Below are 72,089 nucleotides of genomic sequence, written 5' to 3' on the forward strand. Positions count from 1 at the left end.
CGGCACCATCATATCTCCTCGCCATTGCACCCGCTACTTACAAAAAAAATGCGCTTCACAAAGTAATTCATCGTGAAGCGAATTTTTTTGTAAAATTTGCTCATCTCTAAAGACTACCATGCATCACCCGCTGCACTAGGCGCAGGGGAGCGGCGTCTGGAGGGCGGCGGCATCAGCCCCGGGCAGATTTATCACACTGGGGTCTAGGTGTGTCAGAGAAAACGGATCCGTCCCCATTGACTTGCATTGTGTGCCAGGACGGATCCGTTTTCTCTGACACAATAGTAAACTGATCCGTCCCCTATTGACTTTCAATGGTGTTCAGGACAGATCCACCATGGCTCTAGAAGACATGATACAACCGGATCTGTCCATGACGGATGCAGGCGGTTGTATTATTGTAACGGAAGCGTTTTTGCAGATCCATGACGGATGTGAAAGTCGCCTTACACGTAGCAGATATTTGTTCAGCTGGATCTCTATTCCGTTCTTCTGAATGGAGTTGTTTTGGCAGCACAAGGATTTCTGCAAGAACCACCGAAATCAATGGAACGTGCGTGAATCAACCCTGACGGACCGTGTAGCTGTGGACTGGGTGGTACCGCCAGTCCCTGAGAATCCAGATGAAGGCCTCATTCACACGGTCAGTATTTGGAAGCCAAAACCAGGAGTGGGACCTACAGAGACAAGGTGGCGTACAAATACTGACCGTGTGAATGAGGCCTATGGCCGGGTTCACACACGACTGATTAGCTGCGTAGTGTCTGCCACAGAAAAGCTGGAAGAGGTGAAATCCGCGCTATAAACCCGCCATACCACAGGTGAAATCCGCACTATAAACCCGCCATACCACAGGTGAGATCCGCGCTATAAACCCGCCATACCACAGGTGAGATCCGCGCTATAAACCCGCCATACCACAGGTGAGATCCGCGCTATAAACCCGCTATACCACAGGTGAGATCTGCGCTATAAACCCGCCATACCACAGGTGAAATCCGCGCTATAAACCCGCCATACCACAGGTGAAATCCGCGCTATAAACCCGCCATACCACAGGTGTAATCCGCGCTATAAACCCGCCATACCACAGGTGAAATCCGCGCTATAAACCCGCCATACCACAGGTGAAATCCGCGCTATAAACCCGCCATACCACAGGTGAAATCCGCGCTATAAACCCGCCATACCACAGGTGAGATCCGCGCTATAAACCCGCCATACCACAGGTGAGATCCGCGCTATAAACCCGCCATACCACAGGTGAGATCCGCGCTATAAACCCGCCATACCACAGGTGAGATCCGCGCTATAAACCCGCCATACCACAGGTGAGATCCGCGCTATAAACCCGCCATACCACAGGTGAGATCCGCGCTATAAACCCGCCATACCACAGGTGAAATCCGCGCTATAAACCCGCCATACCACAGGTGAAATCCGCGCTATAAACCCGCCATACCACAGGTGAAATCCGCGCTATAAACCCGCCATACCACAGGTGAAATCCGCGCTATAAACCCGCCATACCACAGGTGAAATCCGCGCTATAAACCCGCCATACCACAGGTGAAATCCGCGCTATAAACCCGCCATACCACAGGTGTAATCCGCGCTATAAACCCGCCATACCACAGGTGAAATCCGCGCTATAAACCCGCCATACCACAGGTGAAATCCGCGCTATAAACCCGCCATACCACAGGTGAAATCCGCGCTATAAACCCGCCATACCACAGGTGAAATCCGCGCTATAAACCCGCCATACCACAGGTGAAATCAGCGCTATAAACCCGCCATACCACAGGTGAGATCCGCGCTATAAACCCGCCATACCACAGGTGAGATCCGCGCTATAAACCCACCATACCACAGGTGAGATCCGCGCTATAAACCCGCCATACCACAGGTGAAATCCGCGCTATAAACCCGCCATACCACAGGTGAAATCCGCGCTATAAACCCGCCATACCACAGGTGAAATCCGCGCTATAAACCCGCCATACCACAGGTGAAATCCGCACTATAAACCCGCCATACCACAGGTGAAATCCGCACTATAAACCCGCCATACCACAGCTGTTCCGCTTTTCTTTTTATGCAGCATGGGGATGAGACTTCTGGAATCCTCATCCACTTTCCGGGTACAGTACAACGCTGCGGATTTTGTGCGGCGAATCAGTTGTGTGTGAACCCGGCCTAAAGCCGCGTCTACATTTGTGTCATTTTTCAAGTCCGTGAAAAAAATAAAATACGCATCAGTGTTTCATCCGTGAAGGATCTGTTCGGTCCGTGTGTCATATGTATTCCACAGACGCCGTTCAGCTGAAATCAGTCTGCAGTGAAAACCAGACGCAACAAGGACGCCATCCGTGACGTATCCGTGATTTTCACAGACCCAAAGACTTCAATGGGCGCGTTACCATAGTAGTGCCCGCCAGTTCCTGAGATTTAGTAACTCCGCTTCCCTCTGCTGGTAATGGATTACACTGTGGTAATCAGCGCAGAAAAAACACGTAAGTGCGTGTTCACATCTGTGTTGAAGGCTCCTTTCGGGGCGAGTTTATCAAAAATAGCGTCAAAAGATTCCTGCATCCAGGACTTTTTTCCCTCCACTATTATCTGCTCAGCTCAGTTTCTTCCGTGATTTTCATCCTTAGGGGCCATCCTGGAACTTTGACACGGACAGCTGCACCGTAATCCGGCAGGCGGCCACGAAGATCTGCGCAGAGGACGGACATCGCCTTCTTGGTGCCGCTCCTCAGCGCTGCCTCCTATTGAAATAAATGAGAGGAAGAAACCAGCTGGCAAAACGTCAGAATCCTCGGCAGAAGACTCGGTGTGTAAGGCCCCTCGGGGTGAAGTCACACACGGGCGACGCGTCGCAGAAAGGTCTTCAGCTGAAGATCGGTTTGTGGAGCATCTGCTACAAGCTCCATTCAAATGCAGAGAACAATCTCCACGAGCTCCGACGCCATCCTAGAAGTCAGTGCTCAGCCTTTCAGGCAGGTTAATAAGTAAGCCAGCGTCTCATCTGCAGAATTCCAGAGAAGCATTGTCTGGCCCATAAGACGCCTTATGCGGACCAGGCCCTCTCCATAAAGAGATATGGGGTCATTCAGTAAGACCAGCGTTTTAGACGCCGGTTTTAATCCCCCTGCACCGTGGCATGGAAGGGGAAGAGGTTGCAGATTTTGCCACAAATCACCTTTGCAACAAAATCAGCGCCAAATATACACCAAAAAGTGCCATATATGTGGTCGCCTTTAGTATTCCCTAAGAAGAATCTCAGAAATGTATTCACAAAATCTGCAGCGTGTGTACAGGCTCCTAACGTAGAGACGCAGCTGACCATTATCATGTAGTCTGTGTTGGAGGGAATGTGGGCGACCACTTCAAAGCCCCCAGTGTGAGACAACGCCCCCCCACAGTGTGATACAGCGCCCCCCCCCGTGTGAGACAGCCACAGCGCCCTCCCGTGTGAGACAGCCGCCCCCCCCCACCCGTGTGATACAGTGCCCCCCCCCGTGTGAGACAGCCGCCCCCCCCCCCCCCCAGTGTGTGACAGCCGCCCCCCCCCCCACAGTGTGATACAGCGCCCCCCCGTGTGAGACAGCCGCCCCCCCCCCCCACCCGTGTGATACAGTGCCCCCCCCCCCCCCGTGTGAGACAGCGCCCCCCCCCCCCAGTGTGAGACAGCCGCCCCCCCCCCCCAGTGTGAGACAGCCGCCCCCCCCCCCCCCGTGTGAGACAGCCGCCCCCCCCCACAGTGTGATACAGCGCCCCCCCGTGTGAGACAGCCACAGCGCCCTCCCGTGTGAGACAGCCGCCCCCCCCCCACCCGTGTGATACAGTGCCCCCCCCCCCCCCCCCCCGTGTGAGACAGCGCCCCCCCCCCAGTGTGAGACAGCCGCCCCCCCCCCCCAGTGTGAGACACCCGCCCCCCCCCCAGTGTGAGACAGCCCCCCCCCCCCCCCCCAGTGTGAGACAGCGCCCCCCCATGTGAGAAGGCATCCGGCTGCCAAGGTCCACGAGGTAGGGTGGACAAGAAATGCCTGGGGGAGGGGTGGGAGTCATGTGACTGAATGCGTGAGACAGAAAGAACGCACACAACATTGTTAGAGAGTTTAAAATTTATTTCAAAATTATTACAAAAAAAAAACAAACACACGACATTAAACTGTATCCGAGGTAATAAAACATCTGCAGATCATTACAGGAGGAGGACAGCAGAGAACGACCCCCGAAAAGCCACAAGATGCTAAAATCCTGGCGTAACGGGGACTGGAGTCAAAAGATGCAAAGTATCAGATGAAGCAGAAACAAGGTTGTGAGAGAACAGAGGCAAAAAGTTACAAAGTGGCAGCAAACTCTTAAAGGGGATTCACACACAAAAAAAAAAAAAAACACACCCCGCCCATTGGTGGGAGCAGGAGGCAATGCGGTGATCAGGGGGCCGCACAGTGCGCTCGGGACGTCTTCAGGGTCTCCCATTCTCTTATGGCCGCCTGCGCTCACCATCCAATTGACTATAGTCTGACTACCATTGGGAAGCAAGGATTGGTTCATTCCCCACCAGAGATAAGCGGCACCAGATTTGTCCGGTGGCCTCTCATCTCAATCCTTCAAGTTCAAAGACACCAGCAGGGTAAGACTACATGCACACGACCGTGTGCCCCCCGTGGCCGTATTGCGGCCCGCATACAGCGTGTCCACAATACATGGGCACCGGCCGTGTGCATCACGGATCAATTCACTTGAATGGGTCCGCAATCACGGAGATGCAAAATGGAGGCACGGATCGGAACACCATGGAAGCACTACGGAGCGGACCCCATTCAAGTAAATGGGTCCGTGACCCGCATGTGGCTGCCCCGCGGTCTGTGCCCGTGCATTGCGGTCCGCAGCACGGGCCCCTAATGTTCGTGTGCATGTAGCCAAAGGGTTACTCATTATGCAGACATTTGAAGCAGTCAGTGATGGGGGGGGGGGATAACTACCACCCCCAATATGCCATAGTCTCCCTCCCACCGACAGTCCGCTGGGGGTTGCATGCCCGGTGGTCAGGGCACACATACAGGACTTCCTACTTAGGAAACAAGCTTGGCAAGAAGACAGAGGTGATGCGCAGAGGCGCCCACGCGGGTGCCCAGTAACAGGCGCCTATTGAGGGCAATCCTGTGGGCAACACTTATCAGGGCTGAATCGCTGCAGGACAGATTGTAATCGCAGAATTTCTGTGACCCCCTCCCCCTCTTCAGTCGCCCCCCAGCTTTCTCAGGCTTCTGAATGTACATGTATCTGGATAAGGCTCCATTCACACACGTGCGTTCCGCATTTGCGGACAAAAATAGGACATGTTCTATTTTTTTGCAGAACAGAAGTGCGGATTCCGGCCCCATTGAAAATAAATGGATCCATTCACACGTCCGCAAATGGGTCCGCATCCATTCCGCAATTTTGCGGAACAGGTGCGGACCCATTCATTTTCTATGGGGACGGAATGGATGCGGACAGCACACAGTGTGCTGTCAGCATCCGCATTTGCGGAGCGCGGCCCCGTTCTTTGGGTCCGCAGCTCCGCAAAAGATAGAACATGTCCGCAGGTTGCGGACAAGAATAGGCATTACTATAGCGGTGCCGGGCGGGTGTGTTGCAGATCCGCAACACACCACAAATGTGGAAATGGAGCCTAAGGCCTCTTTCACACTACAGTTTTTTTTTTTTCGTTTTGTGGGCCGTTTTTTTGGCGTTCCGTATACGGTCCATATACAGAACCAGTCATTTCAATGGTTCCGCAAAAAAAACGGAATGTACTCCGCATGAATTCAGTTTCGGTATTTCCGTTCCGTTGAAAGATAGAACATGTCCTATTATTGCCCGCAAATCACGTTCCGTAGCTCCATTCAAGTCAATGGGTCCGCAAAAAAAATGCATCCGTATGTCTTCCGTATCCGTTCCGTTTTTGCGGAACCATCTATTGAAAATGTTATGCCCAGCGCAATTTTTTCTATGTAATTATTGTATACGGTATATGCCATACGGAAAAACTAAAACACAACGGAACCTCAAAAACAGATCCGTGAAAAAAGGACCTCAAAAAACTATAAAAGCCATACGTTCGTGTAAACTAGGCCTAAGAGGTAAAACATACCCGACTCTGTACAAAAAGATTTGCCTTTCAGGACCCTAGAAAAGCAGGATAAGAGGCTCTGCAGCAGCTGCGCCAAAATTACATTATTCCTGCCATCTGCACGCAATTAACCCCTTCTGCCCCATGAAGACACCGCTAATTGGACGATAAACGAAGCTTCTCACTTTGCAGGATCGACCCATATTCTGAGATCGCCGCGGCGCCCCATCTGATGCTCGATCACCTCCCCATGAAAAGGAAAAACATCCAGTTTCCCACAAAGCAGGAGGAAGAGCTGACAATCCGCCGGCGCTGAATGGCTGCATTGTCTCATGTATGGGAATCAGAGCAACTTAAAGGGACAGCGCTCCCCCAGGGGTCGGCATCTCCTGAAGAATGAGGCAGAATGTTAGAGTTAAAAAAAAGCCTTTAATAAATCTCTATTCGGATACATTTTACAGAACAGACTCCATAAGTGAACCCATCACCTGCACCCGAGGCGCATACGACACTGGTGAGAACGCGAGGGGGTAAACGTCTATCACCTAGAACATTACTACCCGTCCTACCGAAGGCGGGCACCAACCGAAATATCTGATAACAGAAAGCCATAGCATGCATCCCCCCATCCTACAGTCTGAAAACGATGCGATGCACCCCGTCAACTCAACAGCAAGAGGACAGACTGCCGGGTTCCTGTCCCTTTAAGAAAACAGCACTTCAGGGGAAACATTAACTACTACACCCAGCATGCTCCGCAGAGGTATATCAACTCCTATAACCAGACGAACAGGAACTAATGTAATGCACAGCAAGGACAGAAGACAACATACCAGGCCTGCAATGTGGGGGGTTATACTCCAACCACTGCATGTGAAATGTAAGACGTAGGTAGCGGCGCTCATGGGTCACATATCGCATCAGCACCTCCTGGAAGGCTCCTGCACCCGACCATTAGGTCACATGACCGAGCGCGGCCACCCCACATTATTCTAAGGTCACTTAAAACCAGTTGTATCTCTTAAAAAAGACTGCAAAAAAAATAAAAAAATCTAAAAAAATAGTAAAATGCAAATGAATATAAAAAAGGCACCGATGTTCAGCTCTGAAGCGCCTGTAAACCGATCAGTGTAACCCGGAAAAGGCGGAACAATATGGAAACGTGATCCCAGGGTGAAGATTAGGGGTTAGATCTCTTATGTGGTAATGCAGAGATGGTACACCGGAATGTGCACGCGGCTGTGAGGACCGCGACTCGATCAGAAGGACCGCGCTCTACCCGGCCTGAACATCCGTTTTTTTGAATTCGGACATCTTTAGGGCTGGTTCAAAGGAGGAATGGACGGTGCGGTTCATGAGTGGCTGGAGAGGACGGAAGTTGTCCACCATGTTTTTCTCTTCTTCGCCCACAGCAGTGTAGAGAAGACTGCGAAATACCGCAAGCTGGAAGAGAGGAGAACTGGCATGAAATAGACCTGATGAATCTACACTAGAAGAGCGGTCACTGCGTCCAGATCCTGAGCTACATTCTGCATTATACTCCAGAGCTGCACTCACTATTCTGCTGGTGCAGTCACTGTGTACATACATTACTTATCCTGGACTGATCCTGAGTTACATCCTGTATTATACTCCAGAGCTGCACTCACTATTCTGCTGGTCCAGTCACTGTGTACATACATTACATTACTTATCCTGTACTGATCCTGAGTTACATCCTGTATTATACTCCAGAGCTGCACTCACTATTCTGCTGGTGCAGTCACTGTGTACATACATTACTTATCCTGTACTGATCCTGAGTTACATCCTGTATTATACTCCAGAGCTGCAATCACTATTCTGCTGGTGCAGTCACTGTGTACATACATTACTTATCCTGTACTGATCCTGAGTTACATCCTGTATTATACTCCAGAACTGCACTCACTATTCTGCTGGTGCAGTCACTGTGTACATACATTACTTATCCTGTACTGATCCTGAGTTACATCCTGTATTATACTCCAGAGCTGCACTCACTATTCTGCTGGTGCAGTCACTGTGTACATACATTACTTATCCTGTACTGATCCTGAGTTACATCCTGTATTATACTCCAGAGCTGCACTCACTATTCTGCTGGTGCAGTCACTGTGTACATACATTACTTATCCTGTACTGACCCTGAGTTACATCCTGTATTATACTCCAGAGCTGCACTCACTATTCTGCTGGTGCAGTCACTGTGTACATACATTACTTATCCTGTACTGATCCTGAGTTACATCCTGTATTATACTCCAGAGCTGCACTCACTATTCTGCTGGTGCAGTCACTGTGTACATACATTACTTATCCTGTACTGATCCTGAGTTACATCCTGTATTATACTCCAGAGCTGCACTCACTATTCTGCTGGTGCAGTCACTGTGTACATACATTACTTATCCTGTACTGATCCTGAGTTACATCCTGTATTATACTCCAGAGCTGCACTCACTCTTCTGCTGGTGCAGTCACTGTGTACATACATTACTGATCCTGTACTGATCCTGAGTTACATCCTGTATTATACTCCAGAGCTGCACTCACTATTCTGCTGGTGCAGTCACTGTGTACATACATTACTTATCCTGTACTGATCCTGAGTTACATCCTGTATTATACTCCAGAGCTGCACTCACTATTCTGCTGGTGCAGTCACTGTGTACATACATTACTTATCCTGTACTGATCCTGAGTTACATCCTGTATTATACTCCAGAGCTGCACTCACTATTCTGCTGGTGCAGTCACTGTGTACATACATTACTTATCCTGTACTGATCCTGAGTTACATCCTGTATTATACTCCAGAGCTGCACTCACTATTCTGATGGTGCAGTCACTGTGTACATACATTACTTATCCTGTACCGATCCTGAGTTACATCCTGTATTATACTCCAGAGCTGCACTCACTATTCTGCTGGTGCAGTCACTGTGTACATACATTACTTATCCTGTACTAATCCTGAGTTACATCCTGTATTATACTCCAGAGCTGCACTCACTATTCTGCTGGAGCAGTCACTGTGTACATACATTACTTATCCTGTACAGATCCTGAGTTACATCCTGTATTATACTTCAGAGCTGCACTCACTATTCTGCTGGTGCAGTCACTGTGTACATACATTACTTATCCTGTACTGATCCTGAGTTACATCCTGTATTATACTCCAGAGCTGCACTCACTATTCTGCTGGTGCAGTCACTGTGTACATACATTACTTATCCTGTACTGATCCTGAGTTACATCCTGTATTATACTCCAGAGCTGCACTCACTATTCTGCTGGTGCAGTCACTGCGTACATACATTACTTATCCTGTACTGATCCTGAGTTACATCCTGTATTATACTCCAGAGCAGCACTCACTATTCTGCAGCTGTACAGCTAAATGCTCTGGTGACCTGCATTCTGGGCAGAGTTCTAACTTTCTCCCTTTGCAGCTTTTCTTAGACCACAAGGTGATGTTTCTCCTGCAAATGCAGAGCCATTAATGTCACATTTTCAGGGGTCAGAGGTCGGGTCATTGGGTCACAACAAGGAATGCAACCAAATCACCTGACTGTGGTCGACTTCAATTGGTTTCTTCATCATAATCCAAGTCACGGACTCGGTCAGCGGCGGCGTGGTCAGCGAGCCGGAGTAGGTCCAGTAATCACTGCAGGTCGGCAGAAGGCAGGAGGGGTCGAAATAATTAAACTCTGTAAGAGCGTCCTGCGAAAAATATATGACAGCAGCGAGTCACAGGAGAAGTCACATCACTGTTATTTGCCCGTTCTTCAGATCCGTCAGAACAGAAAAATAAAGGAAAAAGAAAAAAGAAAAAAAAAAAACACATGTAAAAAAAAAAAAAAATCAGTTTATACCCATTTGGCATCAGTTTGAGCCGTTTTGGTCAGTTATTTATTTTTTGTACTGCATTCACTTCGCTGGAATTACACACGTCCTGTAAGGTTTTTCACAACTTTTAAAAACCCTGACATCACTAATTAAAGTCTTTCAGTTCTAAGACGGCGATCAGTGCTGCGCCTCCAGCCATGTGCTCTACAATATATGAAGTGCACTGGTGCCCTCTTGTGGCCGCTTGATAGACTGCAATCAGCAGTAAAGTCTATGGGACTAGGATTACACACAGGAGTCAGACATGTCTGCCTTACCTTATATCGGACAGAAGGCAATATGTCTACCAGCTTCTGGAGCTTCTCGTTGTACCTGCCGAGCTGCGGACACAGAACACATCTGCATTACCTATGTAGCAGAGAGAAATTTGATAAGCTTTTCTGGACGGATGGAGGATTACCTTTAAGAATATGCCGATGACAGCCAAGCCGCTCTCTTCCATGACCGCCTCCTCGAAGGTCCGGTACTTGGAGCAGTTCCAATGCACAAGGTGGAGCTGAAATAGTCGACATTTACTGCTGGTGAATGCAAAGTACTGTTTCGGGTTATCAGCCATTGCAAGCAAGAAGAAAAGGTGTCTGCGCGTGTGACAGCGCCTGCGCATGTGTGCAAGCAGATTGTATAATGGACTACAACCAGACGATGTACTGTGCGGTGTGCAGCCCCTGGGACGGAGTATCTCACCTCTGCAGGAAACACCTTGCTGTCCACCGTGTGCTCCGAGCCCCAGTCATTATTGGCCCCCCAATGGAAATGGAACTGCTTGAGTCTGTAGGGGTTCTCCAGGGGTCCGCCACTCACCACTGTGACCAGAGACAGAGAAACACGTCAGGGGGATCCGGAGCGCTGCCATTTCATATGCAGCATGTAGTGCACAGTATTATCTGATGATATTAGGGCCAAGATGGATGCTCATTGCCTTTAAGAGTGAAATCAGCTTGAAGCAAAGTTCTGTTCTGTGGCTGAAGAGGCCGAGACGAGTTCATGGCAAGTTCAGTTTATATAAGAGTCATAGACATTGTATTTCAAAAGTTATTGCTAAAAGATATGGGTTTATCTATAGGGAGTATACTGGGTTTATCTATAGGGAGTATACTGGTTTCTCCAGACACGTCTGTCTGAAGGGAACAAGGTTTGTTTCATGGCTGAACCTGGACAAGATAAGAATTTATATCCTTAAGACACATCTGGTGTGAGGTCTATTCATATATTCAGAAGTATTCTATACATTCATCTGTGCATTTATTTAGCTTTTTAGTATGAACATATCAATAATTCATGTATAATATGCAATATTGATATATAGTATAACCAAGTATTAAGGTATACTTTATGCCGTGTGTATCTCACTGGGTGGATATAGCCTTAGGGCTCTTTCACACTTGCGTTCTTGTCTTCCGGCATAGAGTTCCGTCGTCGGGGCTCTATGCCGGAAGAATCCTGATCAGGATTATCCTAATGCATTCTGAATAGAGAGAAATCCGTTCAGGATGTCTTCAGTTCCGGACCGGAACGTTTTTTGGCCGGAGAAAATACCGCAGCATGCTGCGCTTTTTGCTCCGGCCAAAAATCCTGAACACTTGCCGCAAGGCCGGATCCGGAATTAATGCCCATTGGAAGGCATTGATCCGGATCCGGCCTTAAGCTAAACGTCATTTCGGCGCATTGCCGGATCCGACGTTTAGCTTTTTCTGAATGGTTACCATGGCTACCAGGACGCTAAAGTCCTGTTTGCCATGGTAAAGTGTAGTGGGGAGCGGGGGAAGCAGTATACTTACAGTCCGTGCGGCTCCCCGGGCGCTCCAGAGTGATGTCAGGGCGCCCCAAGTGCATGGATCATGTGATCGCATGGATCACGTCACCCATGCGCATGGGGCGCTCTGACGCCACTCTGGAGCGCCCGGGGAGCCGCACGGACTGTAAGTATACTGCTCCCCCGCTCTCCACTACTAATATGGCAACCAGGACTTTAATAGCGTCCTGGCTGCCATAGTAACACTAAACGCATTTTGAAGACGGATCTGTCTTCAAATGCTTTCAGTTCACTTGCGTTTTTCCGGATCCGGCGTGTAATTCCGGCAAGTGGAGTACACGCCGGATCCGGACAACGCAAGTGTGAAAGAGGCCTTAAGAGGTATAGAAAGCACTGAGGTTTTCCGCTAGTAGAAGTTTCTCAGAAAAGCCAATGTTATTCCAGGCGTCGTTACTCAATAGCTTGGACAGTTCGATATAGAAACCCACGGTGCACGTGGAAGGCCCATTGTATTTCTTATCAAGCCCATAAATCAAGAGTCTGGGAAAATCATAATGGTACCAGTAAGTCTGGGAAAGATGACTTCAGGGTGTCAGAGAAGTATCCCTCCTCTTTTATATACGTTGAGAAAGGTTAATAGGTACTCATAAAATGAAGCCACGTTATCTAAGTTTTCACTTAAAAGTCTGACGTTACAACAGTGCCACTGGAGGCAGATGGACAATATTATATTATTTTACCCTTTTTTTTTATACCATGTCAAGGGTTACTATGACATCATTGTGTTATTAGCATGCGAATACACCCACCTTACCCGATTGGAAATCCCTAATCCTAAAGGTGGGGAATAATTACTCGTGTGCAGAGCATCAGAGACCCTCACAAAGGAAACGGACCACAAGAAAGATATACCAAAAGAAACTTGGATTATATTTTGACTATAAGGAAAGTCCTTGAGAACTGGTCCCATCTGAAACTCTGTCTATCTTTGACCCGGTAACGTATACTGTGTTTACTGCTCGGGATATTAATAAGATATTTCTCTCGGTATATAGCCAAAAGTCCCCATACTGTGGGAATATATAGTGCTAGGCGCCTCCATAATGCTGATTATTCTCTTAGCAAAGATGCGTATCGTTAATGGAAGATCTGACCCTTGGAAAGTTATATTCCGTAGTCTGATTGCAGAGCTGGATATTTTGTCGTATTACTATCATATAGTTTGGATTGGTCATAGGGAAACAGAGTCCAGGGATAACATTTATTCCCACTGTATAATCCGTGTTTGGTAAACAGAAGATCCTCGCTTTCTCCTGGTATCTAAATCATTGTTCTGCTTGTTAAAAGTATCTCATAAGTAACTTTCAGCTGTCCAGTGCTGGTGAGATAGGGGTGTGTTAGCGCCACCGTGTGGCATATTTGGGGTATTGTTTGTCTTTGCAATTTTATTTCCTTGGTTTGTATTGTGTATAATAAATTACATATATATTTTTGCATAGACAACTGTCCCTTTGTTTCACTGTTTGCACAAATCAAAATTAAGATACTCGATAAAAGAACTTAGAGGCGATTATGTCCGCCTGAAGGATCATATTTTTTTATATTATTTTTTTTTTTGATCCTCTCTTTTATATAAAGATTATTTTTATATAGAAGATATTCGACAAGGATCGCTGGAACCCCACCAATCAGACACGTAACAGCAGAACAGCACATTAAAGGGTTACGTTTCTTTAAAGCTGCAGGGAGCGGAGCGGATCTGTCACCCTTACATGGTGTGAACCCAATCTCCGTTGGTTACAGTTTTCATGCTGCGGGGAGGTGACACACCGGGTGTATTCCACAAGCTGCGACACGGAGACAGTCGCAGGGAAATAACAGCGCAGCGACTACATCCATGTACCAGGATACAGAGGGAGGTTACACAACTGGCACACAAGAGGTTAACTAACCCCAGAGATGCAATATCCCCACCATGCAATGTTCACAACGACTCCCATTCTCCATTCAGACGCGGCCTCAGTCAGCCACCCACCACGCATGTCCCCACAGGAAGCTGAGATAGGAGGAGCTGTTTGCAGCATCTTTCGCTCTCTCCGTGTGACGGGCCCGGAGGTCTCCATTCACTGACACAAGGAAAGACCAATGTATAACCCCTAACCCGAAATGTAAGTCCTCCCTAATGACAGTTTCCCCTTTAGCAATTCAGAACCTGTCGGGGCCCCAGGAAAATTCCACATGAAAGGTGGCGGGGTCCAGCTCATTACAGATTCCATCCGGAGTGGAATGTAGTGGCCGACAGCCAAAAATAAAGCTGCTTATTGGACCAAAAATGACAATGAAAGCCCCCAATTAATCTGCTAGATGGAGAGCGTCAGGAAGGAGGCGGGAGACCCTGGAAAGTAATACAGAATAATTTACCAAAGAAGAACACGGTCCACTCCCTGAGCAGCCGGAGGTAACCCCCCCCCCCCCCCCCCCCCCGACATCGGACGTCCTGGGCTAGAGACTATAGTGTCCATCAGAACCTCCCGGCCCCCCATGACAACTACTGTATATGACACATCAATATCAGATATCAGCCGCTCCTCTTATAACGCTCCAGGACTGATATAACCTCCAGAGACATTACATCACATGTGACTGATATCAGCCGCTCCTCTTATAACGCTCCAGCGCTGATATAACCTCCAGACATTACATCATATGTGACTGATATCAGCCGCTCCTCTTATAACGCTCCAGCACTGATATAACCTCCAGAGACATTACATCACATGTGACTGATATCAGCCGCTCCTCTTATAACGCTCCAGCGCTGATATAACCTCCAGACATTACATCATATGTGACTGATATCAGCCGCTCCTCTTCTAACGCTCCAGCACTGATATAACCTCCAGACATTACATCACATGTGACTGATATCAGCCGCTCCTCTTATAACGCTCCAGCGCTGATATAACCTCCAGACATTACATCATATGTGACTGATATCAGCCGCTCCTCTTATAACGCTCCAGCACTGATATAACCTCCAGACATTACATCATATGTGACTGATATCAGCCGCTCCTCTTATAACGCTCCAGCTCTGATATAACCTCCAGATATTACATCATATGTGACTGATATCAGCCGCTCCTCTTATAGCGCTCCAGCGCTGATATAACCTCCAGAGACATTACATCATATGTGACTGATATCAGCCGCTCCTCTTATAACGCTCCAGTACTGATATAACCTCCAGACATTACACCACATGTGACTGATATCAGCCGCTCCTCTTATAACGCTCCAGCACTGATATAACCTCCAGAGACATTACATCATATGTGACTGATATCAGCCGCTGCTCTTATAACGCTCCAGCGCTGATATAACCTCCAGGGACATTACATCACATGTGACTGATATCAGCAACTCCTCTTATAACGCTCCAGTACTGATATAACCTCCAGACATTACATCATATGTGACTGATATCAGCCACTCCTCTTATAACGCTCCAGTGCTGATATAACCTCCAGAGACATTACATTATATGTGACTGATATCAGCAGCTCCTCTTATAACGCTCCAGCCCTGATATAACCTCCAGACATTACATCCTATGTGACTGATATCAGCCGCTCCTCTTATAACGCTCCAGCACTGATATAACCTCCAGACATTACATCCTATGTGACTGGTATCAGCCGCTCCTCTTATAACGCTCCAGCTCTGATATAACCTCCAGATATTACATCATATGTGACTGATATCAGCCGCTCCTCTTATAACGCTCCAGCACTGATATAACCTCCAGAGACATTACATCATATGTGACTGATATCAGCCGCTCCTCTTATAACGCTCCAGTACTGATATAACCTCCAGAGACATTACATCATATGTGACTGATATCAGCCACTCCTCTTATAACGCTCCAGTACTGATATAACCTCCAGAGACATTACATCATAGGTGACTGATATCAGCCGCTCCTCTTATAACGCTCCAGTACTGATATAACCTCCAGAGACATTACATCACATGTGACTGATATCAGCCGCTCCTCTTATAGCGCTCCAGCCCTAATATAACCTCCAGAGACATTACATCACATGTGACTGATATCAGCCGCTCCTCTTATAACGCTCCAGTACTGATATAACCTCCAGAGACATTACATCATATGTGACTGGTATCAGCCGCTCCTCTTATAACGCTCCAGTACTGATATAACCTCCAGACATTACATCATATGTGACTGATATCAGCCGCTCCTCTTATAACGCTCCAGCACTGATATAACCTCCAGAGACATTACATCATATGTGACTGATATATAACGCTCCAGCGCCGATATAGCCTCCAGACATTACATCATATGTTTTGATGGCTCAAAAATCTGTAAATTATCTATAAATCACCCATATTTACCCCATATAAAGTGACCGTCCCATCAGGAAGGCCTCTAATCAGACACTACCGTGGCCTCGGGCTGCAGGAGATCTGTCGGGGGGATCGGCGCGATGATGATAATAGGATTCCGGGAGCAGCCGCCTCTCACCTGATTTGTCCGTGCAGTCATCGTACTCCACCAGGAAGGAGTAACCATTGTTCCAGATGTGAATACACGTATTGGGGTCATACTGGGTGGAGATAGGTGCAAGATTTGGGTGAAAAACACTATCCCGTACACGAATGTTGATAGGAGACTGGCGGGATCCTCCGGGGATGTTTAAAGGTCCTTTCCATATAGGGTGCACTGCAAAAGATAGATCCTATGAATACAGGTGATAGAATAGTAATACGTGATACAATGTATCCATAAATACTACATTATAAAAGGTACAGGAAGGTCGGCTGTTGTCTGGACCGGATACGTTTTAAACACAGTCAAGGTTTTTGGTCGCTGGATGCGAATTCGAAGGTTCCCATTCAGTAACAGAAGCAGAGATATTGAAACGTTAAGAAATTTATGACAAAGTCTAATAGGAATTTGCTAAGCCAGATAAGAGATCCGGGATTTCAGAAGAGCTGGAACCAGTAAGACAAGATTCCCCCCCCCCCTTCCCAAAAACTTCTGGGGGGACTCATGAACCCGAGATTAGCCTGGCCCCCCCCCCCCCCCCCCAGATCGGAATCCAGAAAACCCCATATAAACTGCAGCACATAACCCAGGATAATCAACGCCTTGTTTACACCACAATCTGCAAACCCCTGCAGACTCTCTCATCGCCCAGGGACGGGCACAATCCTAACGTTAACAAGATCAAGTGATTGAAAACAACAGGTTACAGCACAGAGAACAGACTGAGGTCAGCAGAGGGAGCCGTGCAAAATCTGTCCTGCCGCCCCCCCCAGTAATCATGGGCCCCTGGGTCTACCTCCCTGCACCCCATAAAGCCTCCGCAGTGTATGGTCACCACCCGGGGGTTCAGTCCTTACAACCTCCCAAAAATACCCACAGCTGCAGGCTCCATCCACAGCCGGTCGAGCTCTCCAAGGTCTGCGACATTGGGGGACACCGCAGAGATCGACCCCGTATCATCTCTGAGCGCACGACCAGGAGGCGAGTCACTGCACCGCTGAGCTGCGGCCCCCTCCCCGAGTCTCCGAGCGGTGGTCTCCATTCACCTACATTACTGCAATGGGGGAGGGGGGATAGTCACTGCAGATTGGGTGAGGATTTGGGTTGTTTCGGCAACATGCACATGGATTTCTGCAATTTTCCATTCAGATGAACGCGACAAATCTGCCACGTGTGAACATATCCCAAGAAGGACATTCCCTAGGAGTCCGTTCAGCAGCCTCCTATGATGCACTTTACTCACACAGTTAGGCCCCTTTCACACGGGCGAGAATTCCGCAGGGGTGCAATGTGTGACGTGAACGCACTGAATCCGGACCCATTCACTCCAATGGGGCTGTGCAGATGAGCTGTGATTTCCACGCATCACTTGTGCGTTGTGTGAAAATAGCAGCATGTTCTATATTGTGCCTTGTTTCACACAACACAAGCCCCATAGAAGTGAATGGGGCTGCGTGGAAATCACAAGCAAGTGCGGATGCGGTGCGATTTTCACGCACGGTTGCTAGGAGACGATCAGGATGGGGACCCGATCTTTATTATTTCCCCTTATAACATGGTTCTAAGGGAAAATAATAGCATTCTGAATACAGAACGCATAGAAAATGTATAAAAATGTAACTCCTCATCCACTGCACAGCCGGCATCTCTTCTGTCTTCTTCTTTGAGGACCTGGAGGAAAAAGGACCTTTGGTGACATCACTGCGCTCATCACATGATCCATCAGCATAGTGATGGACCATGTGATGAGCGCAGTGACGTCAAAGGTCCTTTTTCCTCCAGGTCCTCAAAGAAGAAGACAGAAGAGATGCCGGCTGTGCAGTGGATGAGGAGAGTTACATTTTTATACATTTTCTATGCGTTCTGTATTCAGAATGCTATTATTTTCCCTTAGAACCATGTTATAAGGGGAAATAATACAATCTACAGAACACCGATCCCAAGCCCGATCTTCTGTGAAGACGTTCGAGTACCAAAACATGACGATTTTTCTCACGCGCGTGCAAAACGCAATAAAACGCTTTGGATCAGGAGAGTTAACGCTCCAAAAGAGACCTTTCTTGCCCAAAATATACTATTTTAAAGCTTTCCCAGTCGTAGTTCTGACATATTTCCTGAAAATCATACAAAATCGATGTCTCTCCAGTTTGTTTGGAATAATTCTATTCCTAGATTTGCTCCACTTAATACAGAGACAGACTCCAAGGACGTCTCCGGGAACCAAAGTAATAGCAAGAAGCTCCAAAGCTTCACTATCGGAGGTGCCGCACTTGGGCTGCTCCCCGGTCCACCGGACCCCACTGCCTCTCCACCCACTATTACTAATCCTTAAGCATTCTCTCAGAATTTGGGACTTGGTCAAATCCTCGGCTCGGATACTTTCCCCGCCTCTTCCACCACCCCCGGGACAGGATTCCCCAGGATTGTTTAGACTTTGGACAGCCAAAGGACTCTAGGATTCATCACTTCCTTAGGGCTCAAGCACACAAACGTACGCCAGCCGGGTCCGCACTGCACGGGCACTTACCATAGGGCCGCCGGACCCAATCACTTGAATGGGGCCTGCAATTTGCATGCACGGTCAGAAAACCCATGGTAGCACTCCGTAGTGCTTCCGATCTGTGCCTCTGTTCCACACAAGTGAATGGGTCCACATCCACGAGACGGTGCGTACATGGCTGGTGCCCGTATATTGCGAACCTGCATGTGCGTGAGCCCTTACAGAGCAGATTTGCGCTACCGTCCACAGAAACCTTTCGTGTCCTCAGGACAGAGATACAGATGAACGGTGCGGAGGAGCAGGTGAGAGGCGTCTCCCTTACCCGTTCCTCTGACGGCCTATCAGAGGCCGCTGCAGGCGGTGCGATGACGTCATCGCACCGCCTGAGCCGTACAGTGCGGGACACAGGCCGGAAGAGGCCTACATCGCATCACTGACAGCAGCATAAGGTAAGTATAGGAGTTTATGGTTTTTATTATTTATAAGGAAAAACAATAGAGACCAGAGGTGTCCAACTGATAAAAAAATGGAAAAACAGTGTCCACCCAATATAACCAGAAGGACCCCCGTAGTTGTGACTCGGTACAAGCTCCCGAGTGAAACAGGCGAAAAAACAAGAGAACAGAGCTCATAGTACCAAAAGTAAAAATATTATTTTATTGTAACATAATTAAAAAGATATACAAAGCAATAAATGATGATATGCCGTTAAAAAGTGAATAGAAGCAGAAAAAGAAGAGCGCCACCCTGGGATAGCACAGGTCAAATGCAAAAAGTGGTGATCAATGGAATAGATTGTATTGTATACGGTGCAGTGACCAATGACCGAAATAAATGCAGCCTAAATAACGGATGAGTCAGCGGTCAGAAAAGAACCTGCACGGCAAAAAAAGGCTGGAAAAAGGGGTTTGCATTGCAAGTGCAACATAAATGGAATAAGAGCAAACCACAACAGTGACCAGGTTAGAAATATCCTAAATCAAGTGCCGTATAGGTAAAACAGAGCAGAGACTCACCAAAAATGACCGTGTGCTATATCACCCAGGATGGCGCTACCCCAACGCGCGTTTCGGCGTGCCTTCGTCCGGGGGTAACACCATCACTGTGAATCATCCATTTACAGGCTCTCTCCACCAATCGGATGTGGATTGTACATACTTGTCCTCATGTATGCTGGCGCGCGGGGCTCCAGTCAAACCGCGCCCTGCTGCCCCCCGGCCGGCATCCTGCCTACACGCAGACGTCACGTGACGGACGATAGCGGCGTGAGGACGCACAGGCGAGAGGCGCCGCCAAGCATCGCGCGCACACACACACACACACACCACAGAAGAGGAGAAGGACAATAACATACACCACATAATATGAAATAACTATCACCGCAGAAAATGTAACAAATTATATGCACCTCCCTTAAATCTCCAACATACATGGCAAATTAATGAATGATAACGAAAATACGAGTGTTACATGATAAATACATAAAATAATGATACAACAATACATAAACAGAAACAAATATATGGGCACGAATACACTGTGCAGAGATTAATCTGCATTTTATAATGACGCAAAACAATTATGAAATTACAGAATAACCAGTGTGTTTATACATAAGGTGCAGGTGTGCTTGAAGTAATGTGTAAAATATACAAAGGGTACATAATGATGTAAAGTATATACAAGAGGATCAATAATGGATCCAAGAAGAGCAAGTGTGAAGGAGGGAAGGGAAGCTGTGGGAACAAGGATTGTATCACACAGAGGACATGGGAAATGTGTGAAAAGGTGAATAAATAATGAGAATTGGTGCAATTCATATTATGAGCACCCAGGTAATAAAATGGTGCGACAAAGTGAAATCAAAAGTACAAGTAATAATGATTAGTAGTAATAATGATGAATGATAATAATTGTGATGATACCTTGGAGGATGATGGGGGAGAAGGGAGGGAGAATAGAAGGAGAGAATGGATTGCACTAAGCGGAAAGTGCATAATAGGGAAAGATGAATGATGAATGTAAACAGGATTGCACTCGGGATAAAGTATATATATAGGTGAACGTGTAAAAGAAAAGGCAAATCATGATCAAAGGGGCAAAAGGAATATGTTATCTGCAGAAAAAATATATTTATGGAAATAAGTCTGCGGAGCTAAGATCGTACTCCCACCAATGTTCAACAACAAGAAGAGCGGGCTGCAGAGCGGTTCATTTTCGCGGGCATAAACAGATGGAAGGTGTGAGGAGGTTACGTCCTATGAAAAAATAATAATAAAAGGAGGGGAGAGAGAGCGTATTAGAGAAATTGATTAAAAATAATACCCAAAAAGATTATTAAAAAGTAATGGGATCCACAGGCGTGGTCCCAGCAGTTACAGGAAAGATGAAAAACACAAAATTTAATTTAGGCCCCTGGGGCGTAAGGTCCCAAGAGTCCAAATCCAGCGGCTCTCCTTTTGGGCTAGCCTCTTTGATACATTGCCTGGACACAGTCTATCCCTCTAACCTCTAGGAAGCTGGGATTACAGGAGTGAAACTCTTTGAAATGTCTCGCAATTGGTTTGGGGACTTCATCCTCTTATTTCCTGTGCATTGAGGAGGCCTTTCTCATATACGTCTCCCAGGGTCAGGACACCATGGCGTCTCCACTCAGATACCCCCTCCAACTGTGCCAGGTGAGGGAACATGAAGCTGTCCCATATGGGGACTGCACCGGGCAGGTCCTTGTATACCTTTAGCTTAGAAGCCTGCCAGACCTGGTCTGCGTGGAGTGGGAGGAGGCCTCCGGGACAGGCCACCGCGTGGATACACGCACGTGGTCATGTAGGTAGAACTCAGCATTGGGCAGTGAGGCATTCGTGATCCAATACCTCAGGAACCTTAATGGACTCGCTATAAAGTAGAGAAAGAAGTCTGGAAGAGACATCTCTGTAGGACCGATAGTGAGAGCTTTCTTCTAGCCTTGCCCCAAACAAATGAGGCGATTAAAGCGTGAATGCGCTTGAAGAATCCCCGGGGTACCGGTGGCAAGCGTGGGACAGTAGGTATAGGCCCTTAGGTAATAGCACCATTTTTAGGAGATTCAGTCTCCCCATGGTGGACAATGGAAGGGCTCCCCAGGTCCTCATCTTTTCTTGGAGTACAGATTCTAGAGGTTCAATGTTCAGGGTGTAAGATGGATGCGGCTCTTTCCTAATTATTACCCCTAGGTACTTAAATTGATCAACTACAGGCAGGTTGTGGCGATGCGAGGGCCAGTGGTGTGGCCAGAGGGGCATGATGGCAGACTTGGCCCAGTTTATGTACAGACCAGAGTACCGACCAAAACGTTCTATGATCCCAATTGCTCTGGGAAGAGTCACCTCCGGATCAGACAAACAAGATCAAATCATCCTGTCACGGATGGTGCTGCAGAAAACTGGAACTTATAAATAAACATCCGACTGACTTGATCCCAAACTAAGGAGCATATGGGTGACCCCCTATAAAACCCCTAGAGCTCTCCCTGACTACTATGCCCATGCAAGGATCTCTATGGTAGACGATTGCATGCCCTCGTACCTAATACTGTGTGACACCTGAAAACCCTATAATAGTGAGGGGACACGACCACCGGCTCCCTGCACTTAATACAGACGGAGTCAGGGTCACCTAGAATCAAGCCAGCAAGTAAACACAATACAAGAAATGACTTATCTGAGGAATCAGCAGTTGCAGCTTCTAGCAGAGAGCACAATCCAGGAAGAAGTATAAACTGCAAAGTGAGGCAGTATGGGAGGGAATATAAAGGGAGGCAATCAGTGTAAATAGATGACAGCTGGGAGAAGGAAAGGAGATGACAAAGTGAAACCAAAACAAAGAACATCATGCAAGAGGTACAGAAGAATGTCTGCCAGACCTTCTCAGAGAGCTGGCGGTGACACATCCGCATACAATCCTATTCTGTCCTCTCTACCACCCGCATGGACACCTACATATACCTAATCTTGTCTAAATCTAATGGCCAGATGTTCTATTACTATTGCGAATAATAAAGGCGACAGTGGGCATCCCCGTCTCGTGCCTCCGTGTAGGGGGAACTTGTCAGAGTGACCACCGTAGAGATGAATGTTAGCCGTGGGGCTCTTGGACAATGTTTCAATCCATTTGATACATTTGGGGCCAAAGCTCCTAAGCGCGGCCATCAGGAAGGGCCATTCTAGTGAGTCGAAGGCCTTGGCAGTGTCTAGAGAGGCCAGGGCCCATCTTGCCTTCTCGGATGCGCCCATCTGTGCTACCACCTGGGCTCTCCTAATGTTGTCGGAAGTGGATCTGCCAGGCATAAAGCCCGATTGATCAGTGTGGATCACCGACGTGATCACCTTGATTAATCTATTAGCCAGAATCCTGGTCAGGATTTTATAGTCCAAGTTCAAAAGGGAAATTGGGCGATAAGATCCACAGTCCAGCGGGTCCTTGTCGGGTTTCAGAATCACTACTATTGTGGCGTCGTACATAGAGTCCGACAAGGATCCGCGGCTCTGTACATGTTCAAGAGCTGTGGACCCAGGTTATCTACATATCTAGAGTAAACCTCAACCGGGATGCCGGCCGGGCGCTTTCCCTGACGGGAGATCCGTGACAGCTCGCGTTCTCCTCCAATGTAACATCCTCTTCCAGGAGACCTCTATCCAGGTCTCCTAGCTGAGGATGAGACGCCTCCAATTCATGCCCCGAGTATGCCACAGCAGAGCCATATAAGTCCCCATAGAAGTTGCGGAAGCTCTTCAGTAGGTCTTCCACCGACTCCGCCACGTGCCCATCAGCACCCTTTATGCGGAGTACTGGGGGAGCCATAGTGTTGCCGCGTGCAATGTGCGCGAGCAGCTTCCCAGTCTGGTTTCCTGTTTCAAACGATTGTTGCTTAAGGAAGATAAGTTCCCGTTTGCTCCTTTCCTCCAGATGCAACATGCACCTTCTCCCTCTGGAGAGCCACTCAATTCTACGTTCCTCGGAGGGGGACTCCGTGAATGCCTTGTCGGCCTCCCTACAGCTGGCGTGCGAATCATTCTCTTTACGCTGCGAGTCCCTCTTGACATAGGAAATGGGCGACTTGAGGCACCCCTGAGATACGCCTTCCTGGTTTCCCAGAGCAACATGGCGTCTGTTGAGTCGCCCTGAACCTCCAGGAACATCTTTAGCTGATCCGGGATTCTATCGTTCAAGCCGAAAAGAGAGACGGCCAGAAAGGATGTACACGCATTTTGCAGCCCTTCCCGGCGGGATCAGTCATGGCTAGCGCTGCTAGAACCGGTGCATGATCAGAGGGTCCCTGTCATGTCCGATATCTTGCTGGTTCCTGACTGAGGAGGAGATCCCCGTCTCTCCAGTTTAGCAGTCGCGCCAGCAGGGGTCTAGGAGGAGCGCCAGGTGGAGGAGACTTGGCTGGCACACGGTGCGCCCTCCCCACAGCATATGCAGGAGAAAAAAGGTGCTTCTGGAAACTGATCCTTGAACCAGGATTCTAGGAAGGCGGCGGGATCACGGCCCTCGGGTTTTTCCGGAAGGCCCAGGATCCTGGCATTGTTGCGGCGGGACCTGTTTTCTAGGTCATCCCATTTTTGCTGCCACTGACCCACAGAGCGCTCCAGCTCCTGCACTCTCCCCGCCATAGGTCTGGTCAGATCTTCCGGAGCAGACACGCGGTCCTCTGTATGCTTGACCCGGTCTCTCAGCTGCTGCACATGGTGACGGAGCAGGCTCACCTCCACTAAGTAATGACTGGCACGAGGAGATCGCTACCAGCAGCTGCTCATATGCAGCCTTTAAGGTAAATTCAGGCTCAGCGTTGTCTCCCGCCTCCACCTGCTGAGCGGCTTGACCGCGGGCGAGAGCCGCGCGCGCTGGAGTGGCGGCCGCGGCGCCATTTTGGGCCTCTGACCGGGCGAATTCTTTAAGCCGCTCGGCAGCCGCTTGTGCCTTGTTGGGACCCATGGTCGGCGCGCGGGGTCTTCTCTTGCGCCTGCACACCGTCCACTCTGTTCCAGGAGTCGGCAGCTTGTCAGGATGGAGCAGGATCGATGAGGGATAGCGGAGCCGCGCTGAACAAGGACAGATGTTTAATAGAGATCTCAGATAAGGGAGAAAAAGGGGGGCTAGTTAGCCCGTCTAATACTGTATTAAGGTCCCACTGAGGGATGGTTGGCCTTAACCTAGAGGCCGCTCTAATAAATCTCCTTATCCATCTGTGCTCTGCGAGACTAGTAAGGCCGATATTTGGACTTTGAGGGTACTCGGCCTCAGGCCCAATTCTAGCCCATTTTGCAGAAAGTCTAGTATTTTATTAATCGGCGGAGAAGAAGTGTTCGGATGATGCTCCCCCAGCCAAGTGCAAAGCCTTCTCCAGACTTTGAGATAAATGGCTGATCTCATTCTCTTCCTGCCAGCCTTAAGGGTAAGGATTACTCTGTCTGAAGGGCCTTCTCTGTCTGAAGGACCGCCAAGTTGTAGATCTGGGGGTTTGGGTGGATTCTCGAGCCCTGATGGAGCACGTTATCCCTGTAGGGTATTTTCCACGGTTCCTCTAATGCCCACCGTCTCAGGATTGACAACCATCTTCTCTTTGGCCGGTGAGGAGCTACCAAGATCATCGTTGTTGCTTCTTTCTGTAATTTCTGCAGTAAGCGAGGAATCTGTGGAAACGCATAGACTATTGATAAGGCATCTATTGCCCATGGTCTGTCTCTTGGATTTATCGAGCAGAAGTGTCGGACCTGGGCATTTTCCCTGCAGGCAAACCGGTCTCTCTCAGGGAGGCCCCCCCTGGCCGTGATCTCGGGAAATATGTTGCGGTTTAACGTCCATTCTCCTGGATCTATTTAGGCTTAGGAAGTCCGCCTCTAGGTTCTCCGACCCTTTTAGATGGACTGCGGTTAAGGAGAGAGCGTTGGTTTCCATCCAGGACAATATTATTTTTGCTACTTCCCCCAGTGAATCGGACCTTGTGCCCCCCTGGCGTTTCCGGTACGCCACTGTAGTGAGGTTGTCCGAGAGGACCTTCTGATGCCTGTTCTTTAATAGGTCTACTGCTTCTGCGAGCGTCATAAGGACTGCATTCAGTTCTCTGAAATTTGAGGCTCTTTCTCTTAGGCCATTTGTCTAGTCTCCCTGGAAAAACTGGTTGCCTAATCTTTGCCCCCAGCCTGAAGTGCTGGCATCTGTTATGACCCGAGCCTCTGGGATTCTGGGCCATTTTATGCCCGGAGTGTTTTTTTTCTCTTCCTTCCACCAGTTCAGATGTATTTTGACTGTTGATGGTACCTGTATCGTCCTGTCTAGGGACGTCTGCTTCCGGTCCCATTTATTCAAGATCCAGGACTGCATGATTCTTGTATGGGCCTGACTCCATGGAACCGAGTTCATGCATGTAGGCTCATTGCCCCCCGAATGGACACCCGTCTGGCTTCTGAGAGATCTTACTTTGTCCTGGGGTAGATCGGTTGTTTGGGATACAGAATCCAACTCTACGCCCAGGAACCTTTTGTTTGTAGTTGGGGCGAGTATTGATTTTTTCCGATTCATCACCCATCCTAAAGCTGAAAGGGTACTTCTACCTTCTTCTGTAGTCCTGAAGGTTTCTGCTTTTGAATTGACAATTATTAGGAAATAGTCTAGGTAAGGGATGAGATTGGTTCCCTTCCTGCGCTCATTTCCACCACTAGTTTGGTAAATGTTCTGGGAGCCGATGAGATACCAAAGTGGAGGGCTACGTCCTGGAAGTGATGGAGGAGTCCCCCAAAATCTCCTATTGTAAACCTTAGATATCTCTGGGAGGCCTGAGGAATCGGTATGGGATCGTAGGCCTCCTTTGGATCCACTGACGTCATAAAGGCACCCTTTGGAATCAGGGGAATCGTAGATGCGATTGACTCCATCTTGAATCTTCTGTATACTGTGGATCTGTTTAAAGGCTTTAGGTTTATTATTATTATGTGGAAGGTGTAGTCGGGTTTTTTGACTAGAAGGAGGCCTGAGTAGAACCCCTTCCCTTTTCGGAGTCTGGCACCTCTATGACGACTCCTGATCGGAGTACGCTGCCAAATGTTTTCCCGTACACGTCTGTTTTGGGTGGTGACGGAGAACTTATCTGGAGGTGTTGAAGAGAATTCTATTCTGTATCCCTGAGCGATGAGGTTTAATGCCCATGGGTTTGACGTAACCCGATTCCGCTGGGTTAGAAGACCCTTCCACCTCCTCCCACTTTGGCGTCAGTGTTTATTGTTCTGTTTGCTTTGGGGATTAAGAATGAATCCTCTACCCCTTCCAGCGACCCGCTTTACCTTTACCCCTGTACGGCCTGGATTGTAAAGGGAATTGACAAAAGGGCCTTTTCTTTATCAGCCGCTTTCTCCAGTATTTTATCTAACACTGACCCAAAAACAAGCTCCCCCGAGCAGGCGATAGAGCAGGCTTCCTCAAACTGCGGCCCTCCAGCTGTTGTAAAACTACAACTCCCACAATGCCCTGCTGTAGGCTGTTCGGGCATGCTGGGAGTTGTAGTTTTGCAACAGCTGGAGGGCCGCAGTTTGAGGACGCCTGCGATAGAGCATAGTTTAGACTTGGAGGTTTTATCCCGACCATGCATTTTATCCATAAAGCTCGTCTAGCTGCATCTCTCGCGGCAAAACGTACCGATTCTGCCGAGGCATCTGACAAAAAGCCGTTGCTGATTTTAACAATGGTATTTTAGGATCTCTTCTCTGGGGGTTTTGTTCTTTAGGTGATCCTCAGACAACCAGAAGTACATGGCTCTTGCCACGGATGTAGCAGCAAACATAGATGCCTCCCAAGCTTTCCTTAATAAAGTATCTGCTTTGCGCTCCATTGGACCGCTAAGTTGTGATACGTCTTTGAATGGTAAGGCCGTCTTTTTGACTACCGTTGCCACCTGAATATCAATTTTAGGTATCTCAAAGATCTTACATTCAGCCTGATCAAATCAATTTAAACTCTGTGTATTCCTGCCCCTACAGAGGTCAAGGGTCATCTCTAATTGTGGCCGTCATGGTGGATGGAATGGAAATGATGCTTTAATATATGCAAATGAGCCTATAGGAGCAACGGGGGCGTTGTTGTTACACCCAGAGGCTCTGCTCTCTTTGCAACTGCTGCGCCCTCTGCACTTTGATTGACAGGACCAGGGGTGAGGACATTTACACTGTCTGGTCCTGTCAATCAAACTGCAGGAGAGTGCAGCAGTTGCAGAGGGGGCGGAGCCTCTTGGAGTAAAGGCAACGCCCCCGTTGCTCCTAGAGGCTCATTTGCATATATTAAAACATCATTTTTGAACATATGAACATGGGACCAACACAGAAGCCTTCAGCTGCCGAGTGCACGTGTGACAGGTCAGCCGGGGTCATAGGGACAGATCTGCTGACAGACGCCCTATAACTACACATCTGGCCCAGTAAGTAGATTTACCGCTCACCATAGGCCTGTATTGTGCAATCAAATCCCTTCCAGGAAGCATTACTATAGCCTGCGGCGTGAGGAGTCACGTACAGGTTGTTCTCTAAAGAGACCCTGCAGAATAATATGTGAGTGCTGGGGGGGAGGGGGGGCATTAGGATTTAGGAGGACAGGACAAAAGTAACCTGCAGCTGGTAGAGTTACAATCCTTCCCATAATCGTACAGGCAGCAGATGATCATCTCTGCCACATAGTGCACAATAAGCCCCGATACAATCACGTACACATAGGGAGGGAGGTAGTGGCAGATAATACACAATGGGGGTCATTTACAGCAGACCATTTCCCTCCTGTTCTGCAGGAGGATTCGCCTAGTCTATGTTGAGGTGCAGACCTTGTAAATTAGGTGCAGCCTGTGCACCTGGAGCGAGGACTCATCTGGCCCCCGACTGGAGTAGTTTTTTGTTGGTAAAACTTCAGGAGCGGTTGTGATGGCTCCGCCATGTCTTGCCGCTCCCAAGTGTCACACATAGTGCACGACAATTTATTAATGCACAAGCTTTTCAAGTCACAAAAATAAGTCCTACAACTATTTTCGCATCAAAATCTGGCATATAAAGGTTAGTAAATACCCCCACCGACTGCACTATATACCACGAAGGGGGGGGGGGCCAGAGTTTATGGCTGAAGCCACATACACACCCCGAAGGAAAAGTGAAGAAAACAGGTGAAAGTTCAGCTCCTCTCACCTGCTAACCTTACAGTTCATTCCCTTGTTTGTTTTTGTCGTTTTTCACAAGTTTTGCTACATTGAAGCATCGCTCGTGCTGGGGACGGAACGGGAATAGGCCGAGCTGCAGGATCCAATAATGTACACAGTATATACTCTATACTTACAATGTATCACTGATATACACAGTATATACTCTATACTTACAATGTATCACTGATATACACAGTATATACTCTATACTTACAATGTATCCCAATGATATACACAGTATATACTCTATACTTACAATGTATCCCAATGATATACACAGTATATACTCTATACTTACAATGTATCACTGATATACACAGCATATACTCTATACTTACAATGTATCACTGATATACACAGTATATACTCTATACTTACAATGTATCACTGATATACACAGTATATACTCTATACTTACAATGTATCACAATGATATACACAGTATATACTCTATACTTACAATGTATCACTGATATACACAGCATATACTCTATACTTACAATGTATCCCAATGATATACACAGTATATACTCTATACTTACAATGTATCACTGATATACACAGTATATACTCTATACTTACAATGTATCACTGATATACACAGTATATACTCTATACTTACAATGTATCCCTGATATACACAGTATATACTCTATACTTACAATGTATCCCTGATATACACAGTATATACTCTATACTTACAATGTATCCCAATGATATACACAGTATATACTCTATACTTACAATGTATCCCAATGATATACACAGCATATACTCTATACTTACAATGTATCACTGATATACACAGTATATACTCTATACTTACAATGTATCCCAATGATATACACAGCATATACTCTATACTTACAATGTATCCCAATGATATACACAGTATATACTCTATACTTACAATGTATCCCAATGATATACACAGCATATACTCTATACTTACAATGTATCACTGATATACACAGCATATACTCTATACTTACAATGTATCACTGATATACACAGTATATACTCTATACTTACAATGTATCACTGATATACACAGCATATACTCTATACTTACAATGTATCACTGATATACACAGTATATACTCTATACTTACAATGTATCACTGATATACACAGTATATACTCGATACTTACAATGTATCACAATGATGTACACAGTATATACTCTATACTTACAATGTATCACTGATATACACAGTATATACTCTATACTTACAATGTATAGCAGACTAAACCGCCCTGGCGTGCACACTGATGCCGACTGCGGCTGGTAAAACGGCTTTTAGCTGCAGTCTATTGAAAGACGGCACCAATCTGCCTGCTGGAGCCGCTTCAGGGACATGGCAGGAGTCTGATCTTACCAATGACATCACATAACGTGTGCGCCCTGTGCTGCGGACCACAATGCATGGGCACCAGCTGTGTGGCCGCCATTTGCGGATATTGACCCATTCACTTGAATGAGTCCACAATCCGAAAGATTCAGTCCGCAGTTTTATTTTTTGTGTGACGCGGAGGCACAGACTGAAATCCCATGGAAGCGCTGGGTAAAGCCTCCGCTCTGTGCCTCCGCACTGCTCCAGATCTTGCAGATCCATTCAAGTGACTGTGGGCCGCAATGCAGGCCTTAGCCGCCACACGTTTGGGTGCATGAGCCCAAGAGTAACAGGTAAAACAGACATAAAAAATTAAAAGTTTGGAAACTTTCTAACAAACTTTATGTTGCAATTTATTATCTTTCCAAGTTATCTGCTTGCGATCAGTGAATGGGAACACTCTTGGTCACATCAAAAGGTTGAACTCTCATCTTGATCGAGTCCTGTTCACACCGCTGATGTTTGCCACAATTGTATCCAGTGCAGACAATCCTCTGTGGGAGCCTGGACCCAAAACTGATACATTTCAACAAACCACCAGCAGTGAGAATTGTGCTGCTAGTCTGGGGCATTAATCGGTCATCGCTTTGAGTAATTACATTGTAAACGGATCAGGTTATTAGCAGAACGGACTCCTGTCTATGGCCAGGTCAGAGGGCGCCACCAGCCAATCAGATGCAGCCTGGCGGAGAATACGGCTTATACTGAACGGCGCCAAACTTATTATTTACCATGACAGCGGTCGGAACAGAATCTTTTTTTTCTCTTAAAGGGGTTATCCAAAAAAAGATAAGGGTATTATATCCTATATACAATTATATATACCCAATACATCAGGGGATTCTGCCTTCCTCTGGATCAACTTGCAGGATAACAGCCCGAAGTGGATGGACGGAGGACTCGTCAGCTTCTGTCACTATATACCATATACCTAGTGTATACACGATATGACCCAGTGTATATACACCATGTATCCTATATACCATATACCTAGTGTATACAAGATATGTCTCAATGTATATACACCATATACCCTATATACCATATACCTAGTGTATACACAATATGACCCAATGTATATACACCATGTACCCTATATACCAATATATACCATATACCTAGTGTATACACGATATGACCCAGTGTATATACACCATGTATCCTATATACCATATACCTAGTGTATACAAGATATGTCTCAATGTATATACACCATGTACCCTATACACCAATATATACCATATACCTAGTGTATACACACCATATACCCTATATACCATATACCTAGTGTATACACAATATGACCCAATGTATATACACCGTGTATCCTATATACCAATATATACCATATACCTAGTGTATACACGATATGACCCAATGTATATACACCATGTACCCTATATACCAATATATACCTAGTGTATACACGATATATGACCCAATGTATATACACCATGTAGCCTATATACCAATATATACAATATACCTAGTGTATGAAATATACACACACCATGCACCCTATATACCCCTATATATACACGTTACACCCTATAGTGTGTTATATATATATATCCCCTTCCTACCATGTATCCTATACACAGTCCTACCCCAGTAGGCAGCGCCTGACCCCACAGCCCCCTATAATTCACCCAGTAACCAGGCAGCCCCCCTCCACTATAATTCACCCAGTAATCCGGCAGCCCCCCTATAATTCACCCAGTAACCCAGCAGCCCTCCTATAATTCACCCAGTAACCCGGCAGCCCCCCTCCCCCCTACAATTCACCCAGTAATCCGGCAGCCCCCCTATCCACTATAATTCACCCAGTAATCCGGCAGCCCCCCTCCCCTATAATTCACCCAGTAATCCGGCAGCCCCCTCCCCTATAATTCACCCAGTAATCCGGCAGCCCCCTCCCCTATAATTCACCCAGTAATCCGGCAGCCCCCTCCCCTATAATTCACCCAGTAATCCGGCAGCCCCCCTATAATTCACCCAGTAATCCGGCAGCCCCCCTCCCCTATAATTCACCCAGTAACCAGGCAGCCCCCCTCCACTATAATTCACCCAGTAATCCGGCAGCCCCCCTATAATTCACCCAGTAACCCGGCAGCCCTCCTATAATTCACCCAGTAACCCGGCAGCCCCCCTCCCCCCTACAATTCACCCAGTAATCCGGCAGCCCCCCTATCCACTATAATTCACCCAGTAATCCGGCAGCCCCCCTCCCCTATAATTCACCCAGTAATCCGGCAGCCCCCTCCCCTATAATTCACCCAGTAATCTGGCAGCCCCCTCCCCTATAATTCACCCAGTAATCCGGCAGCCCCCTCCCCTATAATTCACCCAGTAATCCGGCAGCCCCCCTATAATTCACCCAGTAACCCGGCAGCCCCCCTATAATTCACCCAGTAACCCGGCAGCCCCCCTCCCCCCTACAATTCACCCAGTAATCCGGCAGCCCCCCTATCCACTATAATTCACCCAGTAATCCGGCAGCACCCCTCCCCTATAATTCACCCAGTAATCCGGCAGCCCCCCTCCCCTATAATTCACCCAGTAATCCGGCAGCCCCTCCCCTATAATTCACCCAGTAATCCGGCAGCCCCCTCCCCTATAATTCACCCAGTAATCCGGCAGCCCCCCTATAATTCACCCAGTAATCCGGCAGCCCCCCTCCCCTATAATTCACCCAGTAATCCGGCAGCCCCCCTCCCCTATAATTCACCCAGTAATCCGGCAGCCCCCCTCCCCTATAATTCACCCAGTAATCCGGCAGCCCCCCTCCCCTATAATTCACCCAGTAATCCGGCAGGCCCCCTCCCCTATAATTCACCCAGTAATCCGGCAGCCCCCCTATCCACTATAATTCACCCAGTAATCCGGCAGCCCCCCTATAATTCACCCAGTAATCCGGCAGCCCCCCTCCCCTATAATTCACCCAGTAATCCGGCAGCCCCCCTCCCCTATAATTCACCCAGTAATCCGGCAGCCCCCCTCCCCTATAATTCACCCAGTAATCCGGCAGGCCCCCTCCCCTATAATTCACCCAGTAATCCGGCAGGCCCCCTCCCCTATAATTCACCCAGTAATCCGGCAGGCCCCCTCCCCTATAATTCACCCAGTAATCCGGCAGCCCCCTCCCCTATAATTCACCCAGTAATCCGGCAGCCCCTCCCCTATAATTCACCCAGTAATCCGGCTGCCCCCTCCCCTATAATTCACCCAGTAATCCGGCAGCCCCCTCCCCTATAATTCAACCAGTAATCCGGCAGCCCCCTCCCCTATAATTCAACCAGTAATCCGGCAGCCCCCTCCCCTATAATTCACCCAGTAATCCGGCAGCCCCCCTATAATTCACCCAGTAATCCGGCAGCCCCCCTATAATTCACCCAGTAATCCGGCAGCCCCCCTATAATTCACCCAGTAATCCGGCAGCCCCCCTATAATTCACCCAGTAATCCGGCAGCCCCCCTATAATTCACCCAGTAATCCGGCAGCCCCCCTCCCCTATAATTCACCCAGTAATCCGGCAGCCCCTCCCCTATAATTCACCCAGTAATCCGGCAGCCCCTCCCCTATAATTCACCCAGTAATCCGACAGCCCCCCTATAATTCACCCAGTAATCCGGCAGCCCCCCTATAATTCACCCAGTAATCCGGCAGCCCCCTATAATTCACCCAGTAATCCGGCAGCCCCCCTCCCCCTATTCACCCAGTAATCCGGCAGCCCCCCTATAATTCACCCAGTAATCCAGCAGCCCCCCTATAATTCACCCAGTAATCCGGCAGCCCCCCTATAATTCACCCAGTAATCCGGCAGCCCCCCTATAATTCACCTAGTAATCCGGCAGCCCCCTATAATTCACCCAGTAATCCGGCAGCCCCCTATAATTCACCCAGTAATCCGGCAGCCCCCTATAATTCACCCAGTAATCCGGCAGCCCCCCCTATAATTCACCCAGTAATCCGGCAGCCCCCTATAATTCACCCAGTAATCCGGCAGCCCCCTATAATTCACCCAGTAATCCGGCAGCCCCCGCAGCTGTCACTCACAGTCCACATTTCTCAGCTTGTAGGAGCAGGCAGAGATGTTACACGCCCTGGAGGGCACCACGCCGGGGGTTCTCAGCCTGAGGGCCCGTCCCGTCCAGCCGGGGGCCAGCAGCGGTAGGAGCAGCTTCCTGCAGCCGAGCGTCAGCACCATGTCCGCGGCCCGCGAGTTACTGAAGCCTCGGAGCTGCCAGCGACCATAGAAGAAAACATAACACCCGAGACCACGCCCATCTCCCGCCCACCACAGATTACGCCCCACCCAGCAACCAATGGCAGACATTCCTAGCCAATCACAGTCAGGGAAGAGATGCGATGTTTGGAACGCACGGTTCCGGGTTCTAGCTTACAGTGCGCCAGGCAGCCAATCACAGCTACTGTTTGCTTTTCTCCCCTCACGTGAGATTTAAGTCACGTGTGTCGGCAGAGAGTTTCCTGGGAGTGTCGTTTAAGACTCTGCTTGCTGTCAGTGAATAAGAACATTCTTGTTTACATCGAAGCTGAAAATCAGTCCTGATAATACGCTGCTCGCGCAGGAGGGGTTTGATTACAAAAGATGCTGCACAGACAGGGAATACACTCCTAGTCCTGTCTGTCAGCAGTGAGGTTAGAAGGCTAGTTGACCGTTCACTGACAGCAAGCAGAGGCCTTAGAATCGATGAGGAACTGCACCAGAAGAACATTTATTTATTTATTGTAGAAACACTATATTTTTTTTAACCCTTTCTACCCCGGAGGTTTTTGTGTTTTCGTTTTGCGCTCCCTGCCTTCCCAGAGCCATAACGGTTTTATTTTTCCGCTCACATCGCCGTATGAGGGATTGGTTTTTCTGGGACCAGTTGTACTTGCTCTACTGATACCAGCCTGGGGGGCGACTGATCACTTTTTACTTAATTTTTTGTGGGAAATGAAGCGACCAAAAACGGCGAATTGGCCATTTTGAGGTGTTTTTTTTCCCCGGAGGTTTGCTGTATGGGGAAGATATTTCTATAGTACGGGCGTTTTCGCAAGTGGCGATACCCATGATGTGTATTGTGTTTTATTTTGGGTAAAGGGGGGTGATTTAAATTTTTATTCTTTTATTTTTTAAAACTTTCTTTCTTTACACTCTTTTGTCATCAGCGTTGGAGTCTCTGATGATTTTGCTACAGGCGGAGGCTCCATAGGAGACGCTGATCATTAGCCTCCTGCCATGGACTGCGCGCCGGCTCCTCCGATTGCCGGAGCATTATTGGAAGCGCGGGGTTACGGTATTTAGCGCGCTGAGATGCTGTGGTCAGGATTGGCCACGGCATCTGAAGTGTTAAACACCCGTGACTGGCATTACCGCCGGTCGTGGACATGAGCTGTATAAAACAGGCACCCCGCGGCATCATTAGAGACCCGGCCAGCGCCGTAACTGGTCGGGAAGGGGTTAAAGGTGGACGCCTCTACCTTAAGTCAGATTTGTGCCCTTTTCTGGCCTTATGCCGCTCCCGCGCTGTTAAACCACGCCCATTTATACAGCTGCGGTGTAAAAACTGAGATTTAGAGACTTTGCGTAATTGGGAAATGTTTGCACAACTTGTGACTTTCCGTGGCTCAGTTTGCGGCGTAAACTGACGTAAACGTATTGGGCGCCATTCCATTACAGGACGATTAACCCTCATCTCCCAGCGCTGTCCCTTCCCCCGCCAGGTCCGCCACTAATACTATGGGAATACATTGGTAGCCATGCCATAGAGCGGGGCTCTGCAACCTCCAGCACTCCCGCTGTTGTAAAACTACAACTCCCAGCATGCATACTGGCTCTGCTCCTCTAAGAAGTGTCATGGAAATGAATGGAGCATGCTGGGAGTTGTAGTTTGTAGAGATGAAGGTTGCTGACATCTGTTCTAGAGGCTTCCGTCCTCTCTGCAGCTCTGCCCTCCGTAGCTGACGTCTTCTATAATATGTCCTCACAGATCCCATAGAAAGATATGAAGTCACAGCCCACCCCTGGGTGACAACATCCCTAACAGCCCACCCTTTATCCAAGACCCTTATACTCGCCCGCCTCTGGAGGAATAGACAAAATCTTAAATCAAAATAGATTTTTATTTGGGTGCAGTTTATAACTCCGCCACTAGAGGGGAGCAGAGCACCATAAAAACTATGATCTCCATCATCACTCAATGGGGGTCATTAAAGGGGTTGTCCCAGTTCATAGCTGACCCCGGACATAGCCATATTTTCACCCCGGCAGCCCCCCGCATTGCAGCATCTCGTGCTCCGATCCTCTCCCTTACCCTGCGCAGCATCGCGCAGGGCGAGGGCATTTTCATGAGATCCGGTAACACACCAGTCTCTTGTTAGGGCTGCCAGGTGGGGGCTTCCGCCCAGCAGTGAGTCCGGTGGCGTCACCATCTCTCCTGAAAATGCCTTTGCCCTGCAAGATTCAACGCAGGGCAAAGGAGGGCATCGGAGCATGAAATGGGGGGCTGCCGGGGTGAAATTCTGGGTATGTCCGGGTGCAGCTCTGAACCTGGACAACCCCTTTAATTAAAGACTGGCTTCTTACGTGGGTCTTTGATAGCCCCTGTAGTTTATGACGAGGTGTGGGCCTCTCCTGCAGCAGTTCATGTGCTGGGTGTGAAAACCACTGTGGCCCCTGATTGGGGTCGATTTCCGCTAACATTGAATCCTGTTTCCAGGCATGAATGTGAGTGAATTTGCCTGTGTCGATGTCCAGACCCAAGCCCACCCCCGCCACAGCCAAATGTCGTACATGATGCCACAAACGGGCATAAAACTGAAGCTACAAAGCAGAGTGGTGCCCCTTTCCTTTACACCACACACCGGCGTAGCGCAGATTGTGAATGACCCCCAATGACTTCAGTGACACCCTCCGTCCTCCTTACATTTTTAGACTCTGGCACTGCGCCATCTATTCATGCTTCACATTACACGGATGGCCTTTCATGTGAATAGTCACCATGTAAAACCACGTTTTATCCAGACGAGGCTGCCATAGCAAAGTCAGATGTTTTCTGTGGCCCCCTGCATTCTGAAAGGGGCCGTCTATGACTAAACAACCCCTTTAAGAAATCTAAGCTGGAGCAGGTATGTATCAGTTTTGCACCGGGGCCCCATGGATTGTGTGTACGCCACTTGTACTGTTCTATACAGATGGTCCACGATCAGGACTGGCTATGGGACCTTCTGTTGGCGTCCACCATACTGTCGATTGCAGTGCTACAGTTCCGACCTTTCAGTGTCATGTAGTATTACAGATGTCTGAATCACACCGCTATAGAGTGCCCCACCATACACAGACTGTACAAGTGGAAGAGCCAAGGGGTGGAACCACTAACCACGGGGCCCCATGCCAGATACGGTGAGAAAATTACCGCTCCATACATACCTGCTCTGCGCCGCGGCTACTCTTCCTCTCCGGCAGAAGTCGCGCTCGCTCTTCTGTCTTCCCGGCCGGCGCTGCACTGTCACCTGACGCTGTATGCGCTGAGGACAGTGAAGCGCCGGCCGAGGGGGGTAAAGGGCGGGCCGCGCGGAAATCAGGAGCACTGGGCCCCGGGTACATACAGCACTACTGCAGGGGCCAGGGGTCCACAGGCGGACGGGCCCCCTGGAGTGTCGGGTTCGGTCGCAACTGCGACCCCTGTATGTACGCGCCTGAACAGTACTTTATTCAATGCATGAGTTGTGGATAGGCAGAGAGAGAGCGTAGGCGTGCTCAAACCCTGTCACACCAAGCACGGACCACGCCAAGAACCACAAGGTCCAGCTCGTGACAGGAGGAAGGATCGCTATTGTCTCTGATCCGAAACATGTAACTGCCTTTTATCTGCACTGAAAAATAAAGGTAACATCTTATCCGACCTTTTTCTCTTTATCCACCTTTTATCCGAGCCGGACCTTTATCTCTTTATCCACTTTTAGTGAAATCTTCTAAGTGTTTTTATAATGAGTTCAAAGATCAGTGGAGGAAGAGGCTTTTATATCCGGAGATGTGAAACCTGTATAAAGTGTTGTAATCAATGCCCACAAAATACAAGGTGTCACTACAAAGAAAACATGTGTCAGTCTGTAACATTTAAAGGGGTCGTCCGAGTCCAGAGCTGCACCCGGACATACCTCCATTTTCACCAGGCAGCCCCCCTGACTTGAGCATCGGAGCAGTTAATTTGCAGTGAGCTGGCCCGGGGTATGCACTCTGACGCCAAATTATGCAGTGTGTCAGGATATGGGTAGAATAGTCTAACGTTTTGTTTGTGACGCCAATTGCAGCGTGTGCAGGGTACTGTCACAGGGCCCTTTAAGGTGTTATAACTCACGCCCCAGGTTAGGAATGCCAGAGCGGTGTAATGTCTCTGTATGGTGGTAGTAATTGTGTCAACAGTGTCTCCTACCTGGGTACGGCGGGACTCCTGGATCCTGGCTCACTTGCAATAAATGGAGTGTGGTGCTAATAGGAATAATGGAGGGATTTTGCAGCAGTAATTGAGATCCAGACCTTTGATAAAGTTCAAACTTGTCTTTACTGATTGTAACTTTCATCCAAGTAAGATACAGCTTTAGTCTTTGGTCCCAGCAGCTATTGGCAATGGTTGGCTGGAATTTATCTTCTGCTCTCTCACGTATCTGGAGCTTGCAGGAAAAGACGTCTGCTTGTTAGCTCTATACTGTGGCAGGAATTTGGCTTCTGCACTTTCTATCTTCTGCTGTATGGGGACTGACTAGCTGAGGAGGAATGGATTCTCCTGGGTCTCTGGAACTTGACTCACAGTTATCTTCTCAGGGGATGATTTCTTCCTGGAACTGGAGTTGTCTGTAACTTTCTGCTTCGTGTCATCCAGCTGAGCTGCAGAGCTCAGACTGGGAATTGGGATCAATGTCTCAGCCGAGACAAGATCCTGGCTTTCTTCTCTATCTCAGGGAGTTCCTAACATGCACACCCTACCCCTAGCAGGGGGTGGGCTACACTACTTCTAACTTCCTTCCCTCCCCATGCTGCAGGATGCGGGCACAGCCCACTCTGCTCACAGAGGGGGAGCTAAGTTGGAATGAACTATTCCAGCTCAGAAATACTAAATGGAACCTAAGTCCTTGCTAACACATTGCTGCCACCTGCTGGTGAACATGGAAATTACAGCAATATACATTTAACAAGGTTTACAATGCACAGTTGTAAGGATATAATGTAAAGTTACATCTGATGACAAGGTAAATGCCCTTAGGAGATTGTAGCGGGGTAAAAGAGTTTAGCAACACAACTCCGGCTGTCACCGGCACTGATGGGCGGGCTTTAGCCAGTAAAACGGCTAGGGCAGCGCTAAAGCCCGCCCATCAGAGCCGGTGATGTTACCGAACACACTGACGGGCGGAAGCTTCCACCCGGCAGTGTGTGATTGTAAACAAAAGAGCCCTTGCCCTGCGCGATTTAGCGCATTAACTGCTCCGATGCTAGCCTCAGGGATTTTGCCGGGGTGAAATTATGGGTATGTCTGGGTTAAACTCTGAACCCGGACAACCCCTTTAAGGTCTCGGCTAAACTGCAAATTTTTGCAGTGCAACTGATTGATTTTAGGTATTGAACCAGAGCTGCCGTCCTAATGAATGCGTTCAGCTGAATGCAATCTCGTGGACTGCAGCGGTCACTCAATAGTTAAAATCAGTCTTGCTACTAGAAGTCGCAGTGTAGCCGGGGCCTTAGCGCCCATTTAACCATTGTGTCTTTTAGCGGAGAGCCGTGCAGTGCAGCAGCTTTCACCCCCTCCTTCCTTCCAGTACATGATGTTCATGGCGCCCTGTGAACTCCAGCAAAATAAATGCCAAGAACATTAAAGAACCGCACCCAGATCCACACTGCACCATCCTGCCCAGCGGGGCCGCTGACTAACAATCCCCAATCATGAAAGAATGTAAGAAAGCTGTTTACTGGCCTCTGAACGTCATGCTGGTTATACTGGTGTTTACACAGGGCAGTAACTTTCTCCCAATTACTTGGACACATTCTGCCCTGACACCATCTCAAAAGGAAGGTTTACTGAATAACACCATATAATAATGTATGTAATAGACATAGAACAAAATCATTATCACACAACTGGAACTGACTGTGCCACAGCAAATTTTTGAGCGGGGCCCCTTCCCCTATTGGACCTCTTAATGCAGACCTCACACCGGACCAAAACAAAAACTTCTCTCCCCCCCCTCCCCTCTTCCCATGTCTTGTCTCTACTTTTCCATATAAATTACTTTTATGCACATGTTATTGTGTTTTTGAGGTATGTCGCCACTACACTTGAATTGATGCGCTTAGTGAATAAGCATTTGTCCAGCTGCGTCTGGTATTTAAGTGATTGATTTGTCACATGACTTTTTTTTGCGTTTTCTTTAATAAAAAGAAAATTGATTAAGAATATAACTACTATAATACTGCCTCCTATGTACAAGAATATAACTACTATAATACTGCTCTTATGTACAAGAATATAACTACTATAATACTGCCTCCTATGTACAAGAATATAACTACTATAATACTGCTCTTATGTACAAGAATATAACTACTATAATACTGCTCTTATGTACAAGAATATAACTACTATAATACTGCCTCCTATGTACAAGAGTATAACTACTATAATACTGCTCCTATGTACAAGAATATAACTACTATAATACTGCTCCTATGTACAAGAATATATCTACTATAATACTGCTCCTATGTACAAGAATATAACTACTATGATACTGCTCCTATGTACAAGAATATAACTACTATAATACTGCTCCTATGTACAGGAATATAACTACTATAATACTGCCTCCTATGTACAAGAATACAACTACTATAATACTGCTCCTATGTACAAGAATATAACTACTATAATACTGCTCTTATGTACAAGAATATAACTACTATAATACTGCTCTTATGTACAAGAATATAACTACTATAATACTGCCTCCTATGTACAAGAGTATAACTACTATAATACTGCTCCTATGTACAAGAATATAACTACTATAATACTGCTCCTATGTACAAGAATATATCTACTATAATACTGCTCCTATGTACAAGAATATAACTACTATAATACTGCTCCTATGTACAAGAATACAACTACTATAATACTGCTCCTATGTACAGGAATATAACTACTATAATACTGCTCCTATGTACAAGAATATAACTACTATAATACTGCCTCCTATGTGCAAGAATATAACTACTATAATACTGCTTATATGTACAAGAATATAACTACTATGATACTGCCTCCTATGTACAAGAATATAACTACTATAATACTGCTCTTATGTACAAGAATATAACTACTATAATACTGCCTCCTATGTACAAGAATATAACTACTATAATACTGCTCTTATGTACAAGAATATAACTACTATAATACTGCTCTTATGTACAAGAATATAACTACTATAATACTGCTCCTATGTACAGGAATATAACTACTATAATACTGCCTCCTATGTACAAGAGTATAACTACTATAATACTGCTCCTATGTACAAGAATATAACTACTATAATACTGCTCCTATGTACAAGAATATAACTACTATAATACTGCTCCTATGTACAGGAATATAACTACTATAATACTGCCTCCTATGTACAAGAGTATAACTACTATAATACTGCTCCTATGTACAAGAATATAACTACTATAATACTGCTCCTATGTACAAGAATATATCTACTATAATACTGCTCCTATGTACAAGAATATAACTACTATGATACTGCCTCCTATGTACAAGAATATATCTACTATAATACTGCTCCTATGTACAAGAATATAACTACTATAATACTGCTCCTATGTACAAGAATACAACTACTATAATACTGCTCCTATGTACAGGAATATAACTACTATAATACTGCTCCTATGTACAAGAATATAACTACTATAATACTGCCTCCTATGTGCAAGAATATAACTACTATAATACTGCTTATATGTACAAGAATATAACTACTATAATACTGCTCCTATATATAAGAATATAACTACTATAATACTGCTCCTCTGTACAAGAATATAACTACTATAATACTGCCTCCTATGTACAAGAATATAACTACTATAATACTGCTCCTCTGTACAAGAATATAACTACTATAATACTGCCTCCTATGTACAAGACTATAACTACTATAATACTGCTCCTATGTACAAGAATATAACTACTATAATACTGCTCCTATGTACAAGAATATAACTACTATAATACTGCCTCCTATGTACAAGAATATAACTACTATAATACTGCTCCTATGTACAGGAATATAACTACTATAATACTGCTCCTATGTACAAGAATATAACTACTATAATACTGCCTCCTATGTACAAGAATATATACTACTATAATACTGCTCCTATGTACAAGAATATAACTACTATAATACTGCTCCTATGTACAAGAATATAACTACTATAATACTGCCTCCTATGTACAAGAATATAACTACTATAATACTGCTCCTATGTACAAGAATATAACTACTATAATACTGCTCCTATGTACAAGAATATAACTACTATAATACTGCCTCCTATGTACAAGAATATAACTACTATAATACTGCTCCTATGTACAAGAATATAACTACTATAATACTGCCTCCTATGTACAAGAATATAACTACTATAATACTGCTCCTATATACAAGAATATAACTACTATAATACTGCCTCCTATGTACAAGAATATAACTACTATAATACTGCTCCTATGTACAAGAATATAACTACTATAATACTGCTCCTATGTACAAGAATATAACTACTATAATACTGCTCCTATGTACAAGAATATAACTACTATAATACTGCTCCTATGTACAAGAATATAACTGCTATAATACTGCTCCTATGTACAAGAATATAACTACTATAATACTGCCTCCTATTTACAAGAATATAACTACTATAATACTGCCTCCTATGTACAAGAATATAACTACTATAATACTGCCTCCTATGTACAAGAATATAACTACTATAATACTGCTCCTATGTACAAGGATATAACTACTATAATACTGCTCCTATGTACAAGAATATAACTACTATAATACTGCTCCTATGTACAAGGATATAACTACTATAATACTGCTCCTATGTACAAGAATATAACTACTATAATACTGCCTCCTATGTACAAGAATATAACTACTATAATACTGCTCCTATGTACAAGAATATAACTACTATAATACTGCCCTGTTGTATAAGATATGAAAGCTATAATGCTGCTTTTCCATTATATATCTGTATGTCCTCTGGAGGTTGTAGAACTTTATACTTTATAGTTTCCTTTTTAGTGTTTTCCCATGTTTTGGTGTCTTTCTTCTTTTTCTATTAGAAGGAACATTCAGTAATACATATTTTCGGTAAACACGATGAGTCACATTATGATTCACGGGGGGACGGACTGTTTAAGGAAAAAGAACGTTTCCTATGCGAGGTTTGGCTCATAGATGCTGCAGATTATTCGGCCGTTGTCTGCTGTTCTCACACATTCATTGAGATACGAGACGCCATAGAAACCAGTAGGAATCCAGTAGTCCTTCTCCAAATGCAGACTGGAGAGCGAGGGAGGCCTGTGGCGGACTGTTTAAGATGAGATTTATTCTGCAGTCATTTACAGTCGCTGTTTCACTTTTACACTTTGGAAACCTTTGGGACAATGGCATTTTTATTGTATTTTGGTGATATTGGGTTAAAACTGATTTTTTTAATATGTCTTTATTAAAAATATTTAGATGTTTGTAATAAACAGGATTAAAATCAGTCTGTTTGCAGGCTGTCAGTTTCTGTTTTCTTTGAATCCCGTCATCTGATGGCTCATGTGTAGCTCTTATTAGTGATCTCCTAACCTCATAATCACTCATTATAGTTCAATGCCTATCAAACTGGTAAGAATATGGCTTCAAAAAGTGTTTATGAGGTCAGGAGATCAGAGATAAAAGCTACTCATGAGCCGTCAGATGACAAGATTCAGAGAAAACAGAAATGGACAGCTTGTAAACAGACTGATTTTTAAACCTTTTTGCTCAGAAATGGCTGAACATTTTTAATAAAGAACAAATGAAAAAATTATTTTTCACCCAAAATGAGTAAAATGCAATCATAACAAATGCCCATAGCCTTAGTTTGACCTCTAGGGGGCAGCATCACAATAGGAGGTACTGGCTCATGATTACTCGCAGCGCTCATCCAGGTCACTGTCCGAGATGTCTATAAGGTAACAGAAATCTAGAATCCAGCATTGATCAGATGCTTTACTGTCGTGCAGTTCAGGGGCCACACCCCGGCGTCATCATCAGACGGTTAATTGAAGAGTGCAGTCTTATGTTTATATCATGAATCATTTATAATAACCCTGGAAACAGTGAGAAGAACGCTTTTTCTATGGGGGCTGGTTAGAGGTAACAGCTGCGGCCCCAGCGGAAGGGCCCCACAATCAGCTCATCCACTCATGTAGTTCACAACTAACCCTTTAAATCCTTAGACATAAAGGGGGAGGGGGTCCAGCACTGATACGTTGTAACAAATTACACAACATTATATTATTTTTGTCAGGTTGATTAGTGTCACATCTATGGTCAGTTTAGAATCCTACTGGTTCACATTACACATCCCCCCCCCCCCCCCCCCCACCACCACCTTGTGGTCAGCAGAGCTGTCGTATAACCCTGGCCAGATGAGGGCGCTCTCAGTTACTCACAGTTTCCATCCTTGTGCTGGAGGGCGCAGGCAGCCAGGCTGCAGGATCTGACTTGTAGCCTCTTTTCTGGGTGGAGGACACATTTTGCCAGTTGTCTGCTGAGTGTCAGGAAAGATCTCACCTTCATCACCGTGTCCTGTGTGGAGCCGGGTCATCAGATGCGGGAGGAATTGCCCCAGATAGATGAGCGCTTCTCCTATATGTACTCAGATGCTGCTGTCTGTTTGTTTTGAGCAGCAGAGTTAATATTCCACCCAGCACTCTTCATTGGCTCCAAGTGTCTCAGGGTGTGGACAGAAGCCACAGAGTTTATACACTGGGCATGAATGGAAATGAGAACTCAACCCAAATCTATCAGATGTCACACCGGGTTTTATTCTTGTACATAGGAGGCGGTATTATAGTAGTTATATCCTTGTACATAGGAGCAGTATTATAGTAGTTATATTCTTGTACATAGGAGGCAGTATTATAGTAGTTATATTCTTGTACATAGGAGCAGTATTATAGTAGTTATATTCTTGTACATAGGAGGCAGTATTATAGCAGTTATATTCTTGTACATAGGAGGCAGTATTATAGCAGTTATATTCCTGTACATAGGAGCAGTATTATAGTAGTTATATTCTTGTACATAGGAGGCAGTATTATAGTAGTTATATTCTTGTACATAGGAGGCGGTATTATAGTAGTTATATCCTTGTACATAGGAGCAGTATTATAGTAGTTATATTCTTGTACATAGGAGCAGTATTATAGTAGTTATATTCTTGTACATAGGAGGCAGTATTATAGCAGTTATATTCCTGTACATAGGAGCAGTATTATAGTAGTTATATTCTTGTACATAGGAGGCAGTATTATAGTAGTTATATTCTTGTACATAGGAGGCGGTATTATAGTAGTTATATTCTTGTACATAGGAGCAGTATTATAGTAGCTATATTCTTGTACATAGGAGCAGTATTATAGTAGTTATATTCTTGTACATAGGAGCAGTATTATAGTAGTTATATTCTTGTACATAGGAGCAGTATTATAGTAGTTATATTCTTGTTCATAGGAGCAGTATTATAGTAGTTATATTCTTGTACATAGGAGCAGTATTATAGTAGTTATATTCTTGTACATAGGAGCAGTATTATAGTAGTTATATTCTTGTACATAGGAGGCAGTATTATAGTAGTTATATTCTTGTATATAGGGGCAGTATTATAGTAGTTATATTCTTGTACATAGGAGGCAGTATTATAGTAGTTATATTCTTGTATATAGGAGCAGTATTATAGTAGTTATATTCTTGTACATAGGAGGCAGTATTATAGTAGTTATATTCTTGTACATAGGAGCAGTATTATAGTAGTTATATTCCTGTACATAGGAGGCAGTATTATAGTAGTTATATTCCTGTACATAGGAGCAGTATTATAGTAGTTATATTCTTGTACATAGGAGGCAGTATTATAGTAGTTATATTCTTGTACATAGGAGGCAGTATTATAGCAGTTATATTCTTGTACATAGGAGGCAGTATTATAGTAGTTATATTCCTGTACATAGGAGCAGTATTATAGTAGTAATATTCTTGTACATAGGAGGCAGTATTATAGTAGTTATATTATTGTACATAGGAGCAGTATTATAGTAGTTATATTATTGTACATAGGAGGCAGTATTATAGTAGTTATATTCTTGTACATAGGAGGCAGTATTATAGTAGTTATATTCTTGCACATAGGAGCAGTATTATAGTAGTTATATTCTTGTACATAGGAGCAGTATTATAGTAGTTATATTCTTGCACATAGGAGCAGTATTATAGTAGTTATATTCTTGTACATAGGAGCAGTATTATAGTAGTTATAGTCTTGTACATAGGAGGCAGTATTATAGTAGTTATATTCTTGTACATAGGAGGCAGTATTATAGTAGTTATATTCTTGTACATAGGAGCAGTATTATAGTAGTTATATTCTTGTACATAGGATGCAGTATTATAGTAGTTATATTCTTGTACATAGGAGGCAGTATTACAGTAGTTATATTCTTGTACATAGGAGCAGTATTATAGTAGTTATATTCTTGTACATAGGAGCAGTATTATAGTAGTTATATTCTTGTACATATGAGCAGTATTATAGTAGTTATATTCTTGTACATGGGAGGCAGTATTATAGTAGTTATATTCTTGTACATAGGGGCAGTATTATAGTAGTTATATTCTTGTACATAGGGGCAGTATTATAGTAGTTATATTCTTGTACATAGGAGCAGTATTATAGTAGTTATATTCTTGTACATAGGAGGCAGTATTATAGTAGTTATATTCTTGTACATAGGAGCGGTATTATAGTAGTTATATTCTTGTACATATGAGCAGTATTATAGTAGTTATATTCTTGTACACAGGAGCAGTATTATAGTAGTTATATTCTTGTACATAGGAGTAGTATTATAGTAGTTATATTCTTGTACATAGGAGCAGTATTATAGTAGTTATATTCCTGTACATAGGAGGCAGTATTATAGTAGTTATATTCTTGTACATAGGAGCAGTATTATAGTAGTTATATTCTTGTACATAGGAGCAGTATTATAGTAGTTATATTCTTGTACATAGGAGCAGTATTATAGTAGTTATATTCCTGTACATAGGAGGCAGTATTATAGTAGTTATATTCTTGTACATAGGAGCAGTATTATAGTAGTTATATTCTTGTACATAGGAGCAGTATTATAGTAGTTATATTCTTGTACATAGGAGCAGTATTATAGTAGTTATATTCCTGTACATAGGAGGCAGTATTATAGTAGTTATATTCTTGTACATAGGAGCAGTATTATAGTAGTTATATTCTTGTACATGGGAGGCAGTATTATAGTAGTTATATTCTTGTACATAGGAGGCAGTATTATAGCAGTTATATTCTTGTACATAGGAGGCAGTATTATAGTAGTTATATTCTTGTACATAGGAGCAGTATTATAGTAGTTATATTCTTGTACATAGGAGCAGTATTATAGTAGTTATATTCTTGTACATAGGAGCAGTATTATAGTAGTTATATTCTTGTACATAGGAGCAGTATTATAGTAGATATATTACTGTACATAGGAGCAGTATTATAGTAGTTATATCCTTGTACATAGGAGCAGTATTATAGTAGTTATATTCCTGTACATAGGAGCAGTATTATAGTAGTTATATTCTTGTACATAGGAGGCAGTATTATAGTAGTTATATTCTTGTACATAGGAGCAGTATTATAGTAGTTATATTCTTGTACATAGGAGCAGTATTATAGTAGTTATATTCTTGTACATAGGAGCAGTATTATAGTAGTTATATTCTTGTACATAGGAGCAGTATTATAGTAGCAGAATTAGAAGGTAATGTTAGTGTAGTGAGGATTTTTGGTTAGATTTGTCAGGAGAACTTCTGGACATTAATTAATTTTTGGGCTGTTCTCATGGTCTGTAGAGACACGTGGTCACTCAAAAACATATTATTTTTTTGTTATTTAAACTCCCTGTTTGTCCTGTCCACCCTGTCTGACAACATTATGTGAAATGCAGTTACTATGGAAAACAAGATGAAAGAGTAAAGTTGGGATTTTGAAATCAGCCGTCATCTGCATCCACAGGACTGTCATTAGTGTTGGTTTTACTCATCTGTACTATGGGAGTATTTTAGTCATTTATTAAACAGAAATACGCCTATAGAAGATGTATTTCTGGCGCAGCTTGCGGTGTAAAGGATCTTTGTGCCGCAATCTGCGCCTTTTCCCTCGCTCACGCCAGGACTAAAAAAATGGGTGGGGCGTGAGAGGGGAAGGGGTCCCATTTACCATTTTCTACGGCTGTTTTAGGCGTAGAAAATGGTCTAATCGTAAGACAGCGAGGAAGCTTCTCACATTTAGAAGCCGCGGTGGATACCCCGAAGTTATGTAGCGGCAGATCCACCGCCATGGCAGGGATTTTTTAAGACCGACGTCTAAAACGCTGGTCTTTATAAATGTGCCCCCTAATGTGGACCTCATGTGGTTTTAATGAATTGGCAGTCTGGAGCATGCGCTGTGTTTTTAGTTGAGGCAAGCTTTAGGTGTATGTACGCTGAACGTGTCCATGGCCCCCCATTCACCTGACAGTGGGCAAAAGGGTGGGCATACTTTTTTTTCAACTGTATAGGAAACTGTGCTTTTCTTCTCAGAAGACCACCAGAAATAAATGTCTACTGTATGGCAGGGATGGCCAACCTGCGGCTCTCCAGCTGGTATACCGTCCTTCTATAGTAGGATTCTATGACGGCCATATGCACAGAGCCTTAGGAATTGAAATGTAGACTTGTCAGAACTTCCCGATAAATCTGTGCCCCCTGTAGGGGTGAGAGAGGCAATTACTGCTTTTTTAGGCTACGTCTACACGAAGACATTTGTCGCGCGACAATTTTTATAATGGCAGTCTATGGTGTCGCACTGCAAAATGCTGCGACGCAACAGTCGCATAAAATCCATTCGAGATGGATTTTTCTGCGACTGTTGCGTCACAGTCGCAGCATGTTGCATTGCGACACCATAGACTCCCATTATAAAAATTGTCGCGCGACATTAGTGCAACAAAATGTTGCGCTACAAATGTTGCAGTGTAGTTGTGCCCTATCTGTCGCACGACTTATTGTCGTCGTGTAGACGTAGCCTTATCCTGAACTTTGAATTTACTTCTTAATTAATGTTAAAATGATAAAACTATTTGTATTTCCCCTTAAAAATGCATATTTTGAATAATGCAGGACTGATCCCTAAATCTGCACGGTATATGCCAGCGTCACACACTCCATGTCCATGTGCATGAACCTTCACTCATTGTTTTCCCACGCTGCAGTTTTCAAGCTGCTGACATCTATAAACCATTTGTGCGATGACTGGCTGCTTGGTGCCCAAGGCAGATGCCTCTATGTGTAAGGTGCTGGGGAGGCAGGTTCTCCCTGCACATTAATAGGCGCCTCCAGCCCAAAATCAATGTTTGCCTGTATCTCCGGATCGCTGCGTGCGGTCACTGTGTGCAGTCTCTTCCTCCTGTGCACTACCTGTGTGCAGTCTCTTCCTCATGTGCGGTCACTGTGTGCAGTCTCTTCCTCCTGCGCAGTCACTGTGTTCAGTCTCTTCCTCCTGCGCAGTCCCTGTGTGCAGTCTCTTCCTCCTGTGCAGTCACTGTGTGCAGTCTCTTCCTCCTGTGCAGTACCTGTGTGCAGTCTCTTCCTCATGTGCAGTCACTGTGCGCAGTCTCTTCCTCATGTGCGGTCACTGTGTGCAGTCTCTTTCTCCTGCGCAGTCACTGTGTTCAGTCTCTTCCTCCTGCGCAGTCCCTGTGTGCAGTCTTATCCTTCTGTGCAGTTACTGTGTGCAGTCTCTTCCTCCTGTGCAGTCTCTTCCTCCTGTGTAGTTACTGTGTGCAGTCTCTTCCTCCTGTGCAGTCTCTTTCTCTTGTGCAGTCCCTGTGTGCAGTCTCTTCCTCCTGTCCAGTCAATGTGTGCAGTCTCTTCCTCCTGCACAGTCACTGTGTGCAGTCTCGCCCTCCTGTACAGTCACTGTGTGTAGTCTCTTCCTCCTGCGCCGTCTCTGTATGCAGTCTCTTCCTCCTGCGCAGTCACTGTGTGCAGTCTCTTCCTCCTGTGTAGTCACTGTGTGCAGTCTCTTCTTCCTGTGTAGTCACTGTGTGCAGTCTCTTCCTCCTGCGCAGTCACTGTGTGCAGTCTCTTCCTCCTGTGCAGTCACTGTGTGCAGTCACTTCCTTCTGTGCAGTCCCTGTGTGCAGTCACTTCCTCCTGTACAGTCTCTTCCTCCTGTGCAGTCACTGTGTGCAGTCTCTTCCTCCTGCGCAGTCACTGTGTGCAGTCTCTTCCTCCTGTACAGTCCCTGTGTGCAGTCTCTCCCTCCTGTGCAGTTACTGTGTGCAGTATCTTCCTCCTGCGCAGTCACTGTGTGCAGTCTCTTCCTCCTGTGCAGTCACTGTGTGCAGTCACTTCCTTCTGTGCAGTCCCTGTGTGCAGTCACTTCCTCCTGTGCAGTCCCTGTGTGCAGTCACTGTGTGCAGTCTCTTCCTCCTGTGCAGTTACTGTGTGCAGTCTCTTCCTCCTGCGCAGTCACTGTGTGCAGTCTCTTCCTCCTGTACAGTCCCTGTGTGCAGTCTCTTCCTCCTGTGCAGTCACTGTGTGCAGTCTCGTCCTCCTGTGCAGTCACTGTGTGCAGCCTCTTCCTCCTGTGCAGTCTCTTCCTCCTGTGCATTCCCTGTGTGCAGTCTCTCCCTCCTGTGCGGTCACTGTGTGCAGTCTCGCCCTCATGTACAGTCACTGTGTGTAGTCTCTTCCTCCTGTGCAATCCCTGTGTGCAGTCTCTCCCTCCTGCGCAGTCACTGTGTGCAGTCTCTTCCTCCTGTGCAGTCACTGTGTGGAGTCTCGTCCTCCTGTACAGTCCCTGTGTGCAATCTCTTCCTCCTGTGCAGTCCCTGTGTGCAGTCTCTTCCTCCTGTGCAGTCACTGTGTGCAGTCTCGTCCTCCTGTACAGTCCCTGTGTGCAGTCTCTTGCTCCTGCGCAGTCACTGTGTGCAGTCTCTTCCTCCTGTACAGTCACTGTGTGCAGTCACTTCCTCCTGTGCAGTCTCTTCCTCCTGTGCAATCCCTGTGTGCAGTCTCTCCCTCCTGCGCAGTCACTGTGTGCAGTCTCTTCCTCCTGTGCAGTCCCTGTGTGCAGTCTCTTCCTCCTGTGCAGTCCCTGTGTGCAATCTCTTCCTCCTGTACAGTCCCTGTGTGCAGTCTCTCCCTCCTGTGCAATCACTGTGTGCAGTCTCTTCCTCCTGTGCAGTCACTGTGTGCAGTCTCGTCCTCCTGTACAGTCCCTGTGTGCAGTCTCTTCCTCCTGTGCAGCCCTGTGTGCAGTCTCTTCCTCCTGTGCAGTCTCTTCCTCCTGTGCAGTTACTGTGTGCAGTCTCTTCCTCCTGTGCAGTCCCTGTGTGCAGTCTCTTCCTCCTGTGCAGTCCCTGTGTGCAGTCTCTTCCTCCGGTGCAGTACCTGTGTGCAGTCTCTTCCTCCTGTACAGTCCCTGTGTGCAGTCTCTTCCTCCTGTACAGTCCCTGTGTGCAGTCTCTTCCTCCTGTGCAGTCACTGTGTGCAGTCTCTTCCTCCTGTGCAGTCCCTGTGTGCAGTCTCTTCCTCCTGTGCAGTCCCTGTGTGCAGTCTCTTCCTCCTGCGCAGTCACTGTGTGCAGTCTCTTCCTCCTGTGTAGTCACTTTGTGCAGTCTCTTCTTCCTGTGTAGTCACTGTGTGCAGTCTCTTCCTCCTGCGCAGTCACTGTGTGCAGTCTCTTCCTCCTGTGCAGTCACTGTGTGCAGTCACTTCCTACTGTACAGTCCCTGTGTGCAGTCTCTTCCTCCTGTACAGTCCCTGTGTGCAGTCTCTTCCTCCTGTACAGTCACTGTGTGCAGTATCTCCCTCCTGTGCAGTTACTGTGTGCAGTCACTTCCTCCTGTGCAGTCTCTTCCTCCTGTGCAGTCTCTTCCTCCTGTGCAGTCTCTTCCTCCTGTGCAGTCACTGTGTGCAGTCTCTTCCTCCTGTACAGTCACTGGGTGCAGTATCTCCCTCCTGTGCAGTTACTGTGTGCAGTCTCTTCCTCATGTGCAGTCACTGTGTGGAGTCTCGTTCTCCTGTACAGTCCCTGTGTGGAGTCTCGTTCTCCTGTACAGTCCCTGTGTGCAGTCTCTTCCTCCTGTGCAGTCCCTGTGTGCAGTCTCTTCCTCCTGTGCAGTCCCTGTGTGCAGTCTCTTCCTCCTGTGCAGTCACTGTGTGCAGTCACTTTCTCCTGTGCAGTCTCTTCCTCTTGTGCAGTCCCTGTGTGCAGTCTCTTCCTCCTGTGCAGTCACTGGGTGCAGTCTCTTCCTCCTGTGCAGTCACTGTGTGCAGTCTCGTCCTCCTGTACAGTCCCTGTGTGCAGTCTCTTCCTCCTGTGCAGTCACTGTGTGCAGTCACTTTCTCCTGTGCAGTCTCTTCCTCCTGTGCAGTCACTGTGTGCAGTCTCTTCCTCCTGTACAGTCACTGGGTGCAGTATCTCCCTCCGGTGCAGTTACTGTGTGCAGTCTCTTCCTCCTGTGCAGTCACTGTGTGCAGTCTCGTCCTCCTGTACAGTCCCTGTGTGCAGTCTCTTCCTCCTGTGCAGTCTCTTCCTCCTGTTCAGTTACTGTGTGCAGTCTCTTCCTCCTGTTCAGTTACTGTGTGCAGTCTCTTCCTCCTGTACAGTCACTGGGTGCAGTATCTCCCTCCGGTGCAGTTACTGTGTGCAGTCTCTTCCTCCTGTGCAGTCACTGTGTGCAGTCTCGTCCTCCTGTACAGTCCCTGTGTGCAGTCTCTTCCTCCTGTGCAGTCACTGTGTGCAGTCTCTTCCTCCTGTTCAGTTACTGTGTGCAGTCTCTTCCTCCTGTTCAGTTACTGTGTGCAGTCTCTTCCTCCTGTGCAGTCTCTTCCTCTTGTGCAGTCCCTGTGTGCAGTCTCTTCCTCCGATGCAGTTACTGTGTGCAGTCTCTTCCTCCTGTGCAGTCTCTTCCTCTTGTGCAGTCCCTGTGTGCAGTCTCTTCCTCCGATGCAGTACCTGTGTGCAGTCTCTTCCTCCTGTGCAGTCTCTTCCTCCTGTTCAGTTACTGTGTGCAGTCACTTCCTCCTGTGCAGTCTCTTCCTCTTGTGCAGTCCCTGTGTGCAGTCTCTTCCTCCTGTGCAGTCCCTGTGTGCAGTCTCTTCCTCCTGTGCAGTCTCTTCCTCCTGTTCAGTTACTGTGTGCAGTCACTTCCTCCTGTGCAGTCTCTTCCTCTTGTGCAGTCCCTGTGTGCAGTCTCTTCCTCCTGTGCAGTCCCTGTGTGCAGTCTCTTCCTCCTGTGCAGTCCCTGTGTGCAGTCTCTTCCTCCTGTGCAGTCTCTTCCTCCTGTTCAGTTACTGTGTGCAGTCACTTCCTCTTGTGCAGTCCCTGTGTGCAGTCTCTTCCTCCTGTTCAGTTACTGTGTGCAGTCTCTTCCTCTTGTGCAGTCCCTGTGTGCAGTCTCTTCCTCCGGTGCAGTACCTGTGTGCAGTCTCTTCCTCCTGTGCAGTCTCTTCCTCCTGTTCAGTTACTGTGTGCAGTCACTTCCTCCTGTGCAGTCTCTTCCTCTTGTGCAGTCCCTGTGTTCAGTCTCTTCCTCCTGTGCAGTACCTGTGTGCAGTCTCTTCCTCCTGTGCAGTACCTGTGTGCAGTCTCTTCCTCCTGTGCAGTCACTGTGTGCAGTCTCTTCCTCCTGTGCAGTCTCTTCCTCCTGTTCAGTTACTGTGTGCAGTCACTTCCTCCTGTGCAGTCTCTTCCTCTTGTGCAGTCCCTGTGTGCAGTCTCTTCCTCCGGTGCAGTACCTGTGTGCAGTCTCTTCCTCCTGTGCAGTCTCTTCCTCCTGTTCAGTTACTGTGTGCAGTCACTTCCTCCTGTGCAGTCTCTTCCTCTTGTGCAGTCCCTGTGTGCAGTCTCTTCCTCCTGTGCAGTACCTGTGTGCAGTCTCTTCCTCCTGTGCAGTACCTGTGTGCAGTCTCTTCCTCCTGTGCAGTCACTGTGTGCAGTCTCTTCCTCCTGTGTTTTTTATATATTTTTTTGGCCGGGGAAATCTGCCATGATTTGCGAATTTCACCTTTGCATTTACAAGTCCAGTAGAGACGCCTATAAGAAAATGTCATTTTCACGCCTCACCTAGCGCTAGTGGCATTTAAAAAGAAAAAAAAACACTGTAGACCCAAAAAATCCCACAGAAAATGCATTGTTGTATGTTTTATATTTCACTATTTGTTTTATTTGCAAGCAAAAAAAACACCAGGAAAATGGGGCAGAAAAGTGTCCTTTTTCCTAAAACCCCCTCAAGGTATTGTAGATTGAAGATTGAAGATATAGAATTTAATAATCGTGAAGAAATGTATGAAAGGATGAGAGGTGCGTCCTGGCTCCGGGACGGCGTGTTCCTGACATGAAGCGGGCGCTCTCTCTCTGTGCTGGATTTTGGCTGCACATGGAGGATTGCACAACGGGCGCTGTCACATGAGGACACAAAACAAGGGGTCACTGCTGCTGCTAGTGTGACGCTGTGACCAGCTGTGTGTGGTATCGTGACACACAAGACCGGACGCCACAGGGGCGATGGCGTACATTACATTACAAGATGCCCAAAGTGATCATGGGACGCAAGAAAAATGTCAGACAAGTCCTGTAGGTGTTATTACAAATGGAGCAAGTGTCTGTCCGTCACAAACAGCAGCTGTCTCTCTGACGGACACGGCCGTCCATGCATTATGCGGGTCATGTGTAATACTACAGTCACCCTGCAGGGGCCGCTGCTGGGCACGTGTATGGCCAGACTGAATAGACGCTGAACATGTCCAGCACTTCTCTTGTAATAAGTGTCAGCCTTTGGATGTGAAGAATATTTCTATTCACTGACAGCAAGCAGAGATCTCGAAATAGAGGAAGTACAACACGAAGTTGCTGAACTTTTTAATGTACGTTGATTTTAGTTACAAACCTGTCATTAGAGCTTATAGATATATACGGGAGCTTGGAAAAAAATGATGTCCCCCCCCCCCTCAATTTCAGTGACTAGCGGGGGTCCGAACTTACAGACCCTCGTCCATGACATTCCGTGACGACTGCAGGTCCTGGCCTGTATCAGTAGATATAATTAGGGCACAGCCCCATGTAGCGGTAGCCTTACGTGGCTAAAAACCACGCCAACACGCAGTTGTAAAATAAAAAATGACCGCATGGAGTAAAACAACCACTTCCCTAAAAACTGCGCAGCCATTAAAGGGGTTTCCAGGTGTTTAATACTGATGACCTATCCACAGGATAAATCATCAATACCTGATCAGTGGGGGCCCGACTCCAGGGCCCCCCACCATTCGGCTGTTTGAAGAAGTCCTAGCGCTCCACTCTCCAGCCTCCTAACAGCTTACCAAGCACAGCGCCGTCCATTGTAGAGTGGCTATGCGTGGTATTGCAAATCAGCCCCATTCACTTAAAGGGGTTATCCCACTTCGCCTTTTCATACTTACCTGCTGCCAGCGCGCCGTTCACTTCCTGGATTCTGGCTGGGGGCAGGCTTCATCTTGATTGAAGTCTTCTCCCGGCCGGGCCGCACGCTGGACTGAACGCGCACGCCGCCGCGCATGCGCCATGGTGACTTATTCCTGGCCAGTATAGTACAGAGGCGGCGTGCCCGTTCAGGACAGCGAGCGGCCCGGCCGGGAGAAAAGAAGGAGTCTTCTGCGCAAGCGCGGAGAAGAGCGGTGGCCGTAACCAGGGGAGACCAAATGACAACAATGAGGTAAGTGGGGATGAATTGTATCCTAAACGGTGGGAATTTGTTAATCAAATATATTTACAAAACAGATTTAACAGTGATCATTATGATGGACTGAGCTGTGCCAAGGTCATGTGACTAATGAACGTGGCCGAGGAAGAGACAGCGGCGCGTGTCGGACATTGGACCCCCACCAATCTGATACTGATAATCAATATTAGACCATAATAACCCGGCGGACAGTACCCTCCATGTGTCCAGCTATGGACAGGCGGCCTCCATGCTGTCTATTATAAGCAGGTAATGTTCGGCTCCTGCCGATGGCTCGTCGTTATCTGTACACGGCTGGTTAATCTTTATCTACTATATCTCTGCTGGCCTCGTGATTCTGGGGGGAACAGAGGGTGATGTACAGCAGCAAACACATGATGACTGCCCTGCGTAATAGGTGCCCAGGTGGCATTCAACCAAGGCAAATAAGCCGATGCACAGCAAGGACGCAGCTACCCGTGAAAACAACAGGTAGCAGAAACATTGTATCACTAACCACTCTGCAACATTGTGACAAGTCTGAAAAATACAGACTCGTTCGATGCATCACAAGGCCAGGGGCATATATATAATGGAGGATATAGAGGTCACATCCCCTCCTCCAAGGGAAGCAGCTCAGGGAATCAGTTACTGCACCCCATATCTCACGTGTGCCCCGAACCATGACACCCAGGAGGGTTGGGGCTAGATCTGGAGGTTCCTGCACCTCTGAGGCACGCAGGAACCTGATCCAGAGTGATGATGACGACCAATCACCTCCATACATTGGGTACGCCATGGTGCCATGCAGCCTAAACTAAGAGCGCAAGGGAGTGAGACGGAGAAGACTGGCCATAGACCCTACAGGGGAATTTCCCAGGGGGCCGCCCAAGCCCTGCTCTCTGCCGCTGACCGGATACATAATAAGCTCTCAACAGTAATTAACACTATCAGAATCAGGTGCCCATGTACCCGGCCAGCGACCACACATGTCCTCCTGAATTCAACAGCTGTGGCCCACCTCACCTCCTAAGCCCCCTGCTCCATATCTTTACCACAGACAACTGGAGGAGGAGGACAGAAAACAGACACTATTGATGGCCACCACAGAGGGCCGGCTTTTGGCACAGCATATTGTGCTGCACTGTGGTATCTGGTTCTGCTGGGGCAGTATATTGTGCTGCACTGTGGTATCTGGTTCTGCTGGGGCAGTATATTGTGCTGCACTGTGGTATCTGGTTCTGCGGGGGCGGTATATTGTGCTGCACTGTGGTATCTGGTTCTGCTGGGGCGGTATATTGTGCTGCACTGTGGTATCTGGTTCTGCTGGGGCGGTATATTGCTCTGCACTGTGATATCTGGTTCTGCTGGGGCGGTATATTGTGCTGCAATGTGGTATCTGGTTCTGCTGGGGCGGTATATTGTGCTGCACTGTGGTATCTGGTTCTGCTGGGGCAGTATATTGTGCTGCAATGTGGTATCTGGTTCTGCTGGGGCGGTATATTGTGCTGCACTGTGGTATCTGGTTCTGCTGGGGCAGTATATTGTGCTGCATTGTGATATCTGGTTCTGCTGGAGCAGTATATTGTGCTGCACTGTGGTATCTGGTTCTGCTGGGGCAGTATATTGTGCTGCACTGTGGTATCTGGTTCTGCTGGGGCAGTATATTGTCCTGCTCTGTGGTATCTGGTTCTGCTGGGGCAGTATATTGTGCTGCACTGTGGTATCTGGTTCTGCTGGGGCGGTATATTGTGCTGCACTGTGGTATCTGGTTCTGCTGGGGCGGTATATTGTGCTGCACTGTGGTATCTGGTTCTGCTGGAGCAGTATATTGTGCTGCACTGTGGTATCTGGTTCTGCTGGGGCGGTATATTGTGCTGCACTGTGGTATCTGGTTCTGCTGGGGCAGTATATTGTGCTGCACTGTGGTGTCTGGTTCTGCTGGGGCAGTATATTGTGCTGCACTGTGGTATCTGGTTCTGCTGGGGCAGTATATTGCGCTGCACTGTGGTATCTGGTTCTGCTGGGGCAGTATATTGCGCTGCACTGTGGTATCTGGTTCTGCTGGGGCGGTATATTGTGCTGCACTGTGGTATCTGGATCTGCTGGGGCAGTATATTGTGCTGCACTGTGGTATCTGGTTCTGCTGGGGCAGTATATTGTGCTGCACTGTGGTATCTGGTTCTGCTGGGGCAGTATATTGTGCTGCACTGTGGTATCTGGTTCTGCTGGGGCGGTATATTGTGCTGCAATGTGGGGCAGTATATTGTGCTGCACTGTGGTATCTGGTTCTGCTGGAGCAGTATATTGTGCTGCACTGTGGTGTCTGGTTCTGCTGGAGCGGTATATTGTGCTGCACTGTGGTATCTGGTTCTGCTGGGGCGGTATATTGTGCTGCACTGTGGTATCTGGTTCTGCTGGGGCAGTATATTGTGCTGCACTGTGGTATCTGGTTCTGCTGGGGCGGTATATTGTGCTGCACTGTGGTATCTGGTTCTGCTGGGGCAGTATATTGTGCTGCACTGTGGTATCTGGTTCTGCTGGGGCAGTATATTGCGCTGCACTGTGATATCTGGTTCTGCTGGGGCAGTATATTGTGCTGCACTGTGGTATCTGGTTCTGCTGGGGCAGTATATTGTGCTGCACTGTGGTAACTGGTTCTGCTGGGGCAGTATATTGTGCTGCACTGTGGTATCTGGTTCTGTTGGGGCAGTATATTGTGCTGCACTGTGGTATCTGGTTCTGCTGGGGCAGTATATTGTGCTGCACTGTGGTATCTGGTTCTGCTGGGGCAGTATATTGCGCTGCACTGTGGTATCTGGTTCTGTTGGGGCAGTATATTGTGCTGCACAGTGGTATCTGGTTCTGCTGGGGCAGTATATTGCGCTGCACTGTGATATCTGGTTCTGCTGGGGCAGTATATTGTGCTGCACTGTGGTATCTGGTTCTGCTGGGGCGGTATATTGTGCTGCAATGTGGTATCTGGTTCTGCTGGGGCAGTATATTGTGCTGCACTGTGGTGTCTGGTTCTGCTGGGGCGGTATATTGTGCTGCACTGTGATATCTGGTTCTGCTGGGGCAGTATATTGTGCTGCACTGTGGTATCTGGTTCTGCTGGGGCGGTATATTGTGCTGCAATGTGGTATCTGGTTCTGCTGGGGCAGTATATTGTGCTGCACTGTGGTATCTGGTTCTGCTGGGGCGGTATATTGTGCTGCACTGTGGTATCTGGTTCTGCTGGGGCGGTATATTGTGCTGCACTGTGGTATCTGGTTCTGCTGGAGCAGTATATTGTGCTGCACTGTGGTGTCTGGTTCTGCTGGGGCAGTATATTGTGCTGCACTGTGGTATCTGGTTCTGCTGGGGCAGTATATTGTGCTGCACTGTGGTGTCTGGTTCTGCTGGGGCAGTATATTGTGCTGCACTGTGGTATCTGGTTCTGCTGGGGCGGTATATTGTGCTGCACTGTGGTATCTGGTTCTGCTGGAGCAGTATATTGTGCTGCACTGTGGTGTCTGGTTCTGCTGGGGCAGTATATTGTGCTGCACTGTGATATCTGGTTCTGCTGGGGCAGTATATTGTGCTGCACTGTGGTATCTGGTTCTGCTGGGGCGGTATATTGTGCTGCAATGTGGTATCTGGTTCTGCTGGGGCAGTATATTGTGCTGCACTGTGGTATCTGGTTCTGCTGGGGCGGTATATTGTGCTGCACTGTGGTATCTGGTTCTGCTGGGGCGGTATATTGTGCTGCACTGTGGTATCTGGTTCTGCTGGAGCAGTATATTGTGCTGCACTGTGGTGTCTGGTTCTGCTGGGGCAGTATATTGTGCTGCACTGTGGTATCTGGTTCTGCTGGGGCAGTATATTGCGCTGCACTGTGATATCTGGTTCTGCTGGGGCAGTATATTGTGCTGCACTGTGGTATCTGGTTCTGCTGGGGCAGTATATTGTGCTGTACTGTGGTATCTGGCTCTGCTGGGGCAGTATTTTATGCTGCACTGTGGTATCTGGTTCTGCTGGGGCAGTATATTGCGCTGCACTGTGATATCTGGTTCTGCTGGGGCAGTATATTGTGCTGCACTGTGGTATCTGGTTCTGCTGGGGCAGTATATTGTGCTGCACTGTGGTATCTGGTTCTGCTGGGGCAGTATATTGCGCTGCACTGTGGTATCTGGTTCTGTTGGGGCAGTATATTGTGCTGCACAGTGGTATCTGGTTCTGCTGGGGCGGTATATTGTGCTGCACTGTGGTATCTGGTTCTGCTAGGACGGTATATTGTGCTGCACTGTGGTATCTGGTTCTGCTGGGGCGGTATATTGTGCTGCACTGTGGTATCTGGTTCTGCTGGGGCGGTATATTGTGCTGCACTGTGGTATCTGGTTCTGCTGGGGCGGTATATTGTGCTGCACTGTGGTATCTGGTTCTGCTGGGGCGGTATATTGTGCTGCACTGTGGTATCTGGTTCTGCTGGGGCAGTATATTGTGCTGCACTGTGGTATCTGGTTCTGCTGGGGCAGTATATTGTCCTGCACTGTGGTATCTGGTTCTGCTGGGGCAGTATATTGTGCTGCACTGTGGTATCTGGTTCTGCTGGGGCGGTATATTGTGCTGCACTGTGGTATCTGGTTCTGCTGGGGCAGTATATTGTGCTGCACTGTGGTATCTGGTTCTGCTGGGGCAGTATATTGTGCTGCACTGTGGTATCTGGTTCTGCTGGGGCGGTATATTGTCCTGCACTGTGGTATCTGGTTCTGCTGGGGCAGTATATTGTGCTGCACTGTGGTATCTGGTTCTGCTGGGGCGGTATATTGTGCTGCACTGTGGTATCTGGTTCTGCTGGGGCAGTATATTGTGCTGCACTGTGGTATCTGGTTCTGCTGGTGCGGTATATTGTGCTGCACTGTGGTATCTGGTTCTGCTGGGGCAGTATATTGTGCTGCACTGTGGTATCTGGTTCTGCTGGGGCAGTATATTGTCCTGCACTGTGGTATCTGGTTCTGCTGGGGCAGTATATTGTGCTGCACTGTGGTATCTGGTTCTGCTGGGGCGGTATATTGTGCTGCACTGTGGTATCTGGTTCTGCTGGGGCAGTATATTGTGCTGCACTGTGGTATCTGGTTCTGCTGGGGCGGTATATTGTGCTGCACTGTGGTATCTGGTTCTGCTGGGGCGGTATATTGTGCTGCACTGGTGGGAAGCGACTCTGGTCTTCACTGATGATAGTGCCTTGCATACCGAGCCCATAGGACTGTGGGCACGGTACATTGATGACATTTTTGTCATATGGCATGGCACTAAGCGGGCTTCGTTTCACATATGAATCTGACGAACGCGCCCTCCCCTTCTTGGATGTCCTGATTCCATGAGTGGAACACATCTGTGTATAGAAAACCCAACTCGACCAACTCACTCCTTCATAATTTTTACACCAAGCTGCCGATCTTCGCCAAAGATTCCTGGCAAGAGGCTATCCTGATTGCGAGCTTAAACCAGCATTTCGATCAGCCCTAACGGAAGAACGTTCTTCTCTGCTCACCCCTAAACAGAAATCAGTACCATCCAATAAACTGATTCGCCTAGAAACTTCTTATGATGGCGAAGCCAAGTCCATTAAAGGTATAATCAGCCAGCACTGGCACGTCCTCTTGATGGATCCGGATCTGAGGAAGGTGCTGGGAGATTTCCCCAGCATATCCTACAGACGAGGTAGGAGCCTACGGGATCGACTGGTCCAAAGCCAATACACCCCAAAACCATCATTGGGTTGTGCCTGGCTCCAGAACCCAAACTGGGGCTGCTATAGGTGCAGTGGATGCATCGCCTGCCCGTATATTAAGACTGGCAAATCCGGTAAAAGTAATTATATCAATTGTAAGACCCGTGGGGTCATCTGCCAGTGTGGAAAAGAATACATAGGCAAGACAATCTGGGAATTCCGGAGGAGAGTAGGGGAACATCTCAACGACATTGCTAAATACAAGGATACTCCTGGGGAAAAACACGTCCACAACTCTCATCATGGCTGTGCACGTCTTTCTTTCACGGCCATTGACAAAGTAAATCCACCATCAAGGGGTGGTGATTGGGATAAGATCGTACTACAAAGGGAGGCCAGATGGATCTATGACCTCAAGACCACGGCCCCCTCAGGTCTCAACGAGCAGTTAAACTTTGGTTGTTTTCTATAATGGGCAGCCTTCCCGGTGACCTGCACATTTCCCTTATCAACCAACCACATTAGACACAATCTGACGAACAAGGGGGAGGAATATTGGACATCATGCACAAGGGGACTTTATATCTTTCCCCAAACAAATCCCCCCCCCTCCTATATCTTAGTTTGGCCAGGGTACATATATATATATATTTTTCGACTTAAAATACTTAATGTACCTATCAAGGGAATCTTCCCTCTAGTCCCCCCCCCCCTCCCCCCCTCCGGAGTCTCCTTCCCTTTATTATTATATCCCCCAATTTATCTTTTAATTTACTTATTTATTTATTCATCTTCATTACTCTTTTGTTCATGTTTACAAATATATTGCTCTCTGGCCTGCCAATATATGAGCATACAGTCAGGTCCATAAATATTGGGACATGGACACAATCCTAACATTTCTGGCTCTATACACCACCACAATGGATGTGGAATGAAACGGACAAGATGTGCTTTACCTGCAGACTGTCAGCTGTAATTTGAGGGGATTTACATCCAAATCAGGTGAACGGTGCAGGAATTACAGCAGTTACATATGTGCCTCCCACTTGTTAAGGGACCAAAAGTAATGGGACAGAATAATAATCATAAATCAAACTCACACTTTTTAATACTTGGTTACAAATCCTTTGCAGTCAATTACAGCCTGAAGTCTGGAACGCATAGACATCACCAGACGCTGGGTCTCATCCCTGGTGATGCTCTGCCAGGCCTCTACTGCCACTGTCTTCAGGTCCTGCTTGTTCTTGGGGCATTTTCCCTTCAGTTTTGTCTTCAGCAAGTGAAATGCTCAATCGGATTCAGGTCCGGTGATTGACTCGGCCATTGCAGAACATTCCACTTCTTTCCCTTAAACTCTTTGGTTGCTTTTGCAGTATGCTTTGGGTCATTGTCCATCTGCGCTGTGAAGCGCCGTCCAATGAGTTCTGAAGCATTTGGCTGAATATGAGCAGATAATATTGCCCGAAACACTTCAGAATTCATCCTGCTGCTTCTGTCAGCAGTCACATCATCAATAAATACAAGAGAAGCAGTTCCATTGGCAGCCATACATGCCCACGCCATGACACTGCCACCACCATGCTTCACTGATGAGGTGGTATGCTTAGGATCATGAGCAGCTCCTTTCCTTCTCCATACTCTTCTCTTCTCATCACTCTGGTACAAGTTGATCTTGGTCTCATCTGTCCATAGGATGTTGTTCCAGAACTGTGAAGGCTTTTTTAGATGCCGTTTGGCAAACTCTAATCTGTCCTTCCTGTTTGAGGCTCACCAATGGTTTACATCTTGTGGTGAACCCTCTGTATTCACTCTGGTGAAGTCTTCTCCTGATGGTTGACTCTGACACACATACACCTACCTCCAGGAGAGGGTTTTTGATCTGGCCAACTGTTGTGAAGGGGGTTTTCTTCACCAGGGAAATAATTCTTCGCTCATCCACCACAGTTGTTTTCCGTGGTCTTCCGGGTCTTCTGGTGTTGCTGAGGTCACCGGTGCGGTCCTTCTTTCTAAGAATGTTCCAAACAGTTGTTTTTGCTATCTCTCTGATGGGTTTGTTGTGTTTTTTCAGCCTAATGATGGCTTGCTTCACTGATTTGTGTAATTGGGATAATGAGGGAATAACACACACCGGCCATGGAACAGCCGAGAAGACAATTGTCCCAATACTTTTGGTCCCTTAACAAGTGGGAGGCACATGTGCAAACTGCTGTAATTCCTGCACCGTTCACCTGATTTGGATGCAAATTCCCTCAAATTACAGCTGACAGTCTGCCAGGGCCGTCTTTAATATTGATTGGACCCTGGGCAAGAATTTACTTGGGCCCCCTGGATCCCCCCCCCACCCCCCGCACTTTGCTGTACTTGCTATACAGCAGCACTTACCTGTCACGTCCAGGGCCTCCAGGTGACGTCTCCTCTCTGTTATCATCTTCTCTGTCGATCTTCTCTCTCATCATCTTCTCCACTCGGTCTGGACAACTTCTCTTAGCCGCCTCGTCTCTGCAGAGTGTGATACACAGACATCTTAGCTTCCTCACATTCTATCATTATCCCCCACCTGGAGTCCCCACAGTGTTATCCTGCTGCTTCCTGTGCCCCCCCCCCCCCCCCTCTCCAGGGGTGTAGCTATAGGGGGTGCAGAGGTAGCAGTCGCTACGGGGCCCAGGAGCCTGAAGGGGCCCAAAGACACGTGTGCCGCATAAGAAGACACACAAAGCACTGAGGGAAGGGGGGCCCAAGCTGAACTCTTGCACCGGAGCCCATGAGCCTTTAGTTACACCCCTGCCCCCCCCAATACCCCCAAATACTATCCTGAAGAAACATTACTGCCCCCCATAGTAATAGTGCTCCTCATAGTCCCACCAATAGTAATTCCCTTCTAGAATGCCCTCATTAGTAACACTGCCCCAACCGTGATAATGCTCTTCAACAATGCCCCCATTATTAGAAGAGCCCTCCCATATTAATACCCTCACAGAGTCCCCTTGTACTTGTACAGGACGGATCCGCACCGATAATACAAACGAATGCATCCGTTCAGGACCAATTCGTTTGTATTAGATTTGAATTTCTAAGTCCCAATACGGATCCGTCCTGACTTACATTGAAAGTCATGGGGGACGGATCCGTTTACAATTGCACCATTTTGTGTCAATGCAAAGGGATCCGTCCCCATTTACTTACATTGTAAGTCAGGACGGATCTGTTTGGCTCCGCAAGGCCATGCGGACACAAAAACGCTGCTTGCAGCATTTTGGGGTCCGCCTCCAAAACTGAACGGGGGGCCGTACGGAGCCGAACGAATGCATTCTGAATGGATCCGCATCCATTCAGAATGCATTGGGGTTAAACTGATGCATTTGGGGCTGCTTGTGAGAGCCTTGAAACGGATCTCACAAGCGGATCCCCAAACCCAAGTGTGAACGTAGCCTAAACATTAAGTCCCATGTACATAAACATCATTCCCCCCCACATCCACTTTCAACATACAGTCCTATGTAAATAACATCACTTCCTCCCCCAGCCACCTCAAGCACACAGGTCTATGTCAATAACATCCCTCCCTTTAGCCCTAACATACATCCTAGTTAAATAACTACAACTCCCAGCATTGCTCTGCCTCTCCCTTCACTTACCTCTCCTTATCAGGGCCGTCTTTAATATTGATTGGACCCTGGGCAAAAATTTACTTGGGCCCCCTGGATCCCGCCTTCCCACACCTTAGCAGGCAATCACGCCCTCCACCACAACACACACACACAAAAAATCCACACATCTGGTAGAGTCCAGCGGCTCAGGATCAGTGCTCTGGGCAGCTGGGCTCAGGCTGGAAGTGGGCACCGCTCTGCAGGAAGGAGACCAGGGCTCGGCTCACCCTAGTGTTACAGTGCACCCCAGCACCCCACCGTATGCAGTATAGCACCCTATAGTATACAGCACCACACAGTATACAGTATAGCACCCTATAGTATACAGCACCACACAGTATGCAGTATAGCACCCAGCACTATACAGTACCCCACAGTATATAGTAGAGCAGTATAGCAGCCCACAGTATACAACTCCTCACAGTATACAGTAGAGCAGTATAGCACCTCACCGTATACAGCACCCCAAACTATACACGATACAGCACCCCACACTATACAGCCCCCCACACTATACAGTACAGCAGTATAGCACTCCACAATATACAGCACCCACAGTATACAGTATACAGCCCCCCACAGTATACAGCCCCCCACAGTATACAGTACAGCAGTATAGCACTCCACAATATACAGCACCCACAGTATACAGCCCCCCACAGTATACAGTACAGCAGTATAGCACTCCACAATATACAGCACCCACAGTATACAGTATACAGCCCCCCACAGTATACAGGCCCCCACACTATACAGCCCCCCATACTATACAGTACAGCAGTATAGCACTCCACAATATACAGCACCCACAGTATACAGCCCCCCACAGTATACAGCCCCCAACAGTATACAGTACAGCAGTATAGCACTTCACAATATACAGCACCCACAGTATACAGCCCCCCACACTATACAGTACAGCAGTATAGCACTCCACAATATACAGCACCCACAGTATAAAGTATACAGCCCCCCACAGTATACAGGCCCCCACACTATACAGCACCCCATACTATACAGTACAGCAGTATAGCACTCCACAATATACAGCACCCACAGTATACAGCCCCCCACAGTATACAGCCCCCAACAGTATACAGTACAGCAGTATAGCACTTCACAATATACAGCACCCACAGTATACAGCCCCCCACACTATACAGTACAGCAGTATAGCACTCCACAATATACAGCACCCACAGTATACAGTCCCCCACAGTATACAGGCCCCCACACTATACAGCCCCCCATACTATACAGTACAGCAGTATAGCACTCCACAATATACAGCACCCACAGTATACAGCCCCCCACAGTATACAGCCCCCAACAGTATACAGTACAGCAGTATAGCACTTCACAATATACAGCACCCACAGTATACAGCCCCCCACACTATACAGTACAGCAGTATAGCACTCCACAATATACAGCACCCACAGTATAAAGTATACAGCCCCCCACAGTATACAGGCCCCCACACTATACAGCACCCCACTATACAGTAGTTTATAGTATATTAGCATAACAGCCCCTGTCACCATTTTCTGATGTAATCTTCACAAAAAAAGCTCCACAGTTAAGGCAAACTTCTACACCAACACCCCTGGTAGAAAGGACCTTGATGACCTCATAGCCATGTGACCAGTAATATTGCTAGGTTACTGGTCACATGGTGATGATGTCATCTAAGGTCCTGGAGAATCACAGCTCTCACAGTACGCTGCCTGGAGTGCCGGCAGGCATGGCATGGCAGCACCCCCTGTGTAGCTGACAGCCTGACACCCGGGGCAGTGGCTAGCAGGGCTCAAGAGGCAGCTGCCCCTTTTGCCCCTTGTTAAAGACGGCCCTGGGTGCCACATGTTTTAGAGATTGGCAGAACCGGAACAAGAGGGCCCTCGGGTTAAGGTTGTGACTCCCCAAAACTCATTAGATGTCTGTTCGCACCAAAATCAGCAGGTTCTTTTATCTAGTGGGGTATGAGATATTAAGATGGAATGGAACGAGCTGTGCGCTGGTAGAAGTGGCAGTAATAAGGGCTTGTTCACCTTACTGCTAGTTATCTCCATCATAGGAGCAGAACAGTAAAAATATCCGGCAGAACGGACTATGCCGACTAAAAGGGGAATCATTTGGTTTCTCTTGCTGTTTTAGCAGGATTTCTTGTCTGCTATTTTTGATGGAATCTGGAACTGAGGCTCCGAACCGAGCGACTAACACAGATGTGAACACGGCCTAACTCCCCAGTGGATTGTCCGCTTTCTTTTGTTAGTACAATCATGCCACCTAGTGGCCACAGCTTGTATTACGCTCATCATATATAGTCCTTTTCACATTACCAACTCTGCATAAGGCTGGGTTCACACGGGCGTTGCTTGAAGAAATGCGGGTGCGTTGCGGAAAAATGTGCGATTTTTCTGCGCGAGTGCAAAGCATTTTAATGCGTTTTGCACTCGCGTGAGAAAAATCGACATGTTTGGGACCCAGACCCGAACCCGGACTTCTTCACAGAAGATCAGGTTTGGGTTAGGTGTTGTGTAGATTTTATTATTTTCCCTTACAACATGGTTATAAGGGAAAATAATAGCATTCTTAATACAGAATGCAAAGTAAATTAGGGATGGAGGGGTTAAAAAATAAAAAAAATAATGAAACTCACCTCATTCACTTGTTCGCGCGACCCGGCTCGTCTCCTTTCTTCTTCTTTGATGACCTGGGAGGAAAAGGACCTTTGGTGACGTCACTGCGCTCATCACATGGTCCATCACATGGTCCATCGCCATGGTGATGGACCATGTGATGAGCGTATTGACGTCACCAAAGGTCTTTTTCTCCCAGGTACTCAAAGAAGAAGAAAGAAGACGAGCCGGGCCGCGCGAACAAGTGGATGAGGTGAGTTTCATAATTTATTTTTATTTTTTAACCCCTCCAGCTCTAATTTACTATGCATTCCATGTTATAAGGGAAAATAATAAACATCGGGTCCCCATCCCGATCGTCACCTAGCAACCATGTGTGAAAATCGCACCACATCCGCACTTGCTTGCGATTTTCACGCAGCCCCATTCACTTCTATGGAGCCTGTGCTGCGTGAAAAACGCACAAAATAGAGCATGCTGCGATTTTCACGCAACGTACAAGTGATGCGTGAAAATCACCGCTCATCTGCAAAGACCCATTGGAGTGAATGGGTCCGGATTCAGTGCGGGGGCAATGCGTTCACCTCATACATTGCACCCGCGCGGAATTCTCGCCCGTGTGAAAGGGGCCTAAAGGGGGTGATTTATTAAACAGAAATACACCTAAATTAGGTGTATTTCTGGTGCAGATTGTAGCGCAACGGTTTTTCCCGACTTTTTCCCTCTCACGCCAGGTCTAAAATTGTGTGCGTGGCGTGGACGGAGAAGGGGCCGGCAGGTGCGTCTCATTCACTATTTTCTACACCTGTTTTAGCCGCAGAAAATGGTCTAAATGTAAGTTAGGAAGCTCTTATATTTATAGTGACGATGGATGCGCCAAAGTTATGGAGAGGCCGAGGCCACCTCATAACTCCAGAGGATCCACCGCCAGATATATGGGTGATTAAGACCGGCATCTAAAATGCAGGTCTTGATACATGACGCCCAAAATATCTATTATCTATCTATCTATCTATCTATCTATCTATCTATCTATCTATCTATCTATCTATCTATCCATCTATTATCTATCTATCTATCTATCTATCTATCTATCTATCTATCTATCTATCTATCTCCTATCTATCTCCTATCTATCTATCTATCTATCTATCTATCTATCTATCTATCTATCTATCTATCTATCTATCTATCTATCCATCTATTATCTATCTATCCATCTATTATCTATCTATCTATCTATCTATCTATCTATCTCCTATCTATCTCCTATCTATCTATCTATCTATCTATCTATCTATCTATCTATCTATCTATCTATCTATCTATCTATCTATCTATGTATTATCTATCTATCTATCTATCTATCTATCTATCTACAGTGGGGGAAATAATTATTTGACCCCTCACTGATTTTGTAAGTTTGTCCAATGACAAAGAAATGAAAAGTCTCAGAACAGTATCATTTCAATGGTAGGTTTATTGTAACAGTGGCAGATAGCACATCAAAAGGAAAATCGAAAAAATAACTTTAAATAAAAGATAGCAACTGATTTGCATTTCATTGAGTGAAATAAGTATTTGAACCCCTACCAACCATTAAGAGTTCTGGCTCCCACAGAGTGGTTAGACACTTCTACTCAATTAGTCACCCTCATTAACCCCTTAAGGACCGGGCTCATTTTCACCTTAAGGACCAGGCCATTTTTTGCAAATCTGACCAGTGTCACTTTAAGTGCTCATAACTTTAAAACGCTTTGACTTATCCAGGCCGTTCTGAGATTGTTTTTTCGTCACATATTGTACTTCATGACACTGGTAAAATGAAGTCAAAAAAATTATTTTTTTTGCACAAAAAAATACCTAATTTACCAAAAATTTGAAAAAATTTGAAAAATTTCAAAGTTTCAGTTTCTCTACTTCTGTAATACATAGTAATACCCCCAAAAATTGTGATGACTTTACATTCCCCATATGTCTACTTCATGTTTGAATTGTTTTGGGAATGATATTTTATTTTTTGGGGAAGTTATAAGGCTTAGAAGTTTAGAAGCAAATCTTGAAATTTTTCAGAAATTTACAAAAACTCAATTTTTAGGGACCACTACAGCTCTGAAGTCACTTTGCGAGGCTTACATAATAGAAACCACCCAAAAATTACCCCATCTAAGAAACTACACCCCTCAAGGTATTCAAAACTGATTTTGCATACGTTGTTAACCCTTTAGGTGTTGCACAAGAGTTATTGGCAAATGGGGAGGAAATTTGAGAATTTCATTTTTTTGTCTAATTTTTCATTTTAACCCATTTTTTCCACTAACAAAGCAAGGGTTAACAGCCAAACAAGATTGTATCTTTATTGCCCTGACTCTGCCGTCTACAGAAACACCCAATATGTGGCCGTAAACTACTGTATGGCCACACAGCGGGGCGTAGAGTGAAAGGTGCGCCGTATGGTTTTTGGAAGGCTGATTTTTATGGACTGGTTTTTTGACACCATGTCCCATTTGAAGCCCCCTGATGCACCCCTAGAGGAGAAACTCCCTAAAAGTGACCCCATCTAAGAAACTACACCCCTCAAGGTATTCAAAACTGATTTTACATACGTCGTTAACCCTTTAGGTGTTGCACAAGAGTTATTGGCAAATGGGGATGAAATTTGAGAATTTCATTCTTTTGCCTAATTTTCAATTTTAACCCATTTTTTACACTAACAAAGCAAGGGTTAACAGCCAAACAAGACTGTATCTTTATTGCCCTGACTCTGCTGTTTACAGAAACACCCCATATGTGGCCGTAAACTACTGTACGGGCACACAGTAGGGCGTAGAGTGAAAGGTGCGCCGTTTGGTTTTTGGAAGGCTGATTTTGCTGGACTGTTTTTTTGACACCATGTCCCATTTGAAGCCCCCCTGATGCACCCCTAGATTAGAAACTCCATAAAAGTGACCCCATCTAAGAAACTACACCCCTCAAGGTATTCAAAACTGATTTTACAAACGTTGTTAACCCTTTAGGTGTTGCACAAGATTTTATGGAAAATAGAGACACAATTTCAAAATTTCAAATTTTTGGCAGATTTTCCATTTTAATATTTTTTTTCCAGTTACAAAGCAAGGGTTAACAGCCAAACAAAACTCATTATTTATGGCCCTGATTCTGTAGTTTACAGAAACACCTAATATGTGTTCGTAAACCGCTGTACGGGCACACGGCAGGGCGCAGAAGGAAAGGAATGCCATATGGTTTTTGGAAGGCAGATTTTGCTGGACTGGTTTTTTTGACACCATGTCCCATTTGAAGCCCCCCTGATGCACCCCTAGAGTAGAAACTCCAAAAAAGTGACTCCATTTTAGAAACTACGGGATAGGGTGGCAGTATTGTTGGTACTAGTTT

At 46.7% G+C, this 72,089-nt stretch overlaps 1 protein-coding gene across 3 annotated transcripts; it reads right to left on the reverse strand.

The window, feature by feature from the left end:
• Positions 1-6,361: 6,361 nt before the first annotated feature.
• CA5A (carbonic anhydrase 5A) lies at positions 6,362-45,581 on the reverse strand. 3 transcript variants are annotated; one of them, XM_040409736.1, is made up of 7 exons: positions 45,434-45,581; positions 16,375-16,572; positions 10,751-10,869; positions 10,467-10,562; positions 10,324-10,386; positions 9,725-9,880; positions 6,362-7,576 (listed from the first exon to the last, which is right to left on the reverse strand). In XM_040409736.1, the coding sequence occupies exons 1-7, from the start codon at positions 45,465-45,467 to the stop codon at positions 7,409-7,411; spliced, it is 834 nt and encodes a 277-aa protein (XP_040265670.1). In that variant the 5' UTR covers positions 45,468-45,581; the 3' UTR covers positions 6,362-7,408. The 3 variants fall into 3 exon arrangements, with proteins under 3 accessions (XP_040265670.1, XP_040265669.1, XP_040265668.1); XM_040409735.1 differs by having other exon boundaries at positions 45,313-45,573; XM_040409734.1 differs by lacking the exon at positions 45,434-45,581 and adding an exon at positions 34,562-34,803.
• Positions 45,582-72,089: the final 26,508 nt, after the last annotated feature.

Source organism: Bufo bufo, chromosome 10, assembly GCF_905171765.1.
Source record: "Bufo bufo chromosome 10, aBufBuf1.1, whole genome shotgun sequence".
Lineage (NCBI taxonomy): Eukaryota > Metazoa > Chordata > Amphibia > Anura > Bufonidae > Bufo > Bufo bufo.

Coding starts and splice junctions, on each gene's coding strand:
- CA5A (XM_040409734.1), bottom strand. CDS start 34,712: ATGGTGCTGACGCTCGGCTGCAGGAAGCTGCTCCTACCGCTGCTGGCC. Junction 16,573..34,561: donor CAAGCTGAGAAATGTGGACT/GTGAGTGACAGC, acceptor TATCTTTTGCAG/TGCACCCTATATGGAAAGGA. Junction 10,387..10,466: donor TCATCGGCATATTCTTAAAG/GTAATCCTCCAT, acceptor CTGTGTCCGCAG/CTCGGCAGGTACAACGAGAA.